Here is a 52514-nt window from a genome sequence, read left to right as displayed (position 1 = left end):
TTAAATTTTAAGCGCAACTTTTTAATGAAGCAGCAACATATGATAGATTGGACAGAACAACTAAGGCTATCAATAAACTGCCACTGCGCAAAAGTATTGTAATATGAAAGCCTCCAATTCAGAGCGGCACAAAACGCTTATGCGCTTCCCGTGCGCAGAACGATGCGCTCGAAGCAACATGGAGTCACGGCGCGCAGCGCCTCGCATTGAAAAGTTCAAAGCACAAAAGTAAGATATACATATATTTCTTTTATTCATTAGTTTGAGCCTTTTAACAGTTTTAAATTTCAGTTAATGTGCGCGTGAAGAGCAATTATATCGCTCTCTACTCCAGTGTTGTGATCACTGATCAGTTGTGTTGTGATCTAACAGACACCCGGTAGAAAGTAACATGTGAAACTCCAGCACGTTAAAGTGCTTTTATGCAAACCATAGACCTTTATCTACAGATCTACATGTTGACTGTTTTACCCGAGTGCTGTTTGAGTACTGCATGGAGAATGATTGACAGCCGCAGCGGAGGGAAGCACTAAGATTAATTTAACGATTTAAATCTGTACCTCACATTAAACTATATGTAATGGCTTCAGAAAACTTGGAATATAGTACACGGAAATATTTTAGCGCTTTATAATGTTTTTGTGCCTTTTGCGTTGTATAACAATAACATTCGTAGGCTACAATATCGGATCGGATTTGGATGGTCTCGTCTGGCGATACCCGATCTGGCAAATATTGGTGGTATCGGAGCAATTCCGATACTGAGTATCGGATCGGCCCACCCCTACTTATAAAATGTCATCTGAACTTCATTGTCAGAAGATACACAAATTTCTGTACATCTCTCCTTCAGCTTACTATACTATTGAATAACTATATTCAATGTGCTTAAGAGAACGACCCAAAATCAATTTTAATCTGTTATATTTTTGGAACATGAAACATTCACAGTACTATGGAAAAAGGGACTACCTTGTTGTTATTACCTGTGATAATTCAAAGCTGAAGGAGAGATGAGAGAAGTACAGAAATTTGTGTGGAATGTCTCCGATTTCTTTGAACTTGTAGCAGGTCCTGCTGCGGGACACCCAGGAGCTGCCAGCTCTCATGTCCTTCCCACATTGATGTTCCATGATACTGTCAGTTATGCTAGAGAAAACCAAAGAAATAACAGGTTTAAATACAACTTCTTGCCACATGGTCTTAGTGGTCAACGTTACATTGCTTCTGTTTTTGTTGAAGGCATTGAGTGTGAGTCACTCTTATGTAACCTTCCAGTTAATGTAACCTTCCAGTTATGACAACTTGGTCATAGGTGGTCAACTATAGTCATAGGTGCAAAGGTGGAAGTTTCATCATTTGTCCTTGTTCCAGATTGTCATTTCAACGGGAAGGTCCCACTGCTGATTGGAACAAATGTTCTTGACTGCTTGTATCATTATTCTCACCAAACAGAACAAATGTATCCCTGATCAAGTGAGGATAAAGGGCATTTCAAAAGCCTTATTTGTATTTTAAGTATTTTCCCTTGCTGGGTGGGCTTCTACTTGAAAGTGCTGTGGTGAATGTCCCATACAGGGCTTGTTCCAAGATACCGGTCATCTTAAAGATCTTAACTGACCATATTACTCTTCATCCCAAGCGTGTGAGATGGTAGCTGCTCATGTGTTGTGTGGGAAGCTGGTGTTCAATCTTGATGACTCTCCAATTCCTGAAGAATGAAAAAAGTAGTTTATCTCCAATAAACTCTTTGAGAGGCTCATGGAGATTTTCAAAACAGCCCGGGGCCCCGCCCAGTGACCACGAAGAGCCTATGCGTCCCCCTGACCACCTATGTGACCACGAACGGCCTATGCATCCACCGCCAATCTAGCTTTGGCTAGATTGCTTTGGCTTCGCGACCAAGTCCCGAGGTGGGCATGGCAACACGGCACCTTCCGAGTACCAGTTACTCTGACCTGCCGTCAGACCTTCACCCTGTGGTCGAACCTCAGTTTTCTACGGGCCGGAGTGCCCCTGGAATGAGCTTCCCGGCATGTTGTTGTAACGACAGATGCCTCCACCACGGGCTGGGGCGCCATGTGCAATGGACGTGCTGCCGCGGGCTCCCGGACAGGACCCCAGCGTCTTTGGCATGTCAGTTGCCTCGAGTTGCTGGCTGTACGTCTTGCTCTGCGCCGCTTCTGGGCCGTGCTCAAGGGTCAACACGTACTAGTCTGATCAGACAATACCGCTACTGTAGCGTACATCAACCGCCAAGGTGGTCTGCTCTCCCGCCGTATGTCGCAACTCGCCCGCCATCTCCTCTTATGGAGTCAAAAGCATCTGAGGTCGCTTCGTGCCATCTATATCCCCGGAGCTCTGAACTCTGCAGCCAACGAGCTCTCACGGCTTCAGCCCCTCCCGGGAGATTGGCGACATCATCCCCAGTCGGTTCAGCTGATTTGGGACCAGTCCGGGGACGCACAGATGGATCTGTTTGCCTCTCACGACTCGACCCATTGCGGCCAGTATTATTCCCTGACCGAGGGCATGCTCGGCATGGATGCTCTGGCGCACAGCTGGCCGCGGTGCCGCAAATATGCATTTCCCCCAGTGAGCCTTCTTGCACAGACATTGCGCAAGGTCAGGGAGGAGGAGGAGCAGGTCATTCTGGTTGTGCCATACTGACCCACCCGGACCTGGTTCTCCGAACTAGTACTCCTCGCGACAGCACCTCCCTGGCCGATCCCTCTGAGGAAGGTCCTCCTTTCTCAGGGACGGGGCACCCTATTGCACCCTCGTCCCGATCTTTGGAACCTCCACGTGTGGCTCCTGGATGGGTCGGGGCAGGTTTGAGTACCCTACCACCACTGATGGTGGCTACCATCACTTGCACTAGAGCATTGTCCACAAGACATGCCTATGCGTTGAAGTGGAACCTCTTCATCAACTGGTGCTCTTCTCACCGAGAAGACCCCCAGAGATGTTCGATCAGTGTCTTGCTTTCCTTCCTACAAAATGGGTTGGAGTGAAGGAGGTCTCCCTCCACCCTAAAAGTCTATGTCGCCGCCATTGCCGCACAGAATGACTTTGTTGAAGGTAAGTCCTTGGGAAAGCACACCTGGATTGTCAGTTTCCTGAGAGGAGCGAGGAGACTGAATCCTCCTCGCCCTCCTCTCGTTCCCTCTTGGGACCTCTCAGTGGTGTTAACTGCCCTGCAGAGTGCTCCCTTTGAGCCTCTGCAATCAGTGGAGCTTAAGTTCCTGCCAATGAAGACAGTGCCTGGTTGCACTGGCCTCCATCAAGAGGGTATGGGACCTGCACGCATTCTCCATTTGACGAAGCGTGCCTGGAATTTGGGCTGGCTTACTCTTACGTGATCCTGAGACCCCGGCCTGGATATGTGCCCAAGGTTCCTATCACTCCCTTTCGGGACCAGGTGGTGAACCCCTGGAGGAGTCAGACCCAGCCTTGGCACTGCTCTGTCCAGTACGTGCTCTCCGCACCTATGTAGACAGAACGCAGTATTTCAGGACCTCAGACCAGCTCTTTGTCTGTTATGGTGGGAAGCTGAAGGGAAAGGCTCTCTCCAAGCATAGGTTGTCTCACTGGATAGTGGACGCCATTGCTTTGGCATACCAACAGCAAGGGAGACCGTGCCCCCTTGGTGTGACTCCCCACTCCACCGGAGTGTGGCGTCCTCTTGGGCTCTAGCGCATGGCGCCTCGCTAACAGACATCTGCAGAGCTGCAGACTGGGCGACACCGAACACATTCGCCGGATTCTACAATCTCCGAGTGGAGCCAGTGTCCTCTCATGTACTCGCTTCAACCAGCTAGTTCTGGACCCGCTCAGGTGTCTTCACTTGCTCGCCATTCCACTCCACGGACTGGATACGTGCGATATTCTCCTCAGGTCAGCTTCCCCGAAAGCCCTGAGTTCTTCCAGCACTCCTGACGTCGGCGCCAGTGTCTATTGCCTGCACGTCGGCTAGGTGCCTCCCGTGTGCATGGTGCCTCCTCTGAGCGACCCCCACATGTGTATTTCCATTGTAAGCCTCTCTGAGCATGTGTCTTTCCCTTGGCAAGCCACCTTGCCACCCCTGGGGTTGAAATATTCCACCTCCGGCTGGACACCCCAGTGTTCTCCATATGCATCCCTCCGGGTCATATGTGTATTCTCTAAGTCCCCCCCACTCTGGGTTGGCAATAATTGCATTTTTCCTCTAAGCTATGGGATATGCTCCCCAGTGTACCTCGGTATTCCTGTGCTAATAGGAGTCATTCGTCCGTGCTAGTCTCACAACAGGGATCTCAGATTTACGCAGGGCACTGGAAGACAGCTGTGAAGGTGGCGTGATTAGACTGGTAACCCCATTCATCGTAATCCGACGTAACTCGGAGTGACAACGAAAGGGAACGAGGGTTACATACGTAACTGAGACGATTTTGATACAGGGAATGTACCCAATAAAATAATGGCTATGGATGAATTTGGCTAACTTTCCTGGCGTGGGTTATTATTGTGGCACTTGCGCAGCGCATAATGAGGGAAGGCAGAGCTTGCCCTGTCCACCCCACACTTAAATTTTTCCTTTTGCAGGATGTCAGGATGGATTGAATCAAAGAGAACTGATTCTGTTCCAAATGTATAACTGTTGTCTTGTTTACATAAGTGGGTTGAATGTATTTTCAGGGAAAAAGGGACTCCGAGTGCTATTAAGTGAGCAAGAAATTATTTAGTGATAAGATGATTTGCAAAATGAGAAGAAACAGAGTTGAATTGGACAAGTGTTGAGAATAAACTTGAAATTCTTTATGCATATCATCAGCAAGGTAAACAAATGGTGAAAATTCCACAGGTCAAACCAAAAGGGACGACCGACCAGACAAGCGGTCACTAACAAAACCTTAAGGTCTCCATTCACAGGTCAAAGCAGGAAATGGTTCACTCCAGTGTGGGTGTGTCGTGATCCAAGAATAAAATCTGGTAATGATCAGAAACATGGTTGGAGAGAGTGACACCTGGGTCCAAGCCCCTCACCTTAGACTACGTCGACAAGCCTCAAATCAACCATCATAGAGCATAAAGTGAGGGATCAAAGGCTTGTGCTAGTAACAATCTCCCTCACTGACGAGGGAAAAGACCAGTGCAACGGCTCGCAAAGAGTCACCCTGGTGAAGACGGGATGTCCATGGGGCAAACGGGTCGATCAACACACCTGGAGGAGGATGCACCTACTAATGATTTGAGTCTAGCAAAATAATCTGTTTTTCTGGTGATTTTGATGATTTTATTTGATTGAATTAAAACAGGGTTTAGATCAAATGATTTGATTGGTTAAGGATTCATTAGAAAATATTTCAGGTAAATTATAGGGATTAGCAAATTGTACTACCAATTTCAATATTGTTATGTTTACCATGCATTATAATGTGTGATTCCAGCTACAGAGACTGGTAAAAGCTGGGATGTCGGTTCAATTGGATTAACAAAATGTGATGATACGACTTAAAATATATTCTGTTGATTTTATTATTGTGATTAGGTAATCTAAATTATAAAAAGGGAGGAATTGTAGTGGAAATTTTAATATTGGCTGATTAATAATGGACATTGCATTGAAAAACCATATGATCTCTGTATTCCTGAGTATGAGAACAAAGAACCTTGTTTTCTATTATGATGTTTACACAGCTGTGAGGGCATGAGTAAAGACAATCAGAAGATGGTTGGGTGTCACCTCTGTTCTCAGAGGTGAGAAAAAACCCTGGGGTTAGGGGATCTAAAGGGTAGCCAGTCCTTTTGTTCCTCTTGTCTAAATAACAATTGACAAGAGATTGCTTTGAAGAGAACAGTATAAGGCTGCTAGCCAGAATCTTGCTCCTTGTCTTCACTCACCCTGCAGCTGGACTATTTGGGCGACTGGGTCCTAAAAATAAATATTTTTAAAATACAATTCGGATCAGAATGTCTCTTACGCTGTGATGCTGTTTGTTTAATAATTGTTTTTGCCACAACAGGATCGATAAGCAGTATCGGTAAGAGTAGTAATACCATCAAAACCTTAACGAGACCCATCCCTAGTAATGATTTAGTAAATAAATGTCCGCGGTCACCGTTTAAAATCATACGGGTTTGGGCACCATAATACACCTAAAAAATGCATTAAAACATCTTGACACCGCTTTAACTTGGCACAAAGTTCTGGAAAAACTGTGCCCAGATCTTTTCCCCTCCCTTCTCCCCTGTCTAACGGTGATCGTGTCGACTGACCTGAAAGAAACCACTAAAATGTTGGTGGAGGAAACTCAAACTATTGAGGACGTGCTACAATTTGACCCTAAAATCAAAGTGGTTTCTTCTAAATTGAAATTTCAAAGTGAGCCACCACCACCGGCCTTTTTTTTTTTTAAACCAAAAATGTGTTTTAGGTGGACAGATCAATACAGTACACAAAACATGTAGGATGTTGGAAAATAACAATGTCTTTTCTGTTAACCAAATGCTTTTTAATATTCGCTATTACTTCAATGCAAGTGAACAAGCGCGCCGTTATTTGTTGCTTAGTGACGTGTGTGCTCAAGTAAGCCAGAAATTTGCAGATTCTGCGCAATACGCTGTATTTAATATATCATGAGGACTCACGAGTTGTGTATTTGCGCTAAATCTGCGCAGATTTGGCTTACACGAACTTCCATAAACATACAAACATGCCAAATTGGCTCGTGATTTGACAGCATTACCCGCCAAAGGTCATTTTTACCCTTATTTGGTGGGTTGGAGGGTGTTAATTTCAATCCCTGAATTTTGCACTCCTGTTTGTCATTGTGCACGAAACTTCCCGCCAATAAATCATCAGAAATATTGCTGACTTGTGTGTGTCTCAAGCACCCTCTTTACGTTAGTCCCAATACCTGTTAGTTGTCTGTGGATTTGCCTATATTTGGCGAAAATTGAAACGTCTTTATACATGGAAAATCAATTTTACAATCGATTCAATGAACACTTATGTCCCAAAAATCAAACAGGATTTTTTCACAAAAGTGACAGCCCTAAAACGTAACTGGTCTCTGATTTGTAGGTTGCATTTACACCTAGCGGTGGATGCATGGTTTGAAGACCCAGTCAGTGACGTCACAATATGCAAGTTGTTTAAATTAAATTAATATGAAAGTTGTTTAAATTCATACCTACGTAATCACCATGACCAAAAATTTAGTTTTTTTTTACATTGAATCTTGAAAAAAAAAATACAGACCTACCTACGACCCTTTTTTCTTTTTTTTTGTTACTTCTGTTACTAAAAACCAAAATATTTTTAAGGATGGCCTGACCACAAACAGCCTATTCGTCCCCCTGACCGCCTATGTGACCACAAAGTTATAACTATGCATCATTAGCAAGGAAAGGCAAGGCAAGGCAAGTTTATTTATATAGCACATTTCATACACAATGGTAATTCAAAGTGCTTTACATAGAAGAAATTAAAATAATCAAAAGAAATCAGGATAATTAAAACAGTTTAGAATAAAAGATAAAATACAGAAATAATCACATGAAATCAGAGTAATTAAAACATAAAATAAAATACAGTGCAAACAGTCGGACGAACAGTGGCACAGTGCTCATTCAGTAAATGCACAGCTAAACAGATGTGTTTTGAGTCTGGATTTGAATGTGACTACTGTAGGAGCACATCTGATCTCTTCTGGAAGCTGGTTCCAGCTGCGGCTGGCATAATAGCTAAAAGCAGACTCGCCATGCTTAGAGTGAACCCTTGGTATTTCTACCCGATTTGATCCTAATGATCTGAGTGATCTGTTGGGTTTATATTCAGTGAGCATATCTGCAATGTATTGAGGTCCTAGGCCATTGAATGTTTTATATACCAGTAATAATACTTTAAAATCAATTCTAAATGTAACTGGCAGCCAGTGTAAAGACCTGAGGACTGGTGTGATGTGTTCATATTTTCTGGTTCTGCTCAGAATCCTAGCAGCAGCGTTCTGTATGAGCTGCAACTGTCTTATGGTCTTTTTGGGAAGGCCAGTGAGAAGTCCATTACAATAATCCACCCTACTGGTGATGAAAGCATGCACAAGTTTTTCTAAGTCTTGACTGGAAACAAAGCATCTAATTCTTGCAATATTTTTCAGGTGATAGTATGCTGATTTAGTTATTGCTTTGACATGACTACTGAAACTAAGGTCTGACTCTAGAGACACACCCAGATTCCTGACTTGATTTTTAGTTGTTTGACCCCTAGACTGAAGGTATGCTTTCACCTTGAGAACTTCATCTTTGTTTCCAAACGCAATGACTTCAGTTTTGTCTTTGTTTAACTGAAGAAAGTTTTGGCACATCCAATTGTTTACTTCATCAATGCATTGGCAAAGGGAGTCAATGGGGCTGTAGGCAAGGCAAGGCAAGTTTATTTATATAGCACATTTCATACACAATGGTAATTCAAAGTGCTTTACATAGAAGAAATTAAAATAATCAAAAGAAATCAGAATAATTAAAACAGTTTAGAATAAAAGATAAAATACAGAAATCAGAATAATTAAAACATAAAATAAAATACAGTGCAAACTTACAGTGCTGTAATCGTTAGGCGATAGGGATAAGTAGAGCTGTGTGTCGTCTGCATAGCTATGGTAAGCGATTTGGTTCCTTCTCATTATTTGGCTCATTGGGAGCATGTACAGGTTGAATAGGAGTGGCGCAAGAATTGAGCCTTGAGGGACTCCGCATGTCATGGATGTCCACTCAGACTTATGGTCTCCTATACTCACATAATAACCTCTGCCTCCTAAGTATGACCTGAACCATTTTAGGACTATCCCAGAAAGCCCGACCCAGTTTTCCAGCCTGTCAAGAAGTATTTTGTGATCGACAGTGTCAAATGCAGCACTGAGGTCGAGTAGTACCAGCACTGATAATTTGCCTGTATCAGTATTTAAGCGAATATCATTTATTATCTTTATGAGAGCGGTCTCTGTACTGTGGTGCGGTCGGAAACCAGATTGAAAATGGTCAAAGTATCCATTCGAGCTTAAGAATTTGTTCAGCTGATTGAAGACAACTTTTTCAATGATCTTGCCTATGAAAGGAAGATTTGAGATCGGTCTATAGTTGTTTAATATGGTCTTATCTAGATTGCTCTTTTTAAGGAGGGGCTTGACAACAGCAGTTTTCAGGGAGGTCGGAAAACTCCCAGAGAGAAGTGAGGCATTTACCACTTCTAGGAGATCTGCTTCTAAGCTGTGTAACACATTTTTGAAAAAAGATGTGGGAAGTGCGTCAAGGCCACAGGTTGATGTTTTTAGGTGCTGTACGGTTTCTTCCAAAATTTTGCCATCAATTTCTTCGAAATCAGACATAGTGGCTACTTTCTCAGGCTGTTGTCTGATCTGCCTGACCCCAGCGCAACTCAAGGATGAGCTGATCACCTTTCTGATATTATTGATTTTCTCAGAGAAGAAAGAAGCAAACTCACTGCACTTTCTCACTGAGAGCATTTCACTGGGAATCTGGCTTGGGGGGTTTGTCAGTCTCTCTACAGTAGCAAAAAGAGTGCGCGTGTTGTTTACATTGCTGTTTATAATATTCGAGAAGAAAGTCTGTCTAGCTTTGCCTAGTTCCTTATTGAAAGCATGGATGCTGTCTTTGTAGATGTTATAATGGACTACAAGTTTTGTCTTCCGCCACATGCGCTCTGCTTTTCTGCATTGTCTTTTCATATTTTGCACTGGTGTTGAGTTTCTCCAAGGTGCTTTTTGTCTGCCACTCTTCTTCCTGACTTTCACAGGAGCAATATCATCAATTACACTCTTAACTTTTGAGTTAAAAGAATCAAGGAGAAAATCAACAGAGTCAGCAGATAAGTGTCACAGTGTCTGGTTGTGTTTCCCTGGGTTATCACTAGAGGTCCTCGTTCTCACGGTGTCATTCCCATTAGACTACAATTCCCTGCATTCTGTTCTGTCACTTATCTGATTATTGCACTCAGCTGTTTCCCATCCCCTTGTTAGTTCTGTGTGTATATAATCCCTGTCTGTGTTAGTATTTGTTACGGAGTCCTTGTTTAATGTCCGCACACTTCTGTTCTTGTATGCTGCCTGTTCTTGTTCATGTTTTATGTTCTTGGATTGACTTATCGGATTTTTGACGATTTGCCTGGACTGTTGTGAGTACGGATTACCCTTTAATAAATATACCTGCTATTGGATCATCTGTTTCCGTGTGTTATTACGTGACAGAAGGACTCCGTCACACCCAGATCCAGCGGTATGTTTTGTAACATCTCTTCCCCAGCCACCGAGCGGGAGAGAAGGGAGTTTTTTAAGGGGACCCGATTGCTTAAGTTTCGCGGGTCCCGTGAAGGTCACAGTGGAGGAGGTAGTCGGGAGATGATCCCTGTTCCGGTGGTCCCGGTTCCGGTGGTCCTGAGTCCGGTGGTCCGGAGAAGGAGGAGGAGACACGTTTCGTCTGCCCAGTAAGAGACTGTTCACATTCCGTCTGCCCAGTCAGAGATTGTTCACGTCACGTCTGCCCAGTCAGAGACTGTTCACGTTCCGTCTGCCCAGTCAGAGATTGTTCACGTTCCGTCTGCCCAGTCAGAGACTGTTCACGTTCCGTCTGCCCTGTCAGAGAATGGTCACGTCCCGTCTGCCCAGTCAAGGACTGTTCATGTTCCGTCTGCCCAGTCAGAGACTGTTCACATTCAGTCTGCCTTCATGGACCTGGACTATCTGGAGCGTCTGGCTCGGATCCTGGACATGCCCATGTCTGCTGTTCCAGAGCCGGAACCAGTGTCTGCTGTTCCAGACCCGGAGGCAGAGCCAGTGCCCGTTCCAGACCCGGAGGCAGAGCCAGTGCCCGTTCCAGACCCGGAGGCAGAGCCAGTGCCCGTTCCAGAGCCGGAGGCAGAGCCTTTGCCGGTTCCAGAGCCGGAGGCAGAGCCTTTGCCAGTTCCAGAGCCGGAGGCAGAACCAGCACCTGTTCCAGAGCCGGAGGCAGAGCCAATGCCTGTTCCAGAGCCGGAGGCAGAGCCAGTACCTGTTCCAAAGCCGGAGGCAGAGCCAGTGCCTGCTCCAGAGCCGGAGGCAGAGCCAGTGCCGTCTGCCTTCTTGGATCTGGACTATCTGGAGCGCCTGGGTCGGATCCTGGACATGCCCGTGTCTGAGCCGGAGCCAGTGTCTGTTCCTGAGCCGGAGCTAATGCATGTTCCTGAGCCGGAGCCAGTGTCTGTTCCTGAGCCGGAGCCAGTGTCTGTTCCTGAGCCGGAGCCAGTGTCTGTTCCTGAGCCGGAGCCAGTGTCTGTTCCTGAGCCGGAGCCAGTGTCTGTTCCTGAGCCGGAGCCAGTGTCTGTTCCTGAGCCAGTGCCTGTTCCAGCGCCAGAGCCAGTGTTTGTTTCTGTGTTTGTGTCTGTTCTTGTGACTGTTACGTTTCTTGTGTCTGTTCCTGAGCCGGTGTCTGTTCCTGAGGCGGTGTCTGTTCCAGAGCTAATGCATGTTCCTGAGCCGGAGCCAGTGTCTGTTCCTGAGCCGGAGCTAATGCATGTTCCTGAGCCGGAGCCAGTGTCTGTTCCTGAGCCGGAGCTAATGCATGTTCCTGAGCCGGAGCCACTGTCTGTTCCTGAGCCGGAGCCAGTGTCTGTTCCTGAGCCGGAGCCAGTGTCTGTTCCTGAGCCGGAGCCAGTGTCTGTTCCTGAGCCGGAGCCAGTGTCTGTTCCTGAGCCGGAGCCAGTGTCTGTTCCTGAGCCTGAGCCAGTGTCTGTTCCTGAGCCGGAGCCAGTGTCTGTTCCTGAGCCGGAGCCAGTGTCTGTTCCTGAGCCGGAGCCAGTGTCTGTTCCTGAGCCGGAGCCAGTGTCTGTTCCTGAGCCGGAGCCAGTGTCTGTTCCTGAGCCGGAGCCAGTGTCTGTTCCTGAGCCGGAGCCAGTGTCTGTTCCTGAGCCGGAGCCATTGTCTGTTCCTGAGCCGGAGCCAGTGTCTGCAGTTCCTGCGCCTGAGTCACGGGTGCCTGAGTGCCGGGCGCCTGAGTCACCGCCCTGGCCACCCGAGGGGTCTTCACCGTCCTGGCCGCCCGAAGGGTCTTCACCGCCCGGGCCGCCCGAAGGGTCTTCCCCGCCCTGGCCGCCCGAAGGGTCTTCCCCGCCCTGGCCGCCCGAAGGGTCTTCGACGCCCTGGCCGCCCGAAGGGTCTTCACCGCCCTGGCCGCCCGATGGGTCGTCTGCTTCGCCCTGGCCGCCCGATGGGTCGTCTGCTTCGCCCTGGCCGCCCGATGGGTCGTCAGCTTCGCCCTGGCCGCCCGATGGGTCGTCTGCTTCGCCCTGGCCGCCCGATGGACTGTCTGCTTCGCCCTGGCCGCCCGATGGACTGTCTGCTTCGCCCTGGCCGCCCGATGGACTGTCTGCTTCGCCCTGGCCGCCCGATGGACTGTCTGCTTCGCCCTGGCCGCCCGATGGACTGTCTGCTTCGCCCTGGTCGCCCGATGGACTGTCTGCTTCGCCCTGGTCGCCGACTGAGCCATCACCCCCTGTTCTTGTTCCCCTTCATGGTCCTGGCCCTCCCATCCCTCCCTTGGACTTCCCACTTTCCACCTTCCTCTTGGACTCTTGTGTTGTCTTGTGTACTGTCATGGAGCGTCTGGTAGCCGCTCCGTAGAGGGGAGGTTCTGTCACAGTGTCTGGTTGTGTTTCCCTGGGTTATCACTAGAGGTCCTCGTTCTCACGGTGTCATTCACATTAGACTACAATTCCCTGCATTCTGTTCTGTCACTTATCTGATTATTGCACTCAGCTGTTTCCCATCACCTTGTTAGTTCTGTGTGTATATAATCCCTGTCTGTGTTAGTGTTTGTTACGAAGTCCTTGTTTAATGTCCGCACACTTCTATTCCTGTATGCTGCCTGTTCTTGTTCATGTTTTATGTTCTTGGATTGACTTATCGGATTTTTGACCATTTGCCTGGACTGTTGTGAGTACGGATTACCCTTTAATAAATATACCTGCTATTGGATCATCTGTTTCCGTGTGTTATTACGTGACAATAAGCTTGGTGTTAAAGATATAGCCTTCATAAATAGTACACTAGTGTTCTCATTTAAGCATCTCTTCTTGACAGACACAGATCTAGCTTCAATGGCAGGAGAGATCAATATATCAAAGAAAATACAAAAATGATCAGACAGTGCTACATCCTTAATAACAATTGATGAAATGTTTAGACCCTTACTGATAAGTAAATCTAGAGTGTGTCCACGATTATGTGTGGGTCCATGTACATGCTGAGTCAGAACAAAAGTTTTTAAAACAGTTTTGATTTCTTTTGCCATATTGTTTTCTGCATTATCTATGTGAATGTTAAAATCTCCAGCAATGGCAAAGCAGTCAAACTCTGAGGAAATTGTTGATAGCAGTTCTGTTAAGTTCTCAGCAAAAGCTGGAGAGTATTTTGGAGGCCTGTAAACAATGATAAGTAAAATGTGTGGAGCACCTTTTAACACAATACCCAGATATTCGAAAGACGGGTATTTCCCAAATGATATTTGCTTACATTGATAGACATCTTTATAAAGAGCAGCTAAACCTCCGCCTCTTCTGACAGCTCTGCAGACACTCATAAAAGTAAAGTTAGGAGGGGCTGTTTCATTGAGGACTGTTGCACTGCAACTTTCTTCTAGCCAAGTTTCATTTAGCAACATAAAATCCAGGTTGTATGTGGTTATTAAGTCGTTGACTATAAGTGATTTATTTTTAAGTGAGCGGATGTTTAAAAGTGCTAACTTAACAGTCTTACTTTTTGTCCCAACAGCAATCTTAGTATGTCGTGTAATAGGCACCAGATTAGATGGGTTTGCTGTACGGCTTTTGAAGGCCTTAGACTTTCTATCATGTAATCGAACAGCAATAGAAAAAGATACAGGCACACTGGGTTCCCGCTTGTTCTGTAAACATTTGAGAAAGTTATTGTTATCATAGCGGGGACCCGACACATATCACTGAGAGCTGGTATCAGTTGTTTTTGGTTCACCTCGAGCCGCCGGAGGAGGGTGTGGGCCCTGGCGCTGTGGCAGAGGCCGAAGAGCTCTCACAGGAGGAGGGCGAGCTGGGCCCGCAGGCTATGGTGGTTGTGGGGCCTGGCGTTTTTTGGTTGGTATCTGGGGGCTCGCAGCAAAAGAGTGGGATAGTCTAGTTCCAGCATGCACCAGTTGTTCCATTTTCTCTGAGAAGCACAGAAGTGGATATGCTGGAGAGAGTGATAACGTTTCCGGTGAGAGGTGTTTTTGCTCTGGTGTTATTGGAGGCTGTAATATGCTGTCCTGGTTTCCATGGCTGTTTTCCAGAAAGTCGTCCTTGGGTGCTGCATCTTGGAGAAGTGCTAGTAAGTCACAGTCTGTCTGTGGTGAGCTCTGTGGGCAGGGCTCAGCTGAGATTGTGTCCGTGAGCAGAGGTTGTTGTGGCTGAGTGGTGTTATCACTGTCCATGTGTGATGTGTCAACCGCATGTCCATTCAGGTGCTGAAGTGAAATCCTGTGGTCATTCATACTGTATCCAGGTGTGTGTGTGCCATTCAGGTTGAGTGGATTGGCACACATTGCAGAAGGATGACGGAGGGAGAAGTAGATATTGTCCTTTAGCACTCTTGAACCAAGTTTGTTTGGGTGGTGGCCATCCTGTTGAAACAGTTGCCTCTGACTCCAGAAAAGATTGAAGTTGTCAATAAAGTTCACTCCTTTTATATTGCAGGTTTTTTGCAGCCATGTATTAAGCCCAAGCAACCGTGAAAACCTGTTAGTTCCTCTTGCTGGGAGTAGTCCACTGATGAATGTCTGAACTTTCAGTCTTTTAAGTGTTTCAAAAAGTGCATTGAAATCCTTTTTAAGAAGTTCCGACTGCTCTTTATGAATATCATTCTTCCCCACATGAATGATGAGTCGATTTGCAGTCTTATGTTTCATCAGAATTTTCTGAAGTTCCCTGTTTACATCAGATGTTGTTGCTTGTGGAAGGCAGCACGTTGTTGTATCCCTGCTATTAATGTTTCTGATTACGGAGTTATCCGTATTAGCCTTAAAATGACATGTCCACGGACCAGTGATGCGCGGGTTGATCCAAAATGAGCGGGTGCCTGCGGTCACCCGCGGTCACCCGCGGTTACGAGTCATCCAAATATATTTTTAATGATATTCGGGTCGCGGTCGGTCGGGTCGTTTGAAATAAAGATGCCAATTAAACCTTTAACCCTCCGGAGTCTTGGGCTATTTTGGCCGTTTTTGAGTGCTTTTATTTTTTTTAATTTTGCGACATAAACAAATGTTTACCATACCAATGTTTGGTATTATTTTTTTTCAGCACAACATCACCTATATGACCAGACAATTAGTTTTTCACTTTGATGTACTGTATCAACATAGTGGACCCAAAATCACACAAAAAACACAAAATCCGAATAGAAAAATTATAGCTGTTCTGCTACATAAAACACAAACATGCTCAATGAAGCATTTTAAAAGGTTTAAAATGTAAACACAAGTTGTAAATGTCAACATATACAGGCACAATTCAGACATAATCAAGCTATATACAAAAAAAATATGATTTACAAAAAAGAGCGTGTGTAGCCATAGGCTTTTTTTCTTTCTTTTTAGCTCAGCCACTTTAAAAAAAATGTTGTGCACACAATTATTCAGAGAGCTATATTTAAAGCCTTGCATTCCCAGAGTATGAGGGTTCCCAAATAGTGCAAATACTAAATAAAAAAAGTAAAATTGAGATAAAATGAAACTATATATCACAAAAAGGAGGTGTGGCAATAGGCGTTTTTTCTTTACTTTTTTGCTTAGAAACTCTACAAAACACTTCATGTACAATTACACAGATATCTACATTACAGGGCTTTCATTCCTTGAGTAAGAGGGGTTCCTCAATACTGCAAATATACCATACAAAAGGTAAAATTAACACAAAATCAAACTATACATACAAGTATTTACAACAAATATCAGGTGTTTTTTATTTAATTTTATTTTTTATCTGTGCCAGTCCTCAAAACAGTTTATCTAAATCTACTCCTAAACTACCTAAACTATCTACACTACTCTCAAAATCTACTCAAACTCTTGCAAAAACTAGCAATAATATCTCTCTATACATATATATAACGTATATATGTCTCTCTTTGTCAACTCCGTAAATCCTCTGCCTTTCAATTTCGCTTGTTTGCTGAGTTGGCTCCTCCTCCATTCCCTTAAACGTGCATCCTGAAGAGCAGAGTCAGCAGATTCACACATTTTTCTCCGTTTAGTTTTATGACAAAAACCGACGAAGTTATTAGAATAAATGCAACGCCTGTCGCATCCCATCTGGCGTTCTTTTACGAACGCGTCAATATTTTTTTATATAAACTTTAAATTATCATATCTCCGTTTTTACTTGGTCTATCAACACAAAACAAAAAGTAACATAGAATTTCAAGCCAGCACTTTCGACAGAAGTGGACGGCAGCGCTCAACGTGACTTTGTTTTTATGCTTCAACGTCTTAAACTGGTCATGTAACTTGATCACGCCGGCGTGATCGGCGACCCCGAAGAGTTAAACGTGGGACAAAATGCCCAATTTCCCAACACGTTGAACTGAGCAATGCCATTGTACCATTTTAATAGGCTACTTTTAAAGGGATATAGCTCAGTAATGTCAGTTTTATGTATTTTCTGAGAGGGGGCGGGATTTTTGTTGGAAAAGTCGGGGAGAGACGCACAATTCGATTAGACTGGATAAACACATGCAGCTTCTTAATTGTTAAGAAAATGAAACGAAATAAATGAATAAATCAAGCCTTTACTACATAACACTAGGCTATATCATACAGCATTCAGAAAAAGAACAGTTTGGGCTCCTAAGGGCTTTCACACTTTTCTCTCAGTTGATCTGCTGATGAATTCTTCAAGCAGGGTCGAAACATAAACATCGCACACCGCACCACACCCCTAGTTCCTACGTCTATGTTGTTTTACTTCATGCACTGAGTGTCTGACACTTTTTGCTGGATTTCATTAAAAAAAATAAAGGAAGTAGTGGTATAAAACTATATTACAAATGAATTAGCTAGCAACACACACACACACTCTCTCTCTCTCTCTCTCTGCCGGTCATCTGAGTTTTTTTTTGAAACCGTCTGCTGGCTCTAACCAGTTTTTTTTTACTTCACGCACTGAGTGACACTTTCTTGCTGTATTTTATAAATAAAATAAAGGTAGTTGTGTTATAAATAATATTATAAATTAAGCTGCTACACTCACAAAAACACAAACACCCCCCCCCCCTCTCATGATCAGTGATACAGAATAATGAGTAAATAGTTTTCTAATCAGCAATAAATAACAATTTCTGAACAACCCATATCAATTGCATGCTTAAAATACCATACCGGTTAAAGCCCCGCCCATTTCAAGACAACCTGACCCACTTCCGGGTTAAATCCCACCCACTTCCGGGTTAGGCCCCGCCCAGTCCGAGTACAGATACAGATAATTCATATGGTTAACAGATACAGATACAGATACAGATAATGCTGTACTCGCTCATCCCTAGTTAATACCTTCTGTGAGATGAGAGAGCCTAATACCAATTTAATTTCATATGCCCCTACTCCTTCAAGGATATCATGCATGACATCTGGTGCTACATTTTCGGTCACGTGGAAGTATTTCAGGTTGTTCAAAATGCTCTCTCTTTTTAAGCCAGTTTCTGTTGGATTACTTTGCACCAGATCTGAAAGATGGCCTAAGCAGTGCTTATTCCTAAGCAGTGAAGGATCTTCCATTGTTTGTGTTCGCAATACCGGTTTCTTCACATGGGACCAGCGACAAACACTGTTCCCAGAGAAGCTGTCTATATAGCCAAGGATTGAATTTAGCCCCAAATTATCACCACAAATTTGGGCAACCCAAACCTTCAATGTGCCTTTGAAGTGAGTCGTGTCTACTTCCACACCATTTGTTTCCAAGTCATTGATATCATCAACAATTGACTTCAGGACAGCATCCATACCATACGTTTTGGCATCATCTGCGTTATACACTGCCAAAAGAAAGTGAGAATCAAGACTTGAAAGACACTCTGGAGGAAGACATTTAAGAGTGAAATAGATAGAGCCACCTCACTGACTCGGAAAATTTAAAACTGTGCAGAGACGGGGTGGGTAATGTTTTCTATTCCTCTTTCTCCTCAAAAGCAAGAGGCGTTGCTTTGCTCATTAATAAACACCTGAACTTTAAATTAAATTCGTTTGAAAAGGATCAAAACGGCAGATTTTTACTTGTAGATTGTGAAATAAATAGGAACAGGATATCCTTAGTGAATATATATGGGCCCAACTATGATGACCCGTTGTTTTTTAACAATCTGATTATGAAACTGGCTACAATTGGGGGTCAATGTATTGTGGGAGGAGACTTCAATCTGGTTTTAAATCCTCTTTTGGATCGATCACTACCCAAAACATCTTTACTATCAAAGGCAGCAACAGCACTAAACCAAGGTATGAAACACATAGGCATAATTGACGTATGGCGAAATCTCAATCCAAACCAGAGGGATTTTTCTTTCTTTTCACCTACCCATAATACACACTCTGGAATTGACATGTTCTTGATGTCACAAGGAATGATAGCTACAGTTATAGAATGCTCCTATCTACCAGCTACCTTCTCAGATCATAATCCCATAAAACTCTCATGGTTGGTTGACATTCCGCAACCCACATCCCGCAGGTGGATATTTAAAAATTACATGTTGAAAGATCCTGAGTTTATTTCATATATGACTACCAAAATTGAAATATTTCTTGATGCCAATTCAAATTCCTCCTCGCATGCCAACATTTGGGAAGCTCTTAAAGCCTACATGAGAGGCCAAATTTTATCATACAGTGCCTAAAAGGTCAAACAAATTAGAGAGAGACTAACCAAATTGGAAAGAGATATTAAAAAGCAGGAACAGGAATATATTGCCACCAAAAAGGAAGAACACCTTAACACATTAAAAAAAACAAGGATGGAGTATAATAATCTATGTACCAGCAAAGAGGAAGCTGCTATGGCCAGAACTAGATATCACTATTATGAATTTGGAAATAAAACAAGTAAACTCTTGGCATGGCAAATTAAAAAGGAAACATCTGATAAATTTATACACTCAATATTAACAGAGGACGGCAGACTCCTTGATAATTCACCATCCATTAATGCAGAATTCAAACAATTTTACGAAAATTTATATAAAACTGGGCAGGACGCTGATAATATTGGAGCAAAAAGGTTCATGGATGGAATAACCCTTCCCAAATTACAAGTTGAGGACAGAGATCTGTTAGATGCAGATATGTCAGAAATGGAGATATTCAAAGCCATTAATTCTTTACAAAATAACAAGACTCCTGGGCCAGACGGCTTCCCTGTCGAGTATTATAAGGCCTTTTCAAAAAAATTATTAACTCCACTCACAAACATGATTACAGAAGCTCTAGAAAATAAAAAATTTCCAGACTCATTTGAAATTGCAACAATCACACTGCTACCAAAACCGGGCAAGGACAAACAGAAATGTGACTCATACAGACCCCTTAGCCTCTTAAATGCTGATTATAAGATATTATCGAAACTAATTGCTCTAAGACTGGAAGATGTTATTCCAAAGATAATACATGCTGACCAAACAGGTTTTATTAAAAACAGATATGGAGCAGACAATGTGCGGCGACTGCTACATATACTGAACACTGCGCAAAAAAATCAAAATCCTATGTTAATAATGTCTATGGATGCAAACAAAGCATTTGACAGGATTGAACCAAGCTTTTTATTTCGAACTCTAGAGGCTATGAGCTTTGGAGAGAAATTCACTCAATATGTTAAAACACTTTTTAATGCCCCCAAAGCTAATATTTTAACAAATGACATTCTATCTAACACTTTCCAGAGGATGCAGGCAAGGCTGTCCAAGCTCCCCCCTACTCTTTGCACTCGCAATTGAACCATTAGCCATCGCCATCCGATCTAACACCTCCATAGCAGGAATTAAATTCGGCACAAATGAACATAAACTTTCTTTGTATGCAGATGATCTCTTATTATATATAACTGATCCACAAACATCAGTCCCTCCTCTATTGAAATGCCTCAAAGAATACAGTGCAGTCTCAGGATATACAGTAAATTACACTAAAAGTGAGATTTTACCACTGAATATACAAGACAATATTAGAGCACTCACTTACCCATTAAAATGGTGCAGCGTTGGTTTCAAATATTTGGGTATACAAATTGGTAAATTGAATGAGCATATATTTAAACAGAACTATATAAAACTATTGGAACAAACCAAGCTTAACCTTAAAAGATGGATTGATCTTCCACGGTCTCTCATAGGAAGAATTAATACTATTAAAATGAGCATTTTACCCAAGTTTACTTACCTATTTCAATGTCTTCCGATTAATGTTCCCAAAAGTTTCTTCAAAGAACTTAACAAAATTTTAACTCCTTTTATATGGCAGAGAAAAAACCCTAGGGTCAAACTTATCTCTCTACAGGCTCCATATTCAAGGGGAGGACTCAACTTACCAAATTTTAGGAATTATTATCTTGCTTCTCAGTACAGACCGATTTGGATCTGGCTGCATGCGGAGAACAGTGAGGTTAGATGGGTCCCAATAGAACAATATGAGATGAAATCCATGGCTTTAAAGGATATTCCATTCATAGGCACAAAAAAATGTTTAACTGCACTCACAAACAACTCAATAATACTGAACACTTTTGCTGTTTGGCAAGAATCTCATTCACTTCTCGACACAAATATCTCTTTTCTTAGAAGGGCACCTTTGTGGGGCAATCCCAATCTCTCACACCACATAGCTGACTCAGTGTTGCGGGACTGGAGGAAAAGAGAAATCTATACAGTTGCGACCTATACATTGAGGATACTTTTGCTAACTTCCAACAACTAAATGAAAAATTCAAACTTCCCAAAGAAAGTTTCTTCAAATTCCTACAAATTAGAGACTGGATTAAGGAGAAATCCAAAGAAACATTCCCATATATCCCGAAAGAAACTCCTCTTGAATTCCACCTATGTAACAAATTACATGAATCAACAAAAGGAATAATATCTTCTATATATGGTATCATCAATGGAAAGTTACCGATTTATGATAAAACATCTACAAAAGGGAAATGGGAAAAAGACCTAAACTGTACTTATGAGGAGGCAGATTGGTGTCATCTATTGGAACAAGCACAGACTGTGCTAACCTCCACAAAACACAGGCAAATTCAATTTAATATATTCCATAGGACATACTACACCCCTTACAGGCTACATAAAATTGACAGCAACATTTCTTCCAAATGTCAGAGATGTAAAATAATCGATGGTGATCTTATACACATGCTATGGAGTTGCCCAGTGATAGAGGGATTATGGAAACGTGCCATTGAGTTAACATCAAGGGTAATAGGAAGTCAAATTGAACAGGACCCAAAACTATGGATCCTGGGGGACACAAGCTCTATTGATGTGAACTACTACAAAAAATATTTTATTTTACTCGCGAGCACTGCAGTAAAAAAATGTATTCTGATCAACTGGAAATCTGAAAATTCATCATTAGTAAAACATTGGATTAATGAGCTTGTGTCTTACTGCACACCCGAAAAGATATTATATAATGTGAGAGGGAAGCATGTAGCCTTTAGAGAAATCTGGGGCCCTTTCATAGACATCCTGCCTTCCCTAGACTTGACTCACCCTGTTAGTATGAGCCCTCCTGGACCTGCTTCAAATTAGCCCTCTGCAGGTCTATCTTGTATAACTTCCTTATTGATGCATTTATTGTGAGTAATATGTATATTTATTTAAGTATGTGAGTATACAGATGGATATATGTATAAACTGTATAGACTGCTTATATAAAGGAAAAGAAATTGACAACCATACATGGGAAGAGGGTGGGGGGTGGGTAGTTTATTGCTGCATAATCAAATCTGTTTCACTAAATCCATTTTTCCAGGATCCATTTATTATGCAAGAGGCAAACATTATTATTATTATTATTATTATTATTACTATTATTATAATATATAAAATGTATTTTGTAAAGATTTAATTTTGTCTGGGCAAATATTTAATTATTTTACACAGAGAAAAACGTTGGATTATGCAACAGACATATTCAGTGCCTTCTCGTAGTTCATTGATAAACTATGACTGCATCCCAATGTGCATAGCTGCTACTATCCATCCTAAATAGTATGTTACATTAGTAATTGTCAATACTATTTAGGGCAGATAGGGTGGATAGTATTCACATTGGGACGCAGGGTATTATCACTTTGTTATATCTGCGTAGATATGACCATATGACTATGGTTTTAAATTTCCACGTAAGTGCACCTTCTAACATTACAGATATGCCACACATGAACTCACTCATATGCTTTGTATAAAGCCATGTCTCAACATCTTAAGATATTAAATGTGTGTGTGTTGTAGCTTGTTTAAAGCTTGTTAGTCTAGTGGTTAATAAGTAAAACTGCATATTATTATGTCTGAAGAACATTGTAGCCTGCGCTACTTCTCTCTGTATATAGATATGAATATATTACATACGTTAGCTTTAGGTAACTTAACTTACTCAGCTAAAGTAACGTTACTCTGCAGTAGAGATAGGTCCAACAAGTCTGACTATAAACACTTATTCAAGACTCAGTCTAGGGTTTCATGACTGGACAAAAACACGGTTTGGAAGATGAACTCATGATGTACTCTCTAATTTTGATCATTTTAAACAAAAAAGGCGATAGTTTATAAACGCCTGACGCGAGTGTCGTATCATAAAGCAAACAACGCTTGCGTACCGACAATCGACCTTAAAAAAAACAATATAAAGACACATAACGTTAGCGAACTAAATGACTCACATAAGTCATATATTTCAGGGGAAATGTTGGCCATAAGAGGTATCTGACTTATTCAAAAGGCAGGGAAAAGCTGTAACGTTAACGTTATAACAAAGTATAACGTTAGGCCTAACGTTAACAAACAAAAGAACGAAGCTAGGGGTTACTTCAAGACTTTTTGTGTCGTGTGAATCGCCCTATTTTGCATACTTTTACATTTTCTGGGTTACAGTAATAGTTTTCTAAATTAAATACTCTAGTCTAAAACATACCTTTTTTCGTCGGAAAAACAATCTTCTGAGGTGATCCAAAATGCCCGCGAAGGTAGAGTTGTTGGTCTGAAGCCTTGTTTGAGGCGTGGATGGGGGAGGGATGAGTTCACTGTTTTAACAGTCACAACCGGTAACCCAGCGTTGGGTTACACAAAAAAACTGCCCAACATTGAGAAAATAACCCAATAAAATGACCCAACAGTCTCAACCCAGCGGTTGGGTTGAAAAAATAACCCAGCATTTTTTAGAGTGTAACTTTAAGCCAGTCCAAAAGTGGGAGCTTGAATAATGCCCTCACACATGTACTTGGTGAACACCTCATAGGTGTTATGGATGGGTAGTTTAAGCTTTACAAGGCAAAGTATTGGCCTCAGGGTACTTCCGCCCTGTCTCGTGATTGAAATTCAGCGTTGGCTGCGGAGAAAAACCAAGTGCTGGTATTCTGTCAGCTCCAGAAGTTAACACCAGCAGTTGATCAAGTGTTATCTCAAACATACCATCTATAAAACAGTAAGGTAATAAAATCAATAGCATTTGTGATAAGCAGGATTGTGCAAAATTCAGAGTAGCTCAAATTAAATCAAAATACTGTTACTCAGCAAATCATTAATTTACCTTGAATATCTATAAGGAAGTCTCTCCAGAATCCTTCCACTTTTGTTTACAGTTGCCACCAATTGCTTCCAGGAGGGAACAGTTCCACTTGAAACAAAGAGATCAAGCCAGTAGCTTTTAGAGGCCTCTCTGATTAACAGAATGCTCTCTTGAAGATGCTGTGATGAATTTTCATCATGTCCAGAAGGCCAAGTGTGCTCAACCCTTCAGCAAGTCTGTAAAAGAAAACAAAGAAAAATCCCAAAATAAACCGTATGCTTTTACATAAAAAATGTGTACATTTAGAAAACATGTTCACAGAAAATCATGTTACCCCAGCACACCCAAGTGATGAGAACTAAGCAACTGTCGTAGGTTAAGTGAATACATTTTTTTGAATTTCTGCAGCTTCCATAATGGCATCTCTAGCTGCTGTAATATCTCCTGCATCACTGATCTTTTTCATGTACAGTTTATTAGTAGAAGCAGGCATTTGTGATACCTTCACCATTGGTTTGAATAATTAATAGTATTATGTCATACCTTTTTTAATCTCCACTGCAAATCCAGATCTGCGATTTATTCAAGAGTGGGTGGTGATGATGGTATAGAGCACAGGTTTTGGTAAAGCCTCTCAAAAAAGAAGGAAACAATCCTCCATGTACGAGTGCCACCGCAATCATTATTCCATATACTCGGTACAGACCTCACTGTAATGCTGCAAAAATTAAAGTGTTGAAAAACAGAACAAAGATTTTTTTTTATCAGTAAGACTGTGGGAAGTATTTTGAATAACAAGACAATTATACATTCAAATCTACAAAGGCATAAATATAATTTCAGTTTGTTAAAAGAGCAAGTTAAACAAAGAGTAAATATGAATACTAACCACGGCTATCCAGAGACAAATTATTTTTGTTCTGTGACCCTGTGAAAAGGGAGCTTTCCTTGAGCGCTATCATAAGGAGTTTGAAAATTCCCTTTGAGGCCCACCCTCATCCACTGCAACCTCTGCTTGATTGAAGTCATCCATAAATACAACACTTAATTTGGCCTCTGGGGTACCTCTCCTCGCAAAGGCTTGCACAGCACCATCCATTACGTTTTGTCTGCATACATTAATCATGTTACTGCTGGGCGTCTCTCCAATACAGACTTTCGATACTAGGGTGGCCAGTAATGTTTTCAGATCGGGTCTAGAACAATAAAACAGTAAATTCTAACCAAAAAATAGACAGTTATGCTCATAAGCAGGGTTCTAAATTAACTTTTTAGATCACCAGCCAATGTGGCTGGTAACTTTCTAAAGTTACCAGCCAATCAGAATTTCCACTAGCCAAATTTTTTCCGGTGAAAATAAGAGAAATTATGAGTGCCACTGAATGCATTTGATCATTTCATTATCATTGTTGGCATGAAAAACACATATAAAGTACAATACAACACAGAAAGTGCAAACATTTCATTTCAAGTTTGGGATCTATCTATCTATCTATTAGGGATGTGCACGAATATTCGAATTGTCGATCTGTAATTACTATTCAAAAAATAAAATACTATTCAAATTTTTTCCCCCGCAGTTATAATTAAATGCACTGGGTGGAGCGTGTTTCACAAGTGGATTGTATTTGATCACATAATGTCGTTGTCTGCCTCGTGAAGTTTGGAATTACTAGATGAAAATGATAGCCTATTACAAAATGGAATTACTTTTAATAAATTATTAATTAACCCTCTGGGGACTAAGCTCTTTTTGGTCCGTTTTCTCTATTTTTACATTTGGGCTTATAAACTATATGTAATGGAGATGGAACACTATGTGTTTGGTATCTATGGATTCAGAAGACCCTAAGCTAACATAAGCACACATGTAATATGTTTATAAAGGATGTATGAGTGAAAATGTACCATAAACTAGAGAATTTCAAAAACGGAAATTAGATTTTTGGCATTTAGTTTTCTGTAAATCACACATCACACAACAATTTTGAACAGTTTTTGAACAAAAAATATATTTGTCAAAGCCTTTGCTTGACAGACATGTGTAATTGTTAAATAAAATGTGTAAAGAACAATGAAACATTTAACTTTATTTACAAATAGTCCCAGGCGTTTTTCTTAGGAATGTTCAGAATTTTCTAAGCAATGCTTTCTCCTCGTCACTCTCCAGTAATTGTTCCAGAGCTTGTTCCACCGTAAATCGTTTACTGCTTGCCATCATAAAAGTGCTAAAACAATAAATAATGCTATAATTGTATGTGTATATATATATACATTATAATTGTTCTGTCTCTCTCTCATATCTCTGTGCTCTCTCGCTCCGTAAAGCCTTGTTTATACTCGACGCGTCCGTTTGCTTTCTGTCACCTCAACGCTGTTTGCGTAATAGTATATAGTACCATCCCTTGCAAGGCTACAGAGTGATCCGATTTGCTAGAATACGTCATGGTAACCTTCCTCTGATTGGGTAAGAAAAATATTCCTCCATCGGCAATTTTTCCAATGGTTGTTGCTCGTGAATCTGCCAAACAACATCGATTTCATTGGACTTTGACGAAGTGGTATTGCGCAACAAAGAAGTGTGTATACAAGCCGGGTAAGTTTGTTATCATTGTTTTCAGCGGAATCTGAGGAAGACGGCAAAAAAGACCGCACCTCTCTATCATTAATAGTTTTTAAGATAATTACACATTTGTAAAAGTATGTCATTTTGGGCGGTACCGCCCAATCCGTCCCCTCAGGGTTAAACTGAGTTATGATAATATCACCGCCACAATATATATGAGAAATGAGAAATCACATGAAATCCAAAGAAACACCAGTCGACTGAGGAAGCAGCTGTCCATCACTGCATTAACGACTGCAGGTCAGCAGCTGTACCCCGAGGGAATCATGATCCGAGATGATATCTTCTGGTAGCAAAATTATTTTGAGACATCAAGTTTAAGAACAGAAAACGCAAAGTGCTGTTACTTCACTTTGCACACACACACGTGTCTCTGCAACGTCTGTGTCAGCGCAGCGCGTTTTCTTACTCGAGCATGTGGATATTATTGTTTTTCTCAACATGAACGTGAAACAATATAAACACGATAATCATATGCTGACTCGAATATGTATGTTCTGTACGGTAACTGCGCAGTCTGCTTTTTTTAGCGTTTTTCCCCGTTCGCGCTGCTTACGCTTAAATGCTTTTGCTGTTTATATTTTTTGTTTACACATATTGTTTAATGTTTTCAACTAAAAGAAAACCTTAAGATGTATAGTAAGCTTGCTGTGTAATTTGCCTAATGCATAAGCTTGTTCAGACATAATGACAAAAACCTTAAACTTAAAAAAATAACGTATCTCGTTAAACGACATTTAAATTTAAACCCAGAAGTGTCACGGACACACACACAGGAAATGTAAGATCCAATAGCAATTTATTGGGGTAATCCGTAATCATAATCCAAGTCAGGCAAAAGGTCAAAATCCAACAAAGGCAGTCCAGAAAACACGAAACAGTACAGGCATGAAAACATGGAAGTGCACGGACATCAAACAAGAACTCCATGACAAACACTGACACAGACAGGGTATAAAACAAAGAATTAACAATGAAATAACAGGTAACAGCTGGGTACAATGATGACGGGGAACAGCTGAGTGCAATGAACAGTGATTGGTACAGACAAGGATTGTGGGGGATGCAGTTCCAGAGTGAATGGTGACAGTATGGGGAAGAGACCTCTAGTGGACACCCGGGGAACACAAACCAGACACTGTGACATAACCCCCCCTCTACGGAGCGGCTACCAGACGCTCCAAGACCCACAAAGAACAAACAAAACAAGAGTCCAGGAGGGAGGTGGAACGGTGGAGGATCAGGGGGAGGGATGGGGGGCCAGGTCCATGGAAGGGAACAGAAACAGGGGGTGATGGTTTAGCCAGCGGCCAGGGCGAAGCAGACGACCCCTCGGGCGGCCAGGGCGGTGAAGACCCCTCGGGCGGCCAGGGCGGTGAAGACCCCTCGGGCGGCCAGGGCGGTGAAGACCCCTCGGGCGGCCAGGGCGGTGAAGACCCCTCGGGCGGCCAAGACCCCTCGGGCGGCCAAGACCCCTCGGGCGGCCAAGACCCCTCGGGCGGCCAGGGCGGTGAAGACTCTGGGCTGGACGGGACCAGCGGTGAAGTCTCTGGGCTGGACGGGACCAGCGGTGAAGGCTCTGTGTTGGACGGGACCAGCGGTGAAGGCTCTGGGCTGGACGGGACCAGCGGTGAAGGCTCTGGGCTGGGCGGGACCAGCGGTGAAGGCTCTGGGCTGGACGGGACCAGCGGTGAAGGCTCTGGGCTGGACGGGACCAGCGGTGAAGGCTCTGGGCTGGACGGGACCAGCGGTGAAGGCTCTGGGCTGGACGGGACCAGCGGTGAAGGCTCTGGGAGAGCGTTGGTGAGCAGCTTGAGCGGATCCGGCAAGGCGAGGCGTCTGGGTGACGCCATCAGGGCATGACGTTTGCGTGGCGCCGTCAGGGCGAGACGCTTGGGTGGCGCCGTCAGGGCGAGATGCTTGGGTGGCGCCGTCAGGGCGAGACGCTTGGGTGGCGCCGTCAGGGCGAGACGCTTGGGTGGCGCCGTCAGGGCGAGACGCTTGGGTGGCGCCGTCAGGGCGAGACGCTTGGTCGGCGCGTCAGGGATGGCAGTCACCTCTGGAATGGTCTCTGGGTTAGGAGACACCAGACAAGTCATTGAGGAGACCTTTCTCCTCCTCCTCCGTCTCCGGACCACCGGACTCGGGACCACCGGAACTAGGACCACCGGACTCGGGACCACCGGAACTGGGGCCACCGGACTCGGGACCACCGGAACTGGGGCCACCGGACTCGGGACCACCAGAACAGTCACGGAGGAAATCCTCCTTTTCCTCCTCCGTTTAGGGACCACCGGAACCAGCTGTGAAGGGTGAGGCGGTGGAATGGCGGTAGGAAGCTCCAGTGTGGGAGCCATCTTGTCTGGTGACACCGGCAACGAGTCGGCCACTCCTTCTGGAAATCTAAGCCCAACTGATATATCCCACCTGCTGCGGGAATGAAGATATCCGACAAAGCCGTCAAAGTCCAGTATCTCCAGTCCCCTCATTTCCCAGGCTGGCAAGGGATCATCAAGGCAGCAATTAAAAAGGTCTTTCAAAGCTGCATTATTATATATCCCATGCCTCCTGAAAGAGTCAAAAATGTCTGAGCCAGACAACCCACCGTCTGGCCCTGCTGACGTAGTGTCATCAAATTCTTGACTCGTCCCCTCCTCTCCTTCTCCGTGTTGGGGGAAAGGATACGAAACCCCATAATGCTGGATCTATAAATGATGGAGTCCTTCTGTCACGGACACACACACAGGAAATGTAAGATCCAATAGCAATTTATTGGGGTAATCCGTAATCATAATCCAAGTCAGGCAAAAGGTCAAAATCCAACAAAGGCAGTCCAGAAAACACGAAACAGTACAGGCATGGAAACATGGAAGTGCACGGACATCAAACAAGGACTCCATGACAAACACTGGCTGCGTTCCAAACCGCATACTCAATGAGTAGGTACTTAATTTCAATGAGTACTTACTCAACGAGCGCGAAAAGAGTAGGTACTTCATAGCCAAATCTCGTTGAGTATGAATGCGATCCGGACATCATACGCCATGTTGACGTTATCATGTGACCTATGACGTTATCACAAGCGCAACAATTTAAAAGTTATGAGCAACAGGTGCACCGACATCTCACTGCATCAGTACAACCTAACTAGAACTGTTTTCATCAGCGTCTGAAATGGTTGGCATGTCTGTAATAGCTAGACGAATGTGTGGACAAAGGAGACGTCGGGCTGCTGCTCGGAGATCTCGCCTTTGGAGAAGACTGATGATTTTATACTCAAACAAAGCAAGTATTACTACTTAAAAAATTAAGATTACCCCAGAATGAATTGCATTACTAGCCCACCCCAACACTTATGCTCAATAATGACAAATGCTGACCAACTTAATTATTTAACATTTTCTTAATTAAAATGATATATTTTGGTAAAACAAGCAAACTGTTGTATTGTCATATGACATAGATGTATGGATACACACTAGACAAATGCAGCTGATGTGAATACATACAATTTCCTTCAAGCAATGATTAATGCAAGAATTAATGAAATTAATATTTTATTGAAACATGAATAAATATTTAATATGAAACATGAATAAAAATAAATGAATGAATAAAAGATATCATATCACTATAAAGAAATACATATACAAGTCAATACCATATGAAACATTGCTTAATTCAAGCTTTTTGTTCTAACAAACTATGATGTATTTACAGGCGGTGAACCCCACATCATACTGCCATCTCAATAGAGCGGTTCCCATTCTGCGGCTTTATCTTGATGAAGCAGCTGACCACCGTGCCCACCTTCGCCTGTCTCTGCCGTCCATCAGGTCCCTGATTGCTGCAGTCAGACTGGAATCGGACCATGGATGGGAACGGGAGATTGAGGTCCTTGTGTTCCTGCACTGGCTGGCCCATGCAGCATCCTACAGGGTGGTGTCGCAGGCCTTCGACATCCCAAAGACCTCTTTGTATAACATTGTGCACAGAGTGAGCAAGGCCATCATGGGAATTTTGAGGAGGGTGATCTGCTTTCCGACCGGAGATGACCTGGAGGCAGTGGGAGCAGGATTTGCACAGCTGTCTGGCTCACCAGCTTTCAGCAGAGCAGTTGGTGCAATAGACGGCTGTCATATCCGTATCAAACCTCCAGCAAATAACTCCCACTGCTACTTCAACAGAAAGCTGTTTCACTCCATCCAACTCCAGGCCATCACTGATCACCGGGGGAAATTCCTTGATGTGTTTGTGGGGTATCCTGGGTCTGTGCACGATGCCAGGGTGCTGAGGAACAGTCCAGTGTATGCTGGCGGCCTTTATCCACCTGCAGGCAAGTGCATCCTCGGGGATGGAGGCTATCCTTGCCTGAGTGCACCCATCTGCCTCATCACCCCGTACAGAGAGCCGGTGCAGAACCCTGTGCAGGCGCGTTTCAACAGCAAGCACTCCCGTGCCCGCAACATCGTGGAGAGAGCTTTTGGGATGCTGAAGACACGCTGGCGCTGCATTTTCTTCAAGGCCTTGGAGGTGAGCCCTGCCTTCGTGCCTGAGATTGTTGCGTGCTGCGCTGTGCTTCACAATCTCGCTCTAGCCAATGGGGACATCGTTGAGCCAGAGGATGAGGAAGACCATGATGACGGCCCCCCTGATCCCCACAACCTTGAAGCAAGAGTGGGAGAACAAGTGCGGGACAATCTGGCTGCTGCAGTGTCTGCTCCAAACATCCCTGTGCCGGCTCTCCATGAGCATGACTACCTTTAAAACATTAAGAAAGATAAAAATGTTTTAAAATTCATGTTGTCAGCATTCAGTTTCTTGACAAATGTCATTTTATAGGTTTACAATTACATGCAAATATTTGTTAGAGCTTTAAAACCTTTTGTAGTGTAGAGGGATAAACCAATGAACTGGTTAGAAGAAGATTGCTGGTCAATCAGCAAGGCTCTTTACTCCAGGTTTGTCCAGGGTCATTGTCCCTGTAAATAAATGGAGTTAATCACTTTCGATAAAAAATATGTCAAATGCATAAATGTGATTGATATTTGTAAAGCATTTTTTGAACCAGTCATGGGCATAAACGGTCAAAGCTGCTTAGTTTGTCAAGGAATTACTATAATGCAAAATGCATACATAAATTTACTACAATTTATATTTGGTGGGTTAAAGGGTTAGTTCACCTCAACATATAAATACAGCAATTGTTTACGGTTTACTATTTACTAATTTAATGTTTTTTATTGTTTAAATACAAAAGGGAATTTTTGTCAAGTTTGTTCTGCTGGTTTCATACAATATCAGTCAATGGAGCCCAACTTTCAGAAGCTTCCTGGCATTATTTAATGACGCTTCTGAAAGTCCATTGAGTGATATTGTATTAAACCAAACAGTACAAACCTGACCAAAATCACCTTTTGTGTTCAGGAAAACAAAAAACAGAGGGATCAAACAACATCAAGGCGAGTAAATAATGACTATTGAATTATTACTATTATGATTTATTTGCTTGGGTTAAGTAACCCTTTAGTCACTATTTTACTGTGTGTAATTTGTGTAAACAGTCTCAAGTTCAGCTTTGGTCATGGAGGGCTATTATCCAGCAGAGTTTTTCCAACCCTAATTATACACCCCTGAATCAATTTAAACCAATTAATAACTGACTACTTGAAATTTACTGACAGGTGTGCTGGAACTTAACCCTCCATGACCTGCCTTTAAGATCCTTGCATGAACTCTGTAAACCTTTAAAAGTCATATAATACACTCCAGTAAAACCAGTGTTTTAAAGTGTTTTTTCTTCTTACATTACACCATACATTCACTAATTATTAATCAACGTTTCATAAATATTTAATTTATGAATTTGATTACAATCTTAAAGTATCACTAAATTTCTAGAAGTCTATAATGTACTGTGAATGCCTAGAAATAGTTTGTTCCCTTTCGTCCTGGGAACTCCGACGTGTCGTCGGGGGAGTTCCCTGACGAATTGGGATCACGCTAGGGAGACCAATTGCCTTCGAGTGAATTAAAACGAGCCAATGAAAATTGGCATGCAAGATTTGCATTCCGCGACCCGCCTACCAGCGCGGGTATAAAAGGCGGAAGTAAACATTGCGCAATGCTTTTAGCTTCGGAGCCGACCGATTGTGTCCTCTCTGAGTGAGTGAGCTTTAAGATTGTATTTTTCTTACGGCTACGAGTCTGCTGTTTCGGGAGGGGATCTCTCTGTGTTGGTGAGATGGCGTTTCAGCGACCGCGCGGTTTCCTGTCTGCTGGCTGCGTCTATATGCTGTTGATTCAAAAGCTGTTTTCACAGCTGGTAAACGGTTGAGTGCGCACAGCGGGCTTGCAGTTTCCCCGCTGTGTTGCCGCGTTGGGTCCCTGTGTGCTTCAGCACGATAGAGAGAGTACTTTCTTCCTGAAAGAGCAACACGAGTGAAGATCGCGTCCTTTTCAGGATGACGTTTCACTCGTGTGTTTCTGGATGCGATCGTTTCCTGTCCTTATTTGACGGCCACGTTCATTGTTTCACATGCCTAATCAGTGTGTGAGACTACGTTCGTGGGTGGTTCATGTTCTCTCAGGAGTGCATGACCACGTCGGCACGTTGTTCGTCTCCCCTTTCTCGTAAAGGCTTGAGCCGCTCAGCGTGCCGTGTGCCGTCGAGCGCCGGCTGACAGCGCGGGTTGTCACGGCAACCCAGCGCGCGTCATTCGGCGCTCAAGATGCGCGGCCAAGATCAAGACTCGCGTGCCTCTATGAGGTGAGTCCCTTTGCTTATTTCCCGATCTAGTTTCTCTTCTGGTGCACCAGAGGAGGGCTACTTTGGTGAATAACATTGGTGATCTGAGGGTTTCAGTGAGCACGAACCACTCACTCCTCTAGCGCATCGCAAACATGCTGAGACTGTGTTCGTGGGTGGTTTATGCTTTCTTATGAGAGCATGACCACGTCGGCACGTTGTTCGCCCTGCCTGAAGGCTTGAGCGCCCAGCGTGCCGTGTGTCATCGAAGCGATGGCCACGTTCACTATCTTGCATGCCTGGTTGACGGCCACGATCACGGTTTCACATGCCTAATCAGTGTGTTGAGACTGCGTTCGTGGGTGGTTCATGTTCTCTCAGGAGTGCATGACCACGTCGGCACGTTGTTCGCCTCCCCTTTCTCGTAAAGGTTGAGCCGCTCAGCGTGCCGTGTGCCGTCGAAGCTTTCGGATGAGAATCTGGTCCTTCTCATGAGGGACCAAGCATTTCATTCGGGGCCCCAGGGAGGACAGATGTCGATAGCTACATCGGAGAGAGGGCTGTTATACTCTGAAATGATGCTGAGTTCCTACTATAATGGTGTGTTCTCATGCTGAAGATTCAGACTTAACAGCCACACTTCCCTGGGCTGTTCTAAAGTGCCTGGATGTGTGTGAAGAATTTTGGCAGCATGCAAGCATTTTTGGTGCCAATATGGCAAGCCAAACATGCCTAAATCTGCAAAAGTTTTTCCTCTCTCACTACCACTGCACGTGCGTAGTTCTAACTCGGGGTTGAGCTGTGCTTAGTGACTGACCGTGATTAGTCACAGCGCTGGCCCTCGGTTAGACGATGTCCACACTGGTGGTCCAGAAGCGCCTCAAAACCAGCCCGCTCAGAGTTTGTTTCCCCCAGCGAAGGGAAGCAACCCTGAGATGAGCGACCCAGAGTGTGTGACGATCTGCTCTCTGGGAGTGCGTGTCATCACCACTCCTTCCCCCGGGGGAGGGCCGGGTGGAGAATTTTTCTTTTCTGTTCCGCCGCTGTATCAGCGGTACCCAAAGTTTGAGCAGTCCACTTCCTCTGAGTCGTTCACGGGCCCCAGCGCTCAGATGGCAGTGAGGGCTACGGCCTTCTCACTCTCGTCTCTCGCTGGGTGAGGGGAAACCAGGACTCGATGCCCCCGGGCCTCGTCCCTCGTTCCCCTCACGGTCGAGACTGGCAGTATAATAAGACCAGTTTCCTCCGTCCGAGAGGGTCAGAATGGCAGTGCATGCCGCCCCCGAGCTGCACCACTCCCGTTCCCCTCTCCCCAGCTTCCAGATAGCAGTGACGCAGCCTCGGCTGCGTCGCTCCGGTCTGCAGTTGGGCCCGGAGGCGCAGAGACCAGCATACGAGGAGTCAGGGCCTCGTTCCTCGTCTCTCCCCCTCCCCTCGCCACCGGGCAGTCCGCAGCAGAACGCCCACGGGCCTTCTCTGCCGTCTGCCCCTCGGTGGAAGCAGCTTGGTGTCAGGCGCACCCAGACCCCCGCTCTCGGTCGCTACAACGCCACCAGAGCCGGGTCCCTGTCTTCCACCTCGCTGCCCCTCCGCGGGTACGCCGGTGGTTCGGGTGGGTTCATTGCGATACTATCTGGAAGCCTGGCTAGAGCGCTTCCGGGTCCGTCCCGATGGCTCATCCGCACCGTCCGGTTCGGCTATGCAATTTAGTTTGCACGCCGGCCTCCCAGGTTCAGGGGCGTCCACTTCACCCGTGTGCGGTCGGTGGATGCCCCTGTCTTTAGGAAAGAGATCGATGTCCTGCTGGCGAAGGACGCGATCGAGCCGGTCCCTCCTGCCGAGATGAGGTCTGGGTTTTACAGCCCTTACTTCATTGTACCCAAGAAAGGCGGTGGGTTACGGCCAATCCTGGACCTGCGTATTTTGAATCGGGCCCTGCACAAACTCCCGTTCAAAATGCTTACGCAGAAGCGCATTTTCGAATGCATCCGTCCCCAGGATTGGTTTGCAGCGATTGACCTGAAGAATGCGTACTTTCACGTCTCGATTCTCCCTCGACACAGACCTTTTCTTCGGTTTGCTTTCGACGGTCGATCGTATCAGTACAAGGTCCTACCCTTCGGGCTGGCCCTGTCACCCCGCGTCTTCACGAAAGTCGCGGAGGCGGCCATTGTTCCCATGAGTGAACAAGAAGTTCGCATCCTCAACTACCTCGACGACTGGCTCATTTTAGCTCACTCGCGAGATGTATTGTGCGATCACAGGGACATGGTGCTTCGGCACCTCAGCCGGTTGGTGCTTCAGGTCAACTGGGACAAGAGCAAACTTTTCCCTGTGCAGAGGATCTCTTATCTCGGTATGGAGCTGGACTCAGTCGCCCGGACTGCGCACCTTACAGAGGAACGCGTCCAGTCAGTGCTCACCTGCCTCAGGTCTTTTCGAGGCAGGACAGCGTTCCACTGAAGCAATTTCAGAGGCTCCTGGGGCATATGACAGCCGCAGTAACGCCGCTCGGCCTGTTACATATGAGACCGCTTCAGCACTGGCTTCATGATCGAGTCCGGAGGTGGGCGTGGCACAGGAGCATGTTCCGGGTCAAAGTGACCCTGCACTGCCGCCAAACCTTTTCCCCGTGGTCGGATCCTGTGTTTCTACGGGCCTGAGTGCCCTTAGTCCAGGTTTCCAGGCATGCTGTGGTTTTCACAGATGCCTCTGCCACCGGGTGGGGGGCCACGTACAACGGGCATGCAGTTTCAGGTCTGTGGACGGGGCCTCAACTGCATTGGCATATCAACTGCCTAGAGTTGCAAGCAGTACGCTTAGCCTTGCGTCGCCTCAGAGGGGTTCTCAGACACAAGCACGTACTGGTCCGTACGGACAGCACTGCGACCGTTGCGTACATCAACCATCAAGGTGGTCTACGCTCCCGTCGTTTGTCGCGACTCGCCTCCCACCTCCTCCTATGGAGTCAGAAGCATCTGAGGTCGCTTCGTGCCATTCACATTGCAGGGGACCTCAACCGTGTGGCAGACGAGCTTTCACGGCTACCTCCCCTGCCAGGAGAGTGGCGACTCCATCCCCAGTCGGTCCAGCTGATTTGGAGTGTCTTCGGAGTCGCACAGGTAGACCTGTTTGCCTCTCCGGACACGACCCATTGCCAGTGGTTTCACTCCCTGTCCGAGGGGACCCTCGGCACGGACGCCCTGGCTCACAGCTGGCCCCGGGACCTGCGCAAGTATGCGTTTCCCCCAGTGAGCCTTCTTGCACAGACTCTGTGCAAGGTCTGGGAGGACGAGGAGCAGGTCCTTCTTGTGGCGCCATATTGGCCCACCAGGACTTGGTTCACCCAACTCATGCTCCTCGCGACAGCCCCTCCCTGGCCGATTCCTTTGAGGAAGGACCTTCTTCCTCAGAGACGGGGCACTCTATGGCACCCGCGTCCAGACCTCTGGAAACTCCATGTCTGGTCTCTGGACGGGACGCGGAGGTTCTAGGTGGTCTACCAGAGGCAGTGGTAGACACCATCACTTCCGCTAGAGCCCCCTCTACGTGGCGCCTCTATGCGTTGAAGTGGAACCTGTTCGTCGATTGGTGTTCCTCCCGGCAGGAGGACCCCCGGACTTGCCCGATCGTTGTCGTGCTTTCCTTCCTGCAGGATGGGTTGGAGCGGAGGCTGTCCCCCTCCACCCTCAAAGTGTATGTCGCAGCAATAGCTGCGCATCAGGATGCAGTGGAAGGTAAGTCCCTAGGGACGCACGACCTGGTCATCAGATTCCTTAAGGGTGCCAGGAGGTTAAATCCACCTCGTGTTTCGCACTCTGTACCCTCTTGGGACCTTGCTCTGGTACTTAGAGCTCTTCAAAGTCCTCCCTTTGAGCCTTTGCTGATGGTAGAGATAATATCCTGTCCATTAAGACAGCGCTCCTGTTGGCATTGGCCTCTTTCAAGAGGGTCGGGGAGCTGCAGGCTTTTCGGTCGACGAATCGTGCCTAGAGTTTGGGCCGGGCCTTTCTCACGTTGTGTTGAGACCCCGGCTCGGATATATGCCCAAGGTTCCTACCCCTCCCTTCGTGGACCAGGTAGTGAACCTGCAAGCGCTGCCCGAGGAGGAGGCAGACCCAGCCCTGGCTTTTCTCTGTCCCGTCCGTGCCCTGCGGGTTTATATTGACAGAACGCAAAGCTTTAGAACCTCAGATCAGCTCTTTGTCTGTTACGGAGGCCAGCAGAAGGGGAAGGCCGTCTCCAAGCAGAGGTTAGCCCACTGGTTAGTGGATGCTATCACCCGAGCATATGAGTCTCTGGGTGAGCCTTGTCCTCCCAGGTTGCGCGCTCACTCCACTAGAGGTGTTGCCGCTTCCTGGGCTTTGGCTCAAAGCGCCTCGCTGACAGACATCTGTAGAGCTGCGGGCTGGGCGACACCTAACACGTTCACTAGGTTCTATAGCCTTCGTGTGGAACATGTTTCCTCCAGAGTTCTGGATACGGCCAGTGGGTCGAGGGAATAGGTTGTGTCGGCTTGCTGCGCCACTCCGCCTCAAACAGCGGATACGTGCGTTCTTTGCTCCGTATGGCGCCCTACGTTGGTGAGCCTCGTGAGTTCCTCCTTCACCCCTCCGGTGCTGGGCGTGGCGGACCGCCCGGCACCAGGTCTGCTACCTATAGTAAGGAGCTGCTAGTAGACTGGGTGCTCCAGTGGTTTCTATTTGTGACCCATGAGGCCACGTGCAGTTCAGCCGTGTCTTCCCCTTGACGGACTCGTTCGTCGTCCCTGTTGAGTACGCTCCCACTTCCCTTGGATTGGGACTATCTCAGGGACTGCCATATGTTTCACTATTCCTTCGGGCTAGTACATATGTGTATTCCTGGCCTTCCTCCGTCAGGCTGGGGCTTCCGCAGCGTTCCCTCCTCTCTTGAGGGAACGCTTTCCCAGTGTTTTCCAATATCCACTGTGCGGGTCTCGCGGAACAGCAGTGTGTTTCCCGTGCTAGCTCCCGCAACTTATTTCAAGTTAAGGATGGAACCCTCAGGGAACGAGGGTTACATACGTAACCGAGACGTTTTATATACATATTATTGTACAAAATTCTTAGGCCACCATTTGTAGTTGTTGCACAGTACTGTGTGTATATATATATCAGTACCGTATCTATATATAGATTCCCATTTTTATTCACAAATTTAATTCACATCAACCCAAATGTGCAAAAGATCAGAAGATGTTTTTTGTCAAATAATTTATTTTTTGGCGAGCATCTGAAGAACAGAAAGGAACCTTTCATCCCTTTCGTTGGTTTCTCTTTCTCTCCTTTCCTCTCTCTCGACTGCCTCCCGGTGCCATCTCTCTTCTCTTTCTCTTACTTCTCTTTCTTGTCTTTCCTCTCTCTCTCGTCTCTCCCGTTCTCTTCTGTCCTCCTTCTCCTCCATTTCTCTCCACAGCCTCTCCTCCCTCTCAGCTGCCTTCCGCTATCTCTCCTCTTCTCGCTCCACCATGTCCCGGATCAGCTCCTCCACATCTATAGCCCTTTTCCTAGGTCTTGCTGGCTCTGGCCTCACTGAGGATGAAGAGACCACAGCAGCATCCGGCCCACATGAGGCAACGAGGGCAGGAGGAGAGATGGAGGGTCTGCCCCCAATTGCCTCATCCATGGCAGTGTACCACTTCAAGGATGCTGCTGTGGGCTCTCCATCCTCAGTGCTCACCCCCGTCTGCGGACATTTCAGATCCTGCAAAAATGCACAAGCATGATACAAAAGCAGTCATTTTAACAGCACAATATTTAATCATTTAATTTATGTATTAGAAGTAACAAAATGATCTTACTTTGTATTTTTGTTTCAGGTTTTCCCATTTTTTTTTAACAAACGCCGCCGTCACCCTGCCTTGCAGGCTCTGCTCCTCCACAAAAGATCTGCAGCAAGAGAGAAATCAAGAATGAAAAAGTTATATCTCTGTTTGAAAATACAATAATTGAAATGTAGGGCAATTAAAGTATTCAATTGATTTTTAAATATTTCTGTATACTCACTCAAAGCCTTTGATGGCAGCATTACGCTTTCCGGTGAAGAGCGCTTCATGAGCCACTCTCCACCGGATAAGCAGCCGCGTGTGCTCATCCGTCCCTGTAACATCCAGACAAGACTCACGTTACCTCTGTGATTTATGAGCTCAATACTACATTTACATGTTGAGGTTGTTGCTAATAAATAGCTTTTTATCCATCATAAATGTTCAACAATTTTTCAACAGTACTAATGGATAAATGAAATAGATTACTTATGTTTAGTTACTTTATGTAAAATGCATTAAACTAATAAAAACAGTGTTAACAACAGTGAATTCTCCTAAACAATAGTACACACACGTCACTCAGATGTCTATTTCATATCAGTTACACGTAGTAATCTTGCCAGATTTTGAATAAATATTTAGTAATGGTATTTCAGATGTATACGGTTTAAAATGTATGCAAATACAGTTTAAAGACGTATGTGTCCTTATGGAGCTCCTCTATCCAATAAAATGTGATTTACGGCAAAATCACAAATTTACCATATTATATAGCGTCTTTGCACCTTCAACAGTTCAACAATTTACTGTACAGAAAGTTAGTTCAACACATGCGATTTGGTTTGTATTTGTAATACTCACATTTGAAAACACTCTCGTCCACCCTTTCCGTCATGTTTGAGTATGAAATATCTACTTCTTCTTGTTCTTTTTTATATCGTATCTTCTCGCGTGGCCTCCTGGGATAGATGAGTACAAGCTGAAAAGCACTCAAATGTCTGGCCGAAAGCAGGAGATCATCCGGGAACTTCTCGCCTACTCTTTTAGGAATACTAATGTTTCGAACGTACTGCTTCTTTCACGTACTGTTTTCGCCTACTATATAGTAGGAAAGTAGGCATATTGGAACGCACTATCGTCCAAATCTCGCGATAATTAGTACGTCAACCAGGTAATTCTCGCCTACACTTTTATGAATACTGAGGATTCGAACGTACTTTTTTGCTCGCCTACTCTTTTTCCCATACTATATAGTAGGGAAGTATGCGGTTTGGAACGCAGCCAGTGACACAGACAGGGTATAAAACAAAGAATTAACAATGAAATAACAGGTAACAGCTGGGTACAATGATGACGGGGAACAGCTGAGTGCAATGAACAGTGATTGGTACAGACAAGGATTGTGGGGGATGCAGTTCCAGAGTGAATGGTGACAGTATGGGGAAGAGACCTCTAGTGGACACCCGGGGAACACAAACCAGACACTGTGACAAGAACTCTGTCCCAACCACTGCCGCATTTAGCTTATTCTTAACTTTTTACTTTACTTAACTAGCTAACTCCCTCCTCTTTCAGTCTATACATAGTTCCCACAGGCCAATTAATGTCACGTGACCTCCCCGGAGACGCCATCTTTGATGGCATAAGCTGCTGTGTTTACAAAGTTTTATCAAAGAAGGTTCACAGAGTTTTACCAGAGAATGTTGTTTTCAAATTTCGAATATTTCTTTCTGTTTATAATGTTACGAAAATAATGAAGAGACAAAGTGAAAGAGATTATAAAGAGACTCTATTACCACGAGACAGAGAGAGGTACAATGCGAAAATTTCATTCACTTCGCTAACGAAGGAAGCACTGAGCACTGATTATGCAGCTTTGCCTCAGATTCAGTATTTTCATGTGTACCATTATCTGGTATTGGCTAGGAGTTTTTACACATGTGAGCAATTCCGAGACTGGAAATCACTGGAGGCGTACAATCAGTTTGCCGAGGGTTGGGTTGGTGTCGTTTGCTCAAGTGCAATCAATGGAAAAGTAGTCATCATAGCGAAGGTATATCATGATGCGAGTCTATCTGTCTACTAAAAAGCCATAGCCTGCACAAGTTAATTCTTATGTTCCCCTTAAAACAGTCACCGGTGCTTTCTGTAATATGCATTTACTCATTTGTACACTGAAGAAAAGGGGTGAAACGGTACATCAATTCGTATTGAACCGAAACGGTACGGGCGTCATGGTTCGGTGCATGAATATAAAGATAAATAAAACTTGTGTGCAAATTAATTATTGTAATGCGGATCTACTTTATACGCGGGTTCTTTAGGGACATAATCTGAGATTGAAATGCTGGAGTGTGTGTGTGTGTGTGTGTGTGTGTGTGTGTGTGTGTGTGTGTGTGTGTGTGTGTGTGTGTGTGTGTGTGTGTGTGTGTGTGTGTGTGTGTGTGTGTGTGTGTGTGTGTGTGTGTGTGTGCGTGCGTGTGTGAGAGAGAGAGTGAGTGAGTGAGTGAGTGAGTTTGTGAGAGAGAGAGAGGCGCGGGCACGATCGAACAGTGGAAACAATGTTGTTTTTGTATGTTTTTAATACCTCGTCATTTTGTTCATACAGGACATTCAAACTGCAAAGTGTTAACTTATATTTGTGTACACTCGCAATAAAAAAACAACATTGTGCTTTTGTCAAACTGTAAACTACAACTGTCACCCAACCAAAATCTCTCTCTCTCTCTCTCACACACACACACACACACATACACGTCTATAATACTAACAGGGGACTATCGCTCTACACTGGCCAAGAGGGGACAACTGTTTCTGGTCATTTTGAAGAAAGAAAAATTACATACAAAATTTTCTTTTACGGCCTTTTTTCATAATATAACTTTAAATATCCATTTTAAATTTTTTTTAAAAACCGGCCAAGAGGGGACCTGAAACTCTGTGCAATTTCTACCTTACCAACAGGGGACTCAATGGATATGTGTGTGTGTGTGTGTGTGTGTGTGTGTGAACAGTGAAGTGAACTGGCAGTGAAGTCTGTCTTCATTGCTTAATATATGTATATATATATATATATACATATACTATATATACTATATATATATAGGTAGACTTCAAATATGATAGGTAGACCTCAAATATGCATTGTCTATTTTTTAAACATGCCAAGATAGGACCTGCGACTTTGGACGAGTTAGTGACAGTGAAGTGAACTGGCAGTGAAGTCTGTCTTCATAATGTGTATATATATAGAGTGCAAATATGATGGGTAAGACCTCAAATATGCATTGTCACACACACACCTCAAACAGAGGACTAATCTGTTTATTTTTAGGTTACACATTCTACATTGATTAAAATTTTTGTTTTTAATGGTTTTAATGGTAGTATTATTTTATACAGAAATAAATTATTTATAATTAAGATGAGAATAAAGTTAGTGTTAATTAGTTTAAGGAAAACAAATATATTGACCTAAAATATAGCAAATTAATTTTAAATGCATTCAGGTACAATTACCAAACATATCTCAAGGTCTTTTTGTCTTTTTATTAAATTAATTAAACTAATGTTAGAAATGGAAATGAAATGGTCCAAACGTAAAGTGCCCCAAATCTTGGTCTTTTATTATGAATAGATAATACAATGCACCGGCGCCGGCTGGAGTAGAAGCTCAACCCAATATCCTTTCTTTATGGTATATATTGTTAGTCTAAAATGGATTAATACCAAATCTATCCAATAAAACTACACATTACATCATAGATATCATATAGACATTATATAACAGCTTTCTTTATATGGGCAGTATCCTGTTAGATTTCCAACAGATCCCAGGGATCCTAGAAGCTTTTCAAACACACAATGTATAGAAAAAACGAACATTCAGAGGAGGGGGCTATTCCATCCTCCATTAATGAATACCAGATGTTTAGCTGACACAACTGGAAAAGAATGAATGTACAGAGGTGGCAGTTGTGCTGGCTAGAATAAAGATTGTATATAGCCTGTTATATTGTATGCTGAAGGACAAAGATATTCTAACAACTAATTATATAAAACTATTGTCAATGCACTACAAATAAACTCGTTCTATGCCTTTACCTTTTTAATAAAACTTATTTAAAAAATACAAGGCTCAAGACATTTATTTTCCTTTGGTGGTACAGCCTGAGACATGCACAATAAAAAAGAATTTGCCTTCTGCATTTTTGTTTTGCTTTTCCCTCCATTGTACCGAACTCGTACCGAATCGTGATGTCTGAACCGAGGTATGAACCAAACCGTGACTTCTGTGTACCGTTCCACCCCTACTGAAGAATATTATTAGAATCTGCATATCAGTCCATGTACAACAAGTAACTTGTACATCATGCATATAATATACCAATGACATTATATACACCCATTTGTTTTAATTAACCCAAATAAGTTCTTGAACTCAATGAAAATGTTCTTTGTTTAGGTCAAACATTGGCTGAAGCACCATCCGTATTTACTAAGCTGGCAGTAACTGATCAGCAAGTGAAAAGCACTGAGGAACTAACCCGGCCTCAACGTAAAAGCAAGGAGTGGCATGCGCTGAGGTATGGAAGAATCACTGCTAGCAATATGAAGCTAGTCATCAGCGGTAACTGCCAACAGCCAGCTCCCTCAACAGTTGCGGCAATCTGTGAAAAAAGTCACTTCTCATCAGTAGCCACTGCTTGGGGAAAAAGTCATGAAGACGAGGCTTATAACGACTTTGAGAAGTATGCCAAAGAAAAACATCACAACTTTAGTCTATGTAAATCTGGACTTTGGATTAACAAGAACTACCCTTATATTGGTGCCACTCCTGACGGCATCCAGGAGTGTATTTGCTGTGGTAAAGGCATTTTAGAAATAAAATGTCCATATAATGCCAGAGAAAGCACACTTAATGAATCTCAGTTGCCCTTTTCTGAATGAGGATGGCACTTTGAAGATAAATGACAGATATTTTTATCAAGTTCAGACCCAGCTACCCGTGGCAGAAACTGACTATGGTGATTTTGTCATTTGGACGCCACATGAAATGAGCATTCAGAGGATCACCCCTGATCCTGATGTTTTCCAGGAAATAATAAGTAAAGCAGAGGACTATTATTTGAAAGTGGTGTTGCCAGAAGTCATGGGAAACCTCATTGCCAGAGAAATTGAAGAGGATTGTGTAGTATTAATTTTTTTGGAATATCAGAGTGGATGCTCTTCAGAAACAATTTATTTGTATATATGTATATTTCATCTTGTTTGATAGAAAGTTTGGACATTACATTTAAATTCATTTGGTTTGAAATTACATTTGGACATTACATCTTGGACAGTACATTTGCTCCTTGTTTCACCGTTTGTTCTTTGTTTTCTGGTTTGAACTCTGTTAAGTCCTGTGAGATAACTTTTTGTGCTACTGGGCTGCACAAAAATTGAAATTGAATTGAAATATGGCACTAAAACCAGGATTAGCAGAAATTAATATTTATTTAAAGTTGCAAAAATAAAGGGTTTTACAATATGCATGGATAACAATATTCAGTCTTTTTAAACACTTAGACAAATAGTTTATACAAGACATATCTTGTTGCACTGAGCTTTCCAGTTTCAGATGTTTAACCTCTTAACTGAAAGGAACAACAGAAACACATGAATTTGACAGACAACATGCAACACATGCAATTTTGTCGACAACAGGAAGTTCTTCATTTTCGGTCATCAAGATGTCAATTGGCAGTTTGCTCTGGAGGATGGTGTATTTGTTGCGAACAAGACCAATGACACGTTCTACATGTAGGCGTACATGAGCAATTTTTCGTGTCTGTTCAACTTCAAGGGGTGACAATTGGGATTTTCCTCTTGTGAAACTAGGAATGTTGATTTGAGTGCAATAGAACCCTACAATGTCTGAAATGTCAAAACCCTGGTCAGCAAGAATGAGGTCTCCAGGCAATAGATTTCTGAGCAATCCACAGTTTTCTGTGATGTGCTTGTCACTTCCACCCCATGCACTGGATAAGAAGGAAACAGACCCTTGCGGCGTTATCCCAACCAGGAACTTGGGTGTATTGCAGTGCTTGTAGGCAGACCATGTTTTTGCCCTTGCCATCAGGTTCTTCGGTCTCTGAATGGGTATTTAGAAGCAGTCAATTATCCCTTTTCTGCCCAAAGTTTTTCCGGAACTCCATTGGCATGGTCTTTCTTAATTCTTCCCGTGTTGGCCAGCGAATAATGTGTTTCATCTCACATAAAGAACGTGAATGTACACAAGGAAAATTCTGGAGGCTGTTGATGTTGAAGTCTGGTAACGATAAGCCAAATCTTGAAGCGGTGTGTTTAGCTTCATACGAGACAGTGTCATGACTAATCGTTCAAATTTACCCAGATCACTAAGCCTTGTTGGTGGCAAGTCTGGCTCAATGTCATCGTAAATCATCTTTAAGGCATCAAATGAAGGCAAACCAGTGTAGTATGTTACCAAGTCTTGTCTATCAGCTAGTGCTTCCTGTGTCATCCTGAATGTTTTCAGTTGTAGTTTGAGCGATATGTTTTCAGACAACAAACGTTGATATTCACCTTGAACATCTGAGGGTTGTTCCATAAAACAAGATTAGAAAATAAGCCAGGCTTATTTTGGTTAGTCAGACTTATTGTCTGTGAATTCTGTTTCATAAAGCAAACTTAAAATAGTTCAAACTCAGTTACCCTGGAAACTTATGCTGGGAAACTAGCCTGGTCCAGGGCAGGCTAACTGTCAGGCTAAGCCTGAAATGATGCTTAACCAGAATACCGTTTTAATACTGACCCACTGGGAATGTGACATCGGACTCTCTGGCATGCTGCCATTTTATTTCATGTAACCACTATCAGTCCAACAATGAAAACAAATGCACTTTAAAAATAAATGTAATACATTCGAACATACAAAAAGTGAAACAAATGTAAAGTAAAGGTAGGCCTATTTGTTTAGTTGGTGTGATTTTTGTAATGAATCAATTAAACGTCTATAAATAGGGAGCTCCACCCATATGTGTAGGAGGACGCATAGTCATGGCTTGTCCTTTCATTGATGAGGTGGTGGATGAGGGAGCGATAATCATACGCAGGGCATTTCAAAGAGAACTTACTTTCAGGGACAGGGCAGACCCGCTGGCTTTTTCTGACAATTACCTGCATGAGCGGTATAGATTCTCGAGGGAAGGGATAACATATCTTTGTAGATTACTGAGCCCACACGTCGCAAATAGCACACGGCGCAATAAAGCGCTCACAGTCCCACAGACTTTGTGCATTGCACTTCGCTTTTTTGCCAGCGGAACATTTTTGTACACAGTCGGAGATGCAGAGAATATCAGCAAAGCATCGGTTTGCCGCTCTGTACGGATTGTGTACCTGTCTTTAAAAAAAATGCTTAATGTGTTCATCACCTTCCCTGGCCACAGAGCGATTCACAGTATTAAACAGGCCTTTTATGGAATCGCTGGTAAGTTCAAATAAGAACTATATAGAAAATGGAAATATTTATTGTCTGTTAATGCTCTTAAAAAAAACTTAACTTTTGTAGCTTTCCCAAATGTTATCGGAGCTCTGGACTGCACCCACATGCGCATAAAGCGCCCGTCTGGTCCGCATGAAGCAGACTTCGTTAATAGGAAATCATTACACAGCATCAATGTACAGGTACAGTCCCACTGAGATTATATTGTAGGCTAGAAGCGATTGTTCTTTACAATAAGCTGGGCACCAGTGTTCTATTTATTGCAAATGCATTAACAATTCTATGTATTTATATATATATATATATATATATATATATATATATATATATATATATATATATATATATACATATATATATTTAAGTCCAATGTAGTGACCTACATTTTTAATTATTTAGATGATTTGTGATACAGATTGCATCATCACAAATGTAGAGGCAAAATGGCCTGGCTCAGTCAGTGCATGATTCCAGAATCTTTCGGGCCTCTTCTCTTTCCCACCAACTGGCACAAGGTATGTTAGACACTTAACATAGCAAAAACTACAGCTTTAAAATACATTCACCAAATTCAGTGCTTAATTATTATTAATTTTTTTTTTTTATTCAGGTCAGTTCTCAGGAGTTTTGCTGGGAGACAAGGGATATGCATGCCTGCCTTATCTCTTGACTCCCTATCAGGAGACGCAGACTGAGGCACAGCACAACTACAATATTGCCCATGCACGCACAAGAGCTCGTATAGAGATGGCATTTGGGCTCATCAAGTCAAGGTTCCAGTGCCTGAATTACCTCAGAGTGATTCCACAAAGGGCATGTGACATTGTAGTTGCATGTGTTGTGCTACATAACATTGCCTGTCTGAGGAGAGAGAGGCAACCAAGGATGGTTGTAGAGCAAGACTGGAACGTTGAAGGCATTTTTGATGACAATGAAATAGGCAGGGTTATAAGAGACAGTTATGCCAATAATTATTATGGTTAATACTATCCAAATGTTAAAAGTTTTCACTTTCCCCTTAGTTTACCAGACACACAAGTCATATTTAATTTTTTATTTTATTTAGGTTGTAGCTGGCTTTTGGGGGGTGAAAACATACAATTAAATGTGGTCAAAAAACAAAAAGGTCATGTGTCATTGTTTTAAATATGGCAGTTCTACTTACATTTTTCTCAAGCTGTTGGATTTCCAGCTCCAACTTTCTCATCTTGAGTTTTTTATATTGAATTTCAGTATCTATGGCCTCCATTTGTTTCAGGAGATACCTTTTGTAGACTCCCTTTATCTTCTGGGTTTTGTAGGAGCAGACATTTAAGTTTTCTCAGTTTGATCTAGTGCTCTTGGCACTTTTTTTTGTAATTTTTTAATACTCACTTGGTCACATGTGGTCCCAGACTGAGAGGGCTCTAGAAGGATGTCAGCATCCTGTTGCCAAAAATGGAAATACACAATTTAGCACCTCACAGGTAGGCTTTTAAATATATAATGTGGAAATCTGTGCCTACCTCAGGCCTCCTTGAACATACTGACACAGTCTCCTCATCCTCCTCAAAAGTAGATGGGCCTTCAACCTAAAACCATTAATTAAACTTGGTTTAATAAATCACCTCTTGAAAAATCAGTGCTTTAAACTCATACTGTCATACTCACAGGGTTCAGCATGATATCTGGTGGATCCAGAAAGCACACAGAATTTGGCATCACTATAAAACAAAAAGATTTAGTTAGGAATAAAAATAAATAAAATAGAATAGAAGAATAAAAATAAATAAAATAAACAAAATACCTTTTAAGTAGTGATCTCTTATACTGGATGGAATGGATCCAGATGCTGTTCCCCCCTCTATTCCCTCAATGACAGGCCTCCCTTTATTCAGGTCTAACGCCAGCTCCTCTGCAGGAGTAAAGTTGGCTGTTGGTGGCCCTCCCCCAGTGCCAGCAACCTCACTCTTCTTTTTGGCAGCTGCAATTATTAAACATCATGAGACTGGACAGTTGTAACATCAAGCTGGTTATGCTTAAGTACTTGCATAGCTCCTTTATGAGTAATACTTACCATTCTGAACAATATTTTTATATTTTATTTTCACCTGCTGCCATGTTCTTTTTTCTTCACTTAATTTGCTGCTGTAAAAGTTACACAATGTATTGTGACAAACATTTAATTTAACTTTAATAAAATATAGTAATGTAGGCCTACATTAATTGCTACTTACGCATTGAGACGATCAGCAATTTCCTGCCAGCCTTTTTCTCTCGTTTTATTAATTGCTGCGGTATTTCCTTTTTTTGTAATCATGTGTTTAAATTCTTTGTAAGATTCGAGAAGTAATTGCTGCTCAGTTGTCGTGAACATCGCTGCTCTCTCCTTCCCTTTAGTTGCCATGTTAAATTGATGAATCTATGCTCCACCATCAGGGCTTCTTAAGAATAGCGTGCACGCGCAATTATCTAGACTAGATAAACCTGGTTCAAATTAGTGAGATTGCGTGAACTTGAATTACCTTTTATGAAACCGCCTTAAACCCCAACTGATTTGTTAGGTTAATTCAGGTCGGGTTTTGGAGCTTAATACCCGCTTTTCTAAGCTTCTTTTATGAAACAACCCTCTGGTGTAAATGGTTTAAAATTATCTGCATCTGTGTGTTTTGGTTTACATGTTGGTGGTTCCATTTTCCCAAGTTTGAGAAAAGAACAGTTGGGTCCTGCAGCAACATCGGTGTCATCTTCTAATTCAATATCGCTTATGGTGGTAGCATGCAGCTCCAAAAGCGTACTTGCAGCAGCAGGTTTTGCTTTAGATGCTTTCCTCTTTTCTGCCCGTATATATCTAGAAATGAGAAAATAATAGAATCATTTATATATAAACCTATGTACATTTAAATCTATATACCTAATAAGACAAACATGTTACTTAGGACATTTTTACAGTAGATATAACTGGATATGACTGCCTATTTAATATGTAAAAGTGATTCAAAATTCTGTGATTATCAGTGTGCCTGTCTCTGCAGCCTGTGGCTTGTTTCAAGCTGCTTTCCGATTTCCTTGGTGTCAAACATCCAGCCAACTTAAGGGAAGGTGCCCAATCTGGATTGGTTTGGTCAAATAGGTCTGATGGTTTGCCTACATTAATCAAATGTTTAAATTTCTTAGAATGCACAAAGGAAATCATGTCCTAATAATATGTTAAATCTATAGTACAGTAACCTAATCATATTGTTGATGTGATAATTGAGTGTAGATCTTCAGGGTTTCTACAGGTAGCAGCATGTCTAAATTAATGCAATTTTAATGCCCAAAGGCTATACATTTAATGCCTCAAATGCAGAACAATTGTGATATTTATTTCTAAAGATTTGAAAAACATTCAGTCAAACAGGAATGAGAATAAATGTAGATATACAAATGCAAATTGGACACAAGGGACAACTTTAGAGCAAATAATTGTATAATAATAAAATGGCACCACAGTTCAACGTGCTTTTGACGTTTTGCATATTTGATGAAATTATGCAGCAAAAATTAACAAGCAATGCCAACATTTCTCAAGAACTTTAGATTTAAAACCAGCTGGAACTCCATTTAATGCTTTTTATTCATATTAACACAGTGACAAATGAACAAATAACAAATGAATTTTAATGCCGCACAGACACCCTGGATCGCTGTTGTTATTTCTGCGAATTTGACTGGATGTTTTGGTAAATGGTGGGAAACAGATGATTTTTTCAGGTGTAAATTTTATTTAAGTCACAGATCTTTCACAGTGCAGATCTTTTTACATAAGCAATGCTCTGTTTGTGAATATTGTTTTGACCCACCATAGAACTATTATTATCTATTTAATACATGTGCGTTGCCCACGAGAGCCTCGGACGTGACGACACCGATCCCCCTCGTAAGAAAGTTCTAAATAATGAAACTCACAAGAACCAGCTTAACGTTACACAAGATAGTGCTGAGTAAATTACGTCTGTCAACACATTATAAGATACGCACCTGACACAAAGTGCTCTGAGCAAATTCTTGCGTGTTTTGAGGGAGTTTCTTTCCTGTTTATCCTCGCCAGCCATAACCTCCGTCCTTGTTCTGAAAAAAGCTTAGTCTTCTCACATTCATGAAGTCTAATGATGGGTATACTGTAAAATCCAAATTTAACTTAACCTCCGGCACGATTTGAACATTCATTGACCCAGCAGGAGATGATCATTTTCACTTTTTATCACGAAACTCGTTTCACTTCGTTTAACTTGTGTTAGCTTCTTCTAATGATATGCGCATGCGCGTGCGATCTGTGTTTGTGTTTGGAGCTCCGTCGAATTGATTCATTAATCGCTGATTTTCTTCTTTACCACTCATTTATAAACAAGCACTTTCTATTTTTATATCATGTGAACTTATCCTCGACACTATTCCTTATAAAAAACAATCGGATTGCTTTGATATCGCTACTTAGATCCAACTTTCCGAATCTCGGCTACTAGCCTTTAGCCCGCTAGCATTTCACGCGTGGCCTCGCGCCTATCGACCCTCTCATTTTACACCCGTTTGACTGAAAGGATACGTGTTATATCCATCATCTCAGTCCTAAATTAGTAGTGATATTGGTAGTATCACTACTAATTTACTGTTCATCTGTTATAATGGCGAACATATCGGATGTGTGTCTAACGTTACCTCTGAGTGCAGGTGAGGACACATTCGAGCTGGTTTCGGTACGATTGGAGCTGGAGTCGGTGGAGAAACAGATCCGCGTTCTGCTGGTGAAGCAAGCCGAGCTGCGAGATCGGCGATCAACGCTCGAAACATCACGCGCCGATGCTCACAAGTCAGTGGTTAGTAACTTTTTGACTCCGACTTCGTCTACTCCGTGCGTTTCTCTGCCCAGGAGGACGCGATCATCTCTGCCTTCATTCACTCCGGCACCGAGGCAACACCACGGACCCTGGGTGATCCCACAGCGGAAGACACGAGCCAGGACCAGACCAAGGACTTCCCCCCCCCTCCCGGTCTTCGAGATCTCCACCCGGAACCGCTTCTCCCCTCTTCGCGAGCCGGAACGTGACGCCGCCGTGATCATCGGCACTTCCATGGTCCGTCATGTCCGTGCTACCTCAGGTAAGCGTAAGGTGCGCACTCACTGTTTTCCTGGTGCTCGTGTTCTTGATGTCGCCGCACAGATTCCCGAGATCCTGAACGGTGACGAGCGCGTCGGAGCTGTGGTCCTACACGCCGGGACGAACGACATCAGGCTGCGGCAGACGGAGGTTCTGAAGAAGGACTACAGAAGCCTGATCGAGACGGTTCGCAGCACATCGCCTGAAGCAACTATCATCGTGTCTGGACCGCTTCCCACGTACCGACTAGGACAAGAAAGGTTCAGTAGATTATTTGCTCTAAATGAATGGTTAATGTCATGGTGTAATGAACAGAAACTGCTCTTTGTAAATAATTGGAATCTGTTCTGGGAGCGACCTAGGCTCTACCGTGCTGATGGCCTGCACCCCAGCAGAATCGGAGCGGCTGTTCTGTCCGACAACATCTCCAAGACGTTACACACCATATGACTAGTAAGTCAAAGTCCAAATCACAGTCTTTGCTGTCCCAACTTAATTGATATAAGTAGTGTAGAACATTATATAGAAACTGTGTCTATTCCTCGCTTAGTGAGGCCAAACAATAAATCTAGTGTAGGATCTAGCAAAAATCTTATTGTAATTAAACCAGAAAATCTAAATATCAGTGAACAAAAACAATTTCTAAAGCTAGGTCTTCTAAACATTAGATCGCTCACACCTAAGGCGGTTATTGTAAATGAAATGGTCACAGATAATAGTTTCGATGTACTTTGCCTTACTGAAACCTGGCTTAAACCAAATGATTATTTCGGTCTAAATGAGTCTACTCCACCAGGATACTGTTATAAGCATGAGCCCCGTCTGATCGGTCGTGGCGGCGGGGTTGCAACAATCTATAGAGATATTCTTAATGTTACTCAGAAAACAGGTCACAGGTTTAATTC

The 52514-nt window shown here is 43.4% G+C and overlaps 2 protein-coding genes across 4 annotated transcripts; both read right to left on the bottom strand.

Moving 5' to 3' along the window:
- Positions 1 to 29983: 29983 nt before the first annotated feature.
- On the bottom strand, positions 29984 to 39974 carry LOC143742521 (uncharacterized). 3 transcript variants are annotated; one of them, XR_013205442.1, is made up of 6 exons: positions 39841 to 39974; positions 39218 to 39311; positions 39013 to 39100; positions 38550 to 38915; positions 31326 to 31425; positions 29984 to 31204 (listed from the first exon to the last, which is right to left on the bottom strand). XR_013205442.1 is itself a non-coding variant. In XM_077235407.1 (4 exons), the coding sequence occupies exons 1-4, from the start codon at positions 39872 to 39874 to the stop codon at positions 38655 to 38657; spliced, it is 477 nt and encodes a 158-aa protein (XP_077091522.1). In that variant the 5' UTR covers positions 39875 to 39974; the 3' UTR covers positions 38497 to 38654. The 3 variants fall into 3 exon arrangements, 1 of the variants encoding a protein (XP_077091522.1); XR_013205443.1 differs by lacking the exon at positions 31326 to 31425 and having other exon boundaries at positions 29984 to 30375; XM_077235407.1 differs by lacking the exons at positions 29984 to 31204; positions 31326 to 31425 and having other exon boundaries at positions 38497 to 38915.
- Positions 39975 to 44606: 4632 nt separating this feature from the next.
- Positions 44607 to 48975, bottom strand: LOC143742392 (uncharacterized). Its single transcript, XM_077235249.1, has 7 exons — positions 48706 to 48975; positions 48546 to 48616; positions 48276 to 48452; positions 48140 to 48192; positions 47995 to 48060; positions 47864 to 47914; positions 44607 to 44618 (listed from the first exon to the last, which is right to left on the bottom strand). The coding sequence occupies exons 1-7, from the start codon at positions 48873 to 48875 to the stop codon at positions 44607 to 44609; spliced, it is 600 nt and encodes a 199-aa protein (XP_077091364.1). The 5' UTR covers positions 48876 to 48975.
- Between the last annotated feature and the right edge of the window lie 3539 nt (positions 48976 to 52514).

The sequence above is a fragment of the Siphateles boraxobius genome, unplaced genomic scaffold (genome assembly GCF_051911475.1).
Source record: "Siphateles boraxobius isolate OS27281-9 unplaced genomic scaffold, OSU_SipBor_1 19, whole genome shotgun sequence".
NCBI lineage: Eukaryota > Metazoa > Chordata > Actinopteri > Cypriniformes > Leuciscidae > Siphateles > Siphateles boraxobius.
This window is presented reverse-complemented; position numbering and strand designations above follow the sequence as displayed.

What these genes read in the sequence shown, in the direction of transcription:
- LOC143742521 (XM_077235407.1), bottom strand. Translation starts at nt 39,874, where the DNA reads ATGACGGAAAGGGTGGACGAGAGTGTTTTCAAAT. An exon ending in GCTGCCATCAAAGGCTTTGA is followed by an intron (nt 39,101 to 39,217) that starts GTGAGTATACAG and finishes CTCTTGCTGCAG; the next exon opens with ATCTTTTGTGGAGGAGCAGA. An exon ending in ACCTGAAACAAAAATACAAA is followed by an intron (nt 38,916 to 39,012) that starts GTAAGATCATTT and finishes GCATTTTTGCAG; the next exon opens with GATCTGAAATGTCCGCAGAC.
- LOC143742392 (XM_077235249.1), bottom strand. Translation starts at nt 48,875, where the DNA reads ATGGCAACTAAAGGGAAGGAGAGAGCAGCGATGTTCACGACAACTGAG. An exon ending in ATTGCTGATCGTCTCAATGC is followed by an intron (nt 48,617 to 48,705) that starts GTAAGTAGCAAT and finishes TAACTTTTACAG; the next exon opens with CAGCAAATTAAGTGAAGAAA. An exon ending in TATGTTCAAGGAGGCCTGAG is followed by an intron (nt 47,915 to 47,994) that starts GTAGGCACAGAT and finishes TTTTGGCAACAG; the next exon opens with GATGCTGACATCCTTCTAGA.